The sequence below is a fragment of the Nelumbo nucifera genome, chromosome 2, assembly GCF_055504915.1.
Source record: "Nelumbo nucifera cultivar China Antique chromosome 2, China Antique-T2T, whole genome shotgun sequence".
NCBI lineage: Eukaryota > Viridiplantae > Streptophyta > Magnoliopsida > Proteales > Nelumbonaceae > Nelumbo > Nelumbo nucifera.
Window position 1 is genome coordinate 109,871,617 of NC_142650.1, and position 72,089 is coordinate 109,943,705.

The window sequence follows — 72,089 nt, forward strand, 5'->3', positions numbered from 1 at the left end:
ATGTTTTTATAAATTGTGGGTATAGATTGAGGCTTTGTTTGGTTTGATAGAAAACAAGAGGGAAACAAAAAGTTGAAGGGAATGTTATTAATGAATTTCACAAAACTCTCTAATTTTTTAACGAATTAAAGATAGCCTAAACTCTAGGGAAAATGAGCCACATGTGCAGTGCAATTGTCTTAGCCTAATTCCAAGTCAATGGCATGCATTTGGGGATTTCTAGGGTTTGGAGGAGGGACCGGAGTTATGTAACCAATTTGCCTACAAAAAAAAAAAAAGAAAGGTGTGCCACTTTCCCTCTAAATGAAATTAAAAAGCCTTTCAAGTCAAATGATAGAACTAGAGTTGTTTCCAATGCTGCATAAAGGAACTTTATTTAAATAGAGTTGTTCAAGTCAAAACAAGAGCTATTTTCAAGTTAAAAGAAGTTTATTTTATTGGTTTTTTGTTTTGAGACTAAACAGGACTTAAACATGACATTATTCAAACTTCAAAGTATTGATACATACCTGTAGTTTATTTTTATTGGTACATATCTGGATGGACTTAAATAAATATTGGTGACCTCTAATTGTTTATTTCTCTTTTTATCTGATGATATATAAGTTGCTAGATATAAGATGGTTTCTCATTCATCGACAAATAGACCTAATAGCGTGCCACCACTGAAATGCGAAATACATCAGAGAAATTGTGTTATATTAAAGTCTAATACACCAAGGAATCTAGGCATGCTTTTTTACAGATGTGTAAGTGTCACCTTAACCTATAAATATTCAAATTTATAGTTATATCTTATTATGTTTGTCTAACAATTATATTGTTATTTTTATTTGCAGGAAGACTGTGGTTGTTCCTTATTTAAATGGTGTGATCAACATCTCAAAAATTACCAAATGATGAGAATTCATGGATAGTGCAAGGCAATGGTTCAACGATAGATTTGTTTCGAAGAGATGCCTTGAGATAAGAATGGAGTGGGCATTTTTTAAGCACGATATACAATTAGAATTGGTCCAAATTAGAAACATGTTAACCGTGCATTTAGTAATATTAGTTGTTTTATTAGTTTTAATTATTATGTTGCTATTTCGTTGTAGAGTTTAGGATAGATCTATGTAACAAGTTTTATATTTACTTAGATAGGAGGACATACTTTATCTAAACCATTTTAGTTTTTAAAACATTGATCTAAATGACTGATGTGGGTGTTACTAAGATAGTTATTGAGTTGAGTTAAGATCTTTGTATTTTTTCTTTGTTTATTATTATTCTTTTCACTTATATAATTAGGTTAATTTATCCTTTTAGTCAATCCTACAATGGATTAGGGGTGAAGTACTAGAACATAGTAATGGACATGTACACAATGTCAATTTTAAGTATTTGCAAAGTATGAAGACATGTATACAAAAACAAACATTAATAAAAAAATACATGTAAATAAACTTAAAAATAAACCTAAAGTGGGTGCACAGAGGTGGTTGGAGTACAGTAGCATATCGGTAGGGAGAGAGAAACTTGAATCAGTGACCGGAGTACAGCAGTGGCGAAGAGGGTTCTTGTGTGGCCGAAGTACAGTAGCGTATCGGTGGGGAGAGAGAAGAATCATGAGAGAGAAATTTGAATCAGTGGCCGGAATACAACAATGTGTTGGTGGGGAGAGAGGAGAACCACAAGAGAGAAACTTGAATTGGCAAGGGATGGAACTAGCAATGACTGTAGCGGTGAAGGGGCGGTAGGTGGAGATGGGAGGGAGAAGAAGAGACGAACTCGCTATTCGACGGAAATGAAAAGAGAGATTGAGTGCGTAGGGTGAGTGAGTTATGCGTATTTAATAAAAAAATTAAATCCATGCGGGCGTTAGAAATAATTCTCCGTTAGTTTCAAATAAGTTAGGTGAAGAGGATGTATTAGAAATAATTCTCAGGACTAGAGTATTGCATGATCACACCTTATTGGGCATTTTTCTTATTAATCATATGTATCGTTTTAATTTAAAAATGAACATGTAACTTATTTCTTTTTTATATATGTACATGATAATGAATTAAATGTAATAAAGTACAATGTAACTTTTAATTGCACTTATATCTATTAGAATTGATATGGTTTCATATATTAATCATCTAAAGAATTGATTCAAGAAATAAAGTAATGATGCCAAATATGATTTTGTTTTCTAGAAAATAGAAATTACATTACTATACCAAATACATTTGATTATTTTCTAAGTGAAAATTTTTAAAATTCATTTTTCCTCTAAAAGATTTTGAGAATATGAATTTTTACAATTAATAATAAATAGAGCATAAGATTGTACTTATAAATATCTATTACATATAAACTATATCATGAGCGTTATTCACGATGTAGGCCAAATATATAAAAAATAAAAGAACTTTGCTATTGGAGAATCTTTAAAAAAACTCATAGTTGCATTCACATTTTTGTTCATAATAAAAAATAAAGGTAACAAAATTTTTATACAAAATACAATTTTTTTTTTAATCATAACATGATTTCTATAATCATTTAAAATGGAAATAAGTGGTTTACTGTCTATAAAATCAATTATTATAGTATAGATGAATCTAACAATTGCGAGAGTATAAACCTTTCAAAAATTGTAAGTGTAAATTTATAAAATTATGTATATTAAATATAATTTACTTAATACAAATCAACAATTTATTCTACCAAGAAACATACCACGTTATCTATAAAATTATGTTTATTAAAGTAATCACAAGAAATCAAATTAAAGGCATTGTTTGAGAAAGAATCATTTAAAGCACATTAAAAACCTTTACACAATATCAAATATCTATTTTAATATAATTGTTATTAATTAATTAATCATTTAAAGTACATAAAAAACCATAATCATTAGCATTTTTAATTTAAATGAACCATGGTGTAATGCTTGTAACAAATGCAAAAAAAAATTACGAATGACATCATATGTAGTATATGTAGTATATTGTGAAAAATGCAAAAATGAATATATTAAATATATCAAAAAATAAGTCAACAAAAAATTATTTACAATTACGTACAAAACTAATATAATATACAAATATTAATTCTATAATTACATCTAATAACAATTACATGATAAGGTTTTATGTACTTCACAATCCTATAAACGTTACAATCATATTATTTGAACTAACTAATGACATAATCAACTATCAAGTATAAAAATACATCAAATTCAGAAAGAAATACAAAACCATTAATAAAAAAAATATATAAAAACATAAAAAAACATTTAGACTTCTAAACAAATTTCTTTTCATACAAGGTATTTATAAAACAAATGCATAGCAAATCTAAAAACATAAAAGGAAAGATTTATTTCATCATTATTCGAGCTTAAAAACAAAGCAACATGTAATGCAATTATTTAAATCTCATATCAATAGATAAAATTAAAGTAGATGACTTATAAATAATTTAGACAAAAGACGTTGATACAAAAGACTAAAAGAAATTAAAGAAAATAAACATAGAGTAGAAAAAAATACTTGGACAATATGTAGGACACTCTTCCACTTTACATGGTTGTACAAAAATATATTACAACTACTCTTTTATTTTTAATATTTCATATAAAAATAAAAAAAAAACTTTCTTGCTAGGATATAAACATTTAAAACATATATGCTCATTATTTAACGATACAAAAACTAATAAAGTAAAGGTAAAAAAACTAATGTTCAAATAACCAAAATTGTGCATAAAATTGAAAAAGGAAGATGTTCATAGGTTAAAAGATCAATCTAGGTTGAACTAGAGGTTAAACCATGATGATGTGGTGTGTGTGTGTGTGTTTGTGTGTGTGTGTATGTGTATATAATGTATTTCATAACTTTTTATACTTAAATGTGGTGGATGGATGGCAAATTCCTTAATTTTTAAAGCAAATATCAGGGTCCAAGTATCTTAATTTATATATTCTTTAAAATACATGCATAATAAAGTAATATATACAATAAAGAGTCATTAATTAATGCAAATAAAGAAATGGACTAATGGTAATCTATATATGTATAATAAAAGAATATGTGCTATGTTTGAATCATTCTTTTTGCGCCAAACCCTTATTTTAAATTCTTTATTTTATTTTATTTATTTCACATAATTATTAAATAACTAATAAAATTATCATGAAATAAAAAGAGGGCAAAGACGTTTGGATATCAAAAGCATTTCCTATCTACAAGTTAAAAAAACTTTAAACTCTTATACATCTTTTTTTTTTTTGAAACATTTGGATTCTGGACTCCTTTGTAAGAATATTCTTATCATTCTCATCCATTTTTTATTACTCATTTTTACATTACTCGTTTTGCTTACAAAAAGCATTTCAACATCATTTTATATATTCTAGTTTTCTTGTTCAGTCCAAGTATGTATTAGATGTTTTTTGCATTTAAAATATGTTGAAAAATGACTATAAATGATTGGAAATATAAAATAAAAAAAAATTATACATTACTATGGAATAAAATGTTGAAAGAACTTTTGTTTGCAACTAGCTCTTATAATATATTTGTGTTTTGACATTTATTTTTTTATTTTTCATTGCAAAATGTTGAAAAGTTACAAAAAACTTTAATTAATTCACTACAATTAAGAAATATGAAAAATATTAAAAATGAAAAAAATAGGTGGGTGAATGTGGAACTCATTTTCGATAAGGTTTTTGGTCTACAAGTTACCTCACATCATTCATCACACGATTTTCGCATACCATGTGATACACGATATGAGGTAAATAATAATAATAATAATAATAATAATAATAATAATAATAATAACAACAATAATAATAATAATAATAATATAGAAAAATATGAAAAATTTAAAATAATTTTTTATATAAAAAGCATTATTGAAGTCTATTGTTTTATTACATATAATTTTGTTTCACTTTTTCTTGAAAAATCCCATGCATTGCATGGGTCATCGCTAGTTAAGTAATATATGAAAATAAGAGGTCATGGGTTTAAGACTTGTCATACACATATACATTGTCAAGAGAATGAAACATGGTTCAATTTTAACCCATTACCTCTTAAAGTTAGAATGTAGGAATGCCAACGGGACAGGGTGGTGATGAGGAGTCTCTCTATCATTGTCCCCGTGAAAATCCCCATCCCTATTCCCATCCCCATCCCTGCTAACGGGGACAAGGTTATCCCCCTGGGGATGCCCATTCCCCGTAATTTTTTATAATGTTAATAATTTTGTTTTTGTTTTTTATTTATTTAAAAAATAAAAATAAAATAATTAAAATTTACGATCTATTAAAAAAGATTCAAACATATTCAACCATGTTTTTAAAACATTAATATATAGATGTATGTGTAGTACATATATAATGTATACATACATATATACATATATATAAGTGGGGATCCCACGAACGAGAACCGAGGTCCCTGTAAGGCGGGAAGTGATCGCCCTATCCCCGCTAACAGGGATGAAAATTTCCCCATCCCCGTCCCCGCTATCATTATATATATACTTAAGTTGTGTTCTAAGTCTATAGTATTACCAAAACTATTCAATATCAACATTTATGTTTTAATTTTTGATACAATGCAAGTTAAAAAGACAATATAAACAAGACCAATATGATTAAAATAGTTCAAAAAATCCAAGAGTTAGTGAAGGAAAAGCTTCTTTATGAAAATAATGTCTAAGTGAGTGGAGGAAAGGTTCTCCAACAAGAGTGAGAGATGTGAGTATGATAAAAAAAAAGTTAATCCCTTGAATATACTGCAATAGCCGGTTGAAATAGAAAATGAAGAGATGAATAAGAAAATGCAGGAGTTGGGGGAGAAGATAGGGAGAGGGGGGGCAAAAAAGATGATGTCGATTGATGTAATAATGTCACTACTATTCTTACAAGTATATTACAATCTCTTCCTCTACTACTAAAACAAGCAAAAGAGAATCCACCACAACAAGTGGAAGAAAAAAAGAAAGTGATGCTAGTGGCATTATTGGATGCAATAAGGAGACACAGAGGTAGGTATATATATTGTTTGGGTGATAGAAAAGAAATTGTTCCAAATTGACATCGACCCCAGTTATAAACTATCTAATGTTGCCTAAGAAGCAAATAAAAGGAAGAAAAAATTTCTAACGATGGAGAAAATAACAAAACTAAAGAAGTAAAAGTCTTCAGGAATAGAAGTGAAGTTATTAGTTATGAAGGGTGAGGGAAACATTACTTGGTGGATGCTCAAATTTACTTATCGGAATTCAGTCAGTGGATACTTATATGTATTAAATGAAAGGTGGATAGATCTTGTTGTTGTGTAAGGATGGTAGGAATTGGTTCATACAATCTTGGTTTGGTCATTTCATTTGTTACAAAATTCAAGTAGAACTAGCAAACTCTGTTTTACTCTAAACGTGATTCCCATTAAATAGTGAAGATTGTGATGAAGTAATGTAGATAAATACAACATAACCCTTTATTAGTAAAGATAAATACAATAATTCTTGAACTACATAAAATTTGTGTTTCATTCTTTCTTTTTTCATTCATTTCTTGTTTTCATTCTTTTTTCCTTCTTTCTTTTATTTTTTGAATTAAGTGAAATTTTACCTGATTATATTTGAGAACTATTTACTTATTTACAAAGTTTGTGAGTTATTGATACATAATTGGAGATTGTAAATAATTGAACACCACCTAAATTGGCTTTTGAAAAGTGATAAATCTGCATGCATAGGTCAATGAATAAATATATATCCTTAGAGATGCACATTTTTGTTTTTTTATATTTTTATTTCTATTTATTTTAAATTTTTATTATATAATTATGACATCATGTGTTAACCCAATTGACTTGAAAAAGTGATCTTATTTTTGGAAAACTTTAAATTTTCTATTCCATTTCCATAATTAATTCTAAAAATAATTCTTCTTTATCAAACTTCTATTTATTTTATATGAAAAATTGATAATGTTTAAGATTTGTTAGAAGTTCTATAAATTTTATTTTTTAATCTTTTGTATTTTTATCTATTTTTTAATTTTTATAATTTGATTAAAATATCATTAGTTGACCCATTTTTCCCAAACGATTAGATCATTATGGTGCAAGCCAAGTACGTTGGGTTGAATTTAAACTTAATCCAAGCCCAACCCTATGCGTTGGGCATAAAGCTCAAGACCTAAGTCAAGCTTGATTTATGCAACCTAGCTAGGTCAAACCCATACTAAAATTTGATGCACTTGGGTTTGTTAATTAACCCCGTAACAAAATTTGGCATAAATGTTTGTGTATAATTTTATATGAATGCATGTATGTTAATATGTGTCTATATATGTACATATAATCAAGCCGAATTTGGGCTACCTAATGGTTAGGATTGGGTCCAACCTATAAAATAGAAAGCCCAAACTTTTGCGCCTAGGCCTAAGTCCATCTTGATAACAAAAAATCCAAGCATACAACTTGTTTAAAAGTCTAAGATGGATATGTTCGGGCTCGAGTTAAGTCCACCCAATTTGCATCCTTATGGACCATTGACTACTAATCAAATGAAAAGAAAAAGTTTTCTATTTAAGTTGCTTTACATTTTTATACTATTTTTGTCATTAATGGAAATAATTTTTATTTATCACACTTAATTTTGTTTAATATTATGAATACATAATACTAGAGATGCACCCAAATGTTTTTTTACAAAATTTCTATATTTTAATAAGTTTTTTTCTGTATTTTAAATTTATTATTTAATTATGACATCATGGGTTGACCTATTTGACTTGAAGGTTGAACAATTGACTCACTAGTTAAATAGAAAAATAATTTCATTTTTGGGTTAGTTTTAAATCTTGTATTCATTCCAATCATTAATAAAAATACATCTTACTTATCATATTTATTGTTTTTAATATGATAAATAAATAATATTATAATGTGTTTAAACTTTTAACAAAATTTTGTAATTTTATAGTACTTATATTTTTATTTTTTTTGTTTTTTTTTAATTTAACTTTGATACCATTCATTGATCCATTTGATGTGGATGGCTCATGGATGAACTACTTTCCCTTCACCTAGATAAAAGGGTGGTTTATTTTTAGTGTTGGTTTTGGACACAAGTTTTATATTATTAATATTATTGGATGCAAATTTTATTAGTAGAATTATTGGTGAAAAACAAAAATATTTCAATTAAAGTATCTCAAGAGAGAGGGAATGATAGTTAACACCTTAATGATAAGGAATTGAACAAAGTAGAAAGTAATAATAATTTAAATTACAATTTCTACCCATACAGCTAAAAATAGGGTTTTTAGCCAAAAATACTTGTTATTTATCATATTTATTTTTGTTTAATATGATAAACATATAATATGAGATGTACATGCTTTTTTGACAAAATTTTGAATTATCTATAATTTTTATTTTTATCTATTTTTGAGTTTTATTATGACATCATGTGTTGACCTAATTGACTTCAAAAAGAAAATAATTTTTTAGGAAAATTTAAATTTCCAACATAATTAATTACAAAAACAGTTCTTGTTTATCACACTTATATCTTTTTTTAATATGTCAAATTTATAGCATTTGAGAAATGGCAATTTTGTTTATAAAATTTCTATATGGTTTTTATAATTTTATTTATTTCATTTATTTGTATTATTTAATTATGACATCATTGTTTGGCCCATTTTATGTAAATGATTGGATCGATGGTTGTTAGAGTATAAGTTGTACAGGTCGGGTTGAGTTAGTGTTCAACCTAAGTCTAACCCTATGCATTTGGGCTAAGGCTTGAGCCCAACATCAAACTTGATCTATCCAACGTAGGTCCAACCCACATTGAATTTGATGCACTTGGGTTGGGCTTAGGTTTGGATGAATCGATCATCTATATGCTAATAAAATTTGACATAAATGTATGTGAATGTGTACACATGTATGCAAATATGTACCTTAGGCTAGGCTTGGACGCAACTCAAAAAATAGAAGAGCCCAAACTTTTGGGCTCAGGTCTAGGTCCAGTTTGAGGACCAAAAATCTAAGCCAGTTTGTGTAAAATTGCAAGTTGGGTTGGTTCAAACTCAAATTGAGGCCTAAACATTTTGAGTTGGGCTAAACTTTTATTCTATTTCCATCATTAATGAAAATAACATATATTTATCACACTATTTTTTGTTCAATATGATGAATACATAATACTAGAATATGCAAAAATATTTTCTATGATTTTTTGTATTTTTTAATAATTTGTCTTTATATTTTTTTAATTTATTATTTAATTATGATAATGTGGAGCGACCAATTTAAGCTAAAAGGTTGAAGCGTTGATCCACCGCTTGAATAGGAACATGTTTCTAGATCAGTTTTAAATTTAGTATTATTTTATTTCTATCATTAATAAAAACACTTCTTATTTATCATACTTATTTTTTGTTTAACATGATAGATATATAATTTTAGAGATGTGCCTTTTTGTAGCTTTTTATTTTTATATATTTTTAAACCTTTTTTATTTAACTACAAGGAGATTTATTAACCCATTTGACCTAGATAGTTGAGCTATGTACCCATTTCACGGATAAACAAATAGTTTTGTTTTCATGTTGGGATTGAACATATAGGTTTTGTATTGTTACAATTATTGAGCATAGATTTAATTAGTAGAAAAAAACTTCGAATGAAGGATTAAGGAGGGAGAATGGGCAGTAACAACTTAACGAGAGAGTATTGAATGAAGTGAAAAGTAATAACTTAAATTACATTTGCTACCCTTATAGTTAAAGAATGCCCAAATTCAAAAGTAGGGGTGTTTTAGGAAATAAAAAGTCCATAGCACATTTATTTAGCATATAGTAAATATAGGATTTAATGAGAGAGGGTGGGTTTAGGGTTTAGGGTTTTGAGTTAGGCTAAACTAATATCCAGTCCATTGAGAAAAAAAATAAGAGTAAGGGTGTCAGTAGACCAAGTTTAGGTTGGACTCAATCTGAATTAAAACCAATTTAAGGAGGTTGAACAGTCCAATAAGACATTGAATTGGACTAGTCTTGTCCAAAATATTTATTAGATTGGATTGGATTTGGTCCATTTGTAATGGACTCATGCTGGACTAGATAGAGTTGGACCAATATCTGGTGGTTGGACTCAATTTGAATTAAAACCAATTTAAGGAGGTTGAACAGTCCAATAAGACATTGAATTGGACTAGTCTTGTCCAAAATATTTATTAGATTGAATTGGATTTGGTCCATTTGTAATGGACTCATGCTGGACTAGATAGAGTTGGACCAATATCCGGTCCATTAACAACCCTAAACTTGAGCTAGTCCAATCTGATCAAACCTTTTTATGGATTAAGATTTGGAGGCTCTAAGTTGGGCCTCAACTTGGTTTGAGCTTGGGTTGACATATTGAACAGGTATGAACTTGACCCGAGCCCTGACCAACCTAAGCCTATTCTACTTTCTATGACATATTTATTCATTCACATATGCATGCATATTATGTATTTATGTATACTCTAGAATGCTTTTACAATATTAAGTTAATTGTTTTAACTTGATCACATACTCATACACAAGCATATATACTATTACAATGCATTTGTTCTACGATGTACTTATAATTAGGGATGTAAATAGCATTTGAAAGTTTGATTTCTTAATTATCAAATCAAACTATGGTGGTTCAAATATAAATACTAGTTTCAAATGTTATACTTGCACTATTTAGGGGGTGTTTGTCAAAACGATTTATTTGTTTTATCAAATCAAATTTGAATATATCTTGATTTTATTCAAAAAAATATCAAAACCTATTATAACATTATATATGAGATTACAAAATGTTACTTATTTATTTCTAATAAAATTATATTACAGGTTATTAATTTCTTAATTTGATAAAGGGCATCATGGCTATGAAATTTGGAATCAAGTCAAACATGGATTCATAGGTTCTAATTAATTGGTTAATTATTATTTGATTTGCTTCAAATTCACTTAGTTTAACACCACTGATTGTGTTACATGACCAGATCATTAGGTAAAGTTAGAACTTGGAACTTTACCTTCCAAATTAATAGAAACATGCATAAATACTCAATCTCGTATTAATGCAAGGACATATTACATATTGGAATTATATACACCGATATATCCCTTTATCATCATTTCCTCTCAACTTGTTACCTATACATAAAATTAAACAATACCAAGGTGTTGTCCTTACTTTAGCAATTCTTTTTTTTTTTTTTTTACTTTTTAATTTTTTTGAATCCTCTATCTACTCATTATTTAGGCTCTTTAAAGAGGTTGTAAATATGAAGGTGTTAATTAGGTTACAGTAAAGTCTTTGGATGGTTGTAGCAAAGAGGGGTCAAGTCCTACCTTCACCACTATTGGAAGGGTTTAGGGGTTTAAGGGAGAGCTACCACCTATTGTCCAACCCATTTCCCTACCAAAAGAAAGAGATTGCTAATCTGAAATGCCTCTTTACCTTTGCTACTCCTATCTTCTTTAGGTTAAACTAGAGGAGTCACATCTTTAGGTTAGAAGGGTTTGTACTTAGGTTACTTGAAATAGTCATATTACATTCATGTGTATTAAAGTGTAGAAAATTAATCTACAAATACCAAGGTTTGAAATTTCTTGTTATGCCTAGGTCTGGAGCCATAATCAGACTAGTTTTGAATGCTTTTGCCTATATTGTCCTAGTTATCCATTTTAAGAGAATTGTTACAAAAAAAAACTAAGAGATTTTTTTTTTTGTTGGGTAATTTGATAAGAGAATATAATTGTACTACTACTGATATATCACCATTATTTATTAAACTTAGTATACTTTAAATTTTGTAACCTTTTATATGATTTTTATGAGATTTATAATATTAGTTTATTAATATATGCATGTATATCTTAATTATTCTATCATTTTCCAATATTTCCTTAGGATATTCCTATAATTTACAGTTCACATTTTTATGGTGAAATTACACTTACATAAAGTCTTATACTATTAAAATATGTGTTTCTTATGTATCTATACCTTATTTAGAGTTATTATAGCTATAGATTAAAAATAATTTATATACTTTTGGTGTATAATTGAATCCCCATCACATATTCATTCATATCTTAATTTTCCCATTGCATCCATGTGTATCTAAAGCATATGCAGATATGTTTATTTAAATTGCCTCTTTGATATTTTGTGTTTTCAATACTTTGAACTTTATACCCAATTTAACATTATATACAAAAAATGTGATGCCCATTTTAAGTAATAATGGTGTGGTAGAAGATTCTTATAATGGGACATAAGGGCAAGGGTAAAGGTTTTTAAATTCTCTTCCAGTCCTTTTTACTCTGTATATTATTTTTTATGAAACATATGCAAGGTATATTTAACGATATATTCAATATTATAATTGAATATAGCCCTAAATCCTATAGGGTTTTGAGAAATGGATCCTATTAGGGTTAAGACAGGTTAGGTACCTAAAAATTCCCATAAAATTTCCATCCCTATATGTAAATATTCAAACATTGCAATTACATGTTTAGTTCAAATGAATGGAATTTGGCATTAGCCTCCAACAATCGGGGTATTCTAGTAAGCAAATCCATGCATATATGAATGTGGCTGAATAGAAATTTAGTTAGGTTTGGGTTGGTAAATTTGGCTTTTGACATCCGTTTGGTTCTAGGTTAAGGTTCATGTTTAGGGTTTGTCTAGGTTGGCCCTTAACCCTATTCAACCAATCTAAAATTTGCCCATGTTTTATTAGAGAGGGACAAAAGGGGTTCAAACATTGACTATTGAAGTATGAGAGATTAAGAATAATTTTATTAGAAAAGAGTAATGATAAATTTTAATAGAAAAAATAAAAGGGCTGTTATGAGGAAACATGTTTGTACCTTGAGATTCATAAGGCTTGTTACTTGTTCATATTTACCACACTTATTTTTTGTTTAATAGGATGAATATATGATATTAGAGATGTGCCCAAATGTTTTCTACATTGTTTTTTATATCCTTCATATTTTTGAGTGTTTTCATGTATCTTTTTTAATTATTATTATTATTATTATTATTATTATTATTATTATTATTATTATTATTATTATTTAATTATAATACCTAGGATTAATGAATTTGATCCAAAAGGTTGAATTGTTGATTTGCTACCAAATAGGAAAACAATTCCATTTTTTGAGTTGGCTTTAACTTTGTATTTTATTTCAATTATCAGTAAAACAATTATTCTTTAATTATCACATTTATTTTTCTTTAATATGGTTAATTAACATAGGATTAAATGAAAGAATGAGAGTTAATATCCTAAATGTAAGACTTAATGAAAGGGAATTGAATGAGGAGAAATGAAATAGTTCAAATTGCATTTTGTTCCCTTACAATTAAAGAGATACCAAATTGAAAAATAAGGGTATTCTACTCAAGATTAGGATTCAATGAATGTTAATACCTTAAACTTAGGACTAAATCAGAGGGATTTGAATTAGGAGAAAAGTATTTGTTCAAATTACATTTTTATCCTTACAATTAGAGTGGGACCAAATTTAAAAAGAAAATGGAATATTTTAGTCAAACAAAAGTTACACACTATTGTTCACACTTTTAATAGTAGTACATATATAGGCTAGTAAGTGTGCATGTGACACATTTTTATGATGATGATAATAGTATATAACATATTCCAAACTTTTCTACAATTTTTACATTTCTATGTCTATAAAAATTGTTCTTATTTGTCACAGTTATTATGGTTCATTAATATAAAATATTAGAGATATGCCCAATTTTTTCTGAATAATTTATATATCTTTTGTATATTTTGTGTTTTATCTTTTTAAATTTTTATTATTTAATTATAACTTCATGGGTTGACATGTTTGACCTAAAATGTTGAATTAATTTACCACCAAAAAGGAAAATAATTTTACTTTTGGGTTAGTTTTGAATTTTGTATTTTATTTACATCATCAATAAAATTTAAAAGCAATTTTTGTTTATTGTGTCTAATTTTTAATATGGTTAATATAAAATATTGAAGACATGTCCAAATATTTTCCGTAGAGTATCTATCTTTTTCCAAGGGTTGACACATATAACCTAAAAGGGTGAATTGTTGACTAGGAAACAATTTATTTTTTACGTTGGTTTTAAATTTTATATTTAGTTCCAATATCAATAAAACAACTATTGTTTATCACACTTATTTTTCTTTAATATGATTAATATAAATAATAGATAGGTGCCTAAATGTTATTTACAAAATTTTTGTATTATTATGTAATGTTTTGTGTTTTATTTTTTCATTTTTATTTAATTATGATATCAAGGGTTGACACATTTGACACATTTTTAGATAGATTTTAAATTTGTATTTTATTCCAACATCAATGAGAATAATTGTTATTTATCAAACTTATTTTTCTTTAATGATTACCATATATAAAACATTAGAGATGTGCCCAAATTTTCTATATTTGTTATTTTTTTTTATTTTAAAAGTTTTTTATTTAATTATGACATTATTGATTGGTCAACCTAGATGGTTGAATTGCTTACTCTCCACCATGATGAAAAAATAGTTCCATTCTAAGTAACTTTTAAAAAGCATGTATGTTATATCGTGAAAAGTATTGGATGTAGATCTAATTAATAAAATTTATTTATTTTTATTTAATGAAAATAGTAGTCCAATTAGACCTATGGAGCGAATTTGAATCGAATAAAACCATATTCGAATTTGATTTCAATTTCAAAAATAAGTAACCGAATTTGATTCAATATTCTATGAATATTTAAAACTATAAACCAAATTCAAATTTGATTATATAATTGAATATTCAATATGATTCGAATTCGGCTAATTCCTTGCATTTACACTAAAAATACTAATTTTGAAACTAGAGGAAGAAATAATCTCTATAATGCTATGCCATGTGAATGATGAAGATAGACAAACAATAAGAAATAAAGGATAACAATAAACTCAATAAAAATCTAGAACAAATGACCAAATGAAAAGTTTGTACAAAAACATCTTTTGGTTGTGGGGTAAAAGCAATGTAGAGAGAGAATAGAGGGAGAACGGGAAGGATAAACAAGTTTCTACTGAATCTATGACCTATGGTTTTTTAAACATCGTGGAAAGAATGAACTATATGATGACTTGCCCATGTCTGGATGTTGCTTATCTTAAAGGCTAAGTTGGGCCCCCAAGAGGCTCAAATGACTTATCTCTGCCACAGACCTCTACAAATCGTTGATTGAGTCTCCAATGGTTTCAACGAAGTGTTGCATTATCGCAGCCTCCTTAGCTTCATTCTGTGGATTTTTGATAGCTCTATCATCATGGTTGAAGTAGAGTGAGCAGTTTGTTGAGGGAAACGTTCAGGGCGGCGTTGGCAAACAAGAACACATGCATGGACGGGTTCACTAGAAAGGTTGTGGATAGGAGCATCAAGACCGTAGTAAGAGCCCCACATTTTGAACTTGCCTAACTCGCAACCAATACTCTATCGTCTCATCAACAGACTTGTCAAGATCTTGCCCTAACACTCAAGCTAATAGAAGTTGAATTTGTAACGTCCGATGTTTGAGCGATGTGAAGCCCTTTTGTGATTTTTTTATTCTCATGTTGCCTTCCTCAAATTTTCTTTTACAAAGCAGTTGCAGGTAGGAAAACAAAGAAATAGGAAAAATGCTTGAGAAGGGAGAGTTCGACTTCAGTTAGGGCACACTCTATGCGTGCACTGTTCGCACAAACGAAGGACACGCCACGCATCTTTTCTCCCGTGTAACCGCTGAAAGCGTGCGAAGCCAATAAATGGTGTTGATAGTAAGCTCCATTAGGATTCATTTGAAAAAATTTCTCATTGCTGCCTCACACCGAACCATGTTCCCTCCCGTTCTCTCCCTCTCCAAACGGCGGTGACCACAACTATCACCAACGATTGTTAACATCGACGACTCAAGGAAAAACTCAGGTGTTGTTTTTTTTTTCCAGTTTTTCTTCCCCAAAACATTGCAACATGTATTGCATTATTTTTAACTTTGAACAAATGGAAGGAAATGCAATACTTGATTATCGATGTTCACCGTTTGCCACACAAAGAAGATGAAGCTACAATTTAGGTTTTGGGAAACAAAAGTTAAGAATAATGCAATACATGATGCAATGTTTTGGGGAAGAAAAACTAAAAGAAAAAACAACACCTGAGTTATTCCTCCGGTCACCAGTGTTAACAATCGCCAGTGATAGTTGTAGTCACCACCGGTTGGAGAGGGAGAGAACGGGAGAGAACAGGGTTCGGTGTGAGGCGACAATGAGTGGTTTTTTGAATGAATTCTAACAAAACTTACTATCAACACCGTTTATTGGCTTTGCACGCTCTTAATGGTTACATAGGAGAAAATACACATGGTGCGTCCTCCATTTGCGCGAATGGTGCACGCATAAAGCGTGCCCTGACTGAAGCCAAACTTGAGAAGGGAAGGAGACGATAGATGGAATGCTTTGATAAATGAAAATGTAATCTTGTCAAGACCAGTAATCAATTGCATTTGAGGACACAACTTTACATGCAAAAGGAGTAGTTTTATGACCTAGGAAATTGGGCACAACTTTACACGCAAAAATTATATCTTAAAAAAATTGAATATTTATTGAGTCAAATCATCATATATTCAAATTCGATTTGATAAAATAATCCGTAAGGAAAAAGTATTCGAATGTGGCCATTAAATTACTCGAATTAAGCAAATTCAATTCAATCATCTGGGATCTCAAATTCGAAATTGGATAACCAGATATTGTTGACGCCCCTAGATTTAATGGAAGAATGAGAGTTAATAACGAAGCATAATGCTTAATAAAAGGGAATTGAATGAAGATAAATGTAGTAGTTTAAATTACATTTTGTATCCTCACAATTAGAGAATGACCAAATTTAACAATAGGGGTATTCTTGTCAAGAATAGGATTAAAAAATAGGGATGAAACTTCGACGGGTCAGTCTGATCCAATCCAAGATTAAGCCCAAGTTTATCAACCTAGGCCCAACTTGAGCTTAAACAACTTAGGTTGGGTGGGGTGGGTTAGTTGGGTTGGTTGGGTTTAAAAGAATTTATTTATATGTTTTTATGTATCCACCATTTAATGGGCTTTATGATCCAATTTAAGAGTAATTAATTGAAAATATGTATAAATTTCATTTACAAATGTACGTTTACATGCTTTATACATATACACGTATACATTATTAGAGAAAATATATTATTTTATAAATATAGTACATATGCATTTATTTTTCAAGTAGGCTTGGTTTGAACTCAAGATACCTAAGGTCTTGACCCAAGCCTGACCCAAGTTTAGGTCAGGCCCAAGTTTTTTGGCTCAAGCCAAACCCTTCACCCAAACACTCATACCTAACCCTTGCAAAAAGTCATGTTGAGTTAGGTCAGGCTCAATTTAAACGTACTCAAGTTGCTTAGTTTGGACCTACTCGTTGTACCCCTTATTGTGATAGTAAATAATATGTTCTCCAAAATTTTCTACAACTTTTTCATATTTTTGTCTATAAAAGTTAGTCTTTTTTATCACACTTATTTTTGTTTAATATGATGAATATATGATATTGAAGAAGTGTTCAATTTTATACAATTTTTTTTTTGTATTTTTTATACTTTTATGTATTTTCATTTTTAAAATTTGTATTATCATCTAACTATGACCTCAAGGGTTGAAACATTTTTTGACTCACCACCAAACAAGAAAATAACTCCATTTTTGGTTGTTTTAAATATGTATTTTATTTCTATTATCAGTAAAAACAATTATTGTTTGTTACACTTATTCTTTAATATGGCTAATTAATATAGGATTCAATGGAAGAATGTGAGTTAATAACCTAAATATAAGACTTAATAATGAGAGGAAATTAAATGAGGAGAAGTGTAATAGTTAAAATTATATTTTGTGACCACACAATTATAGAGGGACAAATTCAACTATAGGGCAATTCTAGTCAATAATAGGATTTAATAAATGTTAATGGAAGTTAATACTTTAAATATAAGATTTAGGTGGCATTTGATAATACTTTACAAATCTGAACTTGTATGAGTTGAGCCACTAACTTAATGTGGTCAGAAGTGTTTTAGACCACATTGAAAGACGAAAATACCCATGCTCTTATGCCCCTCATTTAATTCGAAAAAAAGGATTTAGGGCATGTTCGTTTGCTCTAAAGCCTGATATCTGAAAGTGTAATAATTACATTAAAAGATATATTGGTATTGGTGAACTTTTCTTTCCTCTGAACTCTGAATGTAGAAAATGTTGTTCTGAATTCTAAAAACTATTAAATATCTATTTTGACACCATATATGAGAGTTTTTGTTTATCTTTTCAAGAGTTTGATTAGAAAACAAAAAATTATATCATTGCACTTTAAGAGATAAGAGATAAGAGGAAACAAACAACCAATTTTCTCTTAAAGTTAAAAGATTCCTCTTAAGAGATAAGAGTTAAGAGGAAATGAACAAACCCTCAAACGTTCATTTTCTCCACTCTACACAGCGACGAACCAATGGTGACAAGCTTCTCTCACTCTCCCCCCTCTCTCTTCTTTTTTCTTCTTCCCCGGTATTCTCTGCATCCTCTGCTTCATAGATCCGTAGATGAATAGATCCATCCGGAGGGAACTCATAAGTTGCCCTGGCCAAATCCTCCGGTATAGGCGTCTCTGCTACTTACATCATTGGCCGCTTCATCATCTTCATTCGGAACACCGAGCTCTCTCACCAGATGAGTCTTCCCTCTTAACAATCCAAATTGATTTTGAAAATGATGAGATATAGGCTAGTAGGACAGAGAGGAGATTGATCTACAAAAACCATAATAACTTTGTTCTACAAGTAGGGAAAAGCTACGATTTTTGGGTATACTGAACAATGTTTTGACAAAAGGGTTAAAGTGGAAGGTCCTTTAATGGTGGTTTAATCAATGTTTTATCGGTGGGGGTATAGATATAACACAGGAGGTGTGCTCAAAATGAATCTGGTTTATTTTTTGATTGTCGGAGATAGGAATTTGAACTTGGAGGCAACAATTCCAAGATTTCAAAGAATCAAGGCCTCTCTTTTTTTTGGTTGTTGCCATGGTGTTTTCTGTCGTGTCACGATTATCGGACTTCTGTAATCTTCTTCTTATCTAATTTGAGAACGAGTAGAGAATGTACAAGAAATACTAGTGAAGTCCCCTGTTTCCTTACGTTCCAAGGATAGCTCATCGGTCTTTTGCTTGTTGGAAGCTTTGTTTTCCATTTTTTTCTCTTTTCTAAGGTGGAGAAAAGATTAGATTCGGTTCTTCTTTGATTTCTTCAGTATTATCAGTAGTTTATTGCATTGCTCTGCATCATCTTCATTCAATGTTGGCCTGATGAAGTTGCCTATCGACCTCCCCGAATTTGGCTTCCGGAAAGCAAGGTTCGCCTGATGAAGTTTCCCATCATTTTATTTTATTTTATTAATTAATAATTATTTATTTGTATTTTCAATATTATTTTGAATTTAATAAACTATTTTTATGAAATATTGTAAATTGAATTCAAAATTATCAATTAGTCTGTTCTAGGGGTAAAATTGTAAAAATAGGGGATTTTAGATGTTGAAAGATTGATCCAAAACAAACAAACTTAACTATTTAAGGGGTGTTCTGTAGTGTGAATGAGAAAGTCCACACCACACCATGTGGCAGGGACCAATCCACACCACACTACAGTCCACAGTTGTTATGGATTGGTCCACACCACACTTATTGATTCCATGTATCTTATATACATTTATGAATGATCTACACCAACATTTAAAAAAAAAAAAACCTAAAAACGGAACCGTTCTAGCCACCAGTTTCTGGGTTGACGATCCAACTGTCCGATTCGAACGGATGGCCTATTTTGACAAACAAATTAAAAAAATAAAAAAAATAATAAAAAATAAAAAATGGTAAAAAACCATTGAATAAGTCGACGGTTTGATTGCTTAGGTCAACGGGTTGTTGAGTTTTTCAACGGTTTATAACCAAAAACTGGGTTTGGAGTAAAACGGAACCGCTTGCCTGGATAGTTCCTAGGCTGAACAGTTCAACCATACGGGTCAATGGTGGTTTGAAAACCTTGATCTACATAGTTAATCATAAATATCTAGTTTTTGCATTTTATATGATAAATATATTGAAAAATGCATCAATGAATTAATATTAACCAATAAATATTAATTTTTTTATAAAAATAATAATAAAATAATTAAAATTTTAAAAAATATATATTTTAAATATAATTTTATTGATAAAACATTAAAATTTAAAAAAAAATTAAGTGAAATAATTAATATTTTATTGACAAAAATATTAAAATGTGAAACAAACAATAGGGTAGCCTTTCAGGGAAAGTGTGAAGTAGGGGATCAAAAATCAAGTGTGGACGGTCCCTAACCACAAGATTCTATCGTAGATGAGAAATTGGGGTGTGGGCGGGACCTGTCCACGCTATATTGGGGTGTGGACAAGACTGGTCCCACCCACACCTAGTCGAACGCAACCAAATCCCGTGAAACGGTCTTGTCCACGAGATTTACATGGTTCCGAACACCGCCTTAGAGTCTCCAAAAAGTAGAAAAAGCATCTATGTTGATTTTTAGATTTCAAATACAAATAATATTTTTTTCTTTAACTTTTTAGATTTTAGATTTCAAATTTATCAAACGCCACCTTAATGAGAGGGATTTGAATGAGAAAAAAGTTGTTATTCAAATTACAATTAGAGATGAGCCAATTTTAAAAAATTGGGGTATTCTAGTCAAACAAAAATTCCACACTCTCATTCACGCTTTTAATAATAGTACAGATATAGATATATATAGATCTTACTAATTAATGTATAATTCAACCAATTTGAACTCAAGTGGCTGAATTGAATAACTTATTGCTTTGTCTTTTTAGTGACTAAAGTTATTAAGGAGGTTGTGACTTGTGAACTCCTCTTTAGGTGACGTTTGGTTCATTGGTAGGTCTTCTATGTTACTTATCAAAAATTAATTTATCACGTAACCAAGTTTTCTATACTTAGCCTATTCTACTTAAACTTACTTATCAAAGCTGTTTTATAGATGGAAACCCAAACTTTATTGTTATTTTATTACTTTTCTACTAATGGTCAATTGACATCAGTAAAAGTTACTTATCTATAGTTCATTTTATTTTTGGTATTTGGTGACACACACCACAATAATAACCCCCTCCCAAAAGTGATGGTTGTGGGAAATGAATCCGCATCCATGCTGGAGTGAACCAGCTAAGATACCAACTGATCCACCTCTCATGGAGCCTAATATATTAGGCTTGCCTCAAATAGCTTAATCAAGCCTAGTATAATAAATAAATAAATAATTTTTATTATTACATATACACATACATACATACATACATACATACATACATACATACATACATACATACATACATACATACATACATACATACATACATACATACATACATACATACATACATACATACATACATACATACATACATACATACATGCATACATACATACAATTCTATAAATATAATATACAAGGTTTTGCACCATATATATTTGTATTTGTACTCTTCCCTTAGGCTGTATTTGGTTGCAATGTGAATAGTGCAAACGATTTGAATGTAAATTATGATTTATTTTTATTTCAAAATTTATCTTATTTTGTTTGATTGCAATAATAATGATATAAAATAGGACCTCAAATAGAAAAAAGTAAAACCCAAAACAAAATTAAACCAAAATTTACATTCTATTCATTTGCACTTCCATGCATTTGTACTAATGCAAATAAAACTGCACTGCAACCAAACACAGTCTTAGGCCCAGTTTGGTTGCAGTGCAATTTTATTTGCACTAGTACAAAAGGCATGGGATTGCTAATGGAAAAAAAAAATGCAAATTCTCATTTAATTTTATTTTGGGTTTTACTTTATTCTGATTCATGTAATTTACTTCACTTGTACTGCAATAAAACAAAATAAGTTAAAATTTAAAACAAAAATAGGTTAGAATTTACATTCAAATTATTTGCACTGCCATAGTTTTTTTACCAATGCAAATTTATTTGCATTGCAATCAAACACAGCCTTAGGCTCAGTTTGGAAGGAGTACAAATACAAATATATACAATGCAAATACATACAAAATAATACAAAATACAAGGTTTTGCACTCATCAAATTTGTATTTGTACTCTTTCCAAACTGAGCCTTAAAAACTAAACTTGGGAGTTCAAACACATGTAAAGTGAAAACCTTGTATAAAGTATTTCAAAACTTTGCATTTGCATTTGCACTGTACATATTTGTATTTTCACTATTCCCAAATGGAGCCTAAACTACATACTGGAAAAGGGGGCTGGTTTTGGTTTTTCTATTAAACCTATTGACCCTCATTTTGGCTAGTTTCGGTTCAACATGATTCAACTTGACTTGTCTGCCCTGATTTTCAAAACACTGTCAAGAACGAAAGAGGGAGCCTGGGGATAACTCTCTTCTATCTTGCTTGAATCCTCCAATATATATAACGCAAAAATGCAACCTAAATCGTATAGAAATGACTTCCACCACTAAAAAGTTGCATCACAACTTCACAAGAATATAATCCAAATTTGCAAAGATAAAATCCCTATCTTGATTTCCCACTCTAAGCTTATCTAACCAACACCTTGATGTAATGAAGTTATTGGAGGAATGCTTCCATTATGCTGTGTAAGTCTTTTGAAGCATAAAAGAAGAGATGGTTGAGTTAAATTGTTTCCTTTTCCTTTTACAAAACATCATTTTGATTCACTTTTGTTGTACTGTGCTTTATAGGCTAGTAGCTTCTGCAGACAGGTGGGTCATAATGCAAGTATTTTCATTCTGCAATTATAATCTCAACCTGATTTTTGATGTTTTTGCCTTTTCCAGAGTCTTTCATTTTTTATTTCTAATCATCTCTATATTTTGGAAAGCAGCTTGCTGTTAGAAATTCATTAAGTTGTTTCATAGAGATTTTCTTTTTTTGTTAAACCAAAAGGAGAAAAAACTTAAATTAAACCTTTAAATGATGATACATGAAGTCCATTGAGGGGTAGTTGATATAGCAAGTTTATTCCCCTCTCACTAGCCTTAGTAGCTAGTTGGTGAGCTAAGCCATTATAATTCATATTTACATAGTATATTTGACATAGAAAAGAAGAGGCTTGAAGTTACAGTATTGCATCTAGGGGTGTCAATTGGACTGGATTTGGTCTAATCTGATATGATCCAATGAATCCATTACAGATGGGCCTGGTACAATCCAGTCCTATGAATACTTTGGACCATTTTGGACCAGTCCAATTTAATGTCTTTCAAATTGATTTTAATTTAGACTAGTTCCAGCCCAAACCTGAACCATTGACACCTGTATTCTTATCTTCTATCAATGGGCCAGACGATATTGGTTCAATCCGACCCAATCCAATATAAATTCATTATGGGTGGACCAGGTCCAATCCAATATATCTTATTGGTCGGTCCAATTCATCCAAATTGATTTTGATTTGTATGAAATCCAATAAAAAATTGGTCCATTGACACCCCTAACTGTATCTTTACAAGTTTTTGTTTTCAGTCATATAAAGCAGAAGGTATAGTCAAAATATACACCCCTAACTGTCATATTCTTTCAAGAAACATAACTGATCTCTTGTAACAATGAATTTAAATTCAGTTCTTACAAAACCATCTTCACAGCCCCTTGCAACTGTGCATTGAGAATATTTCCCCGTGAACAAAAACATACGAGTATGAAGATATTCTCAATTAATGGACAGCTGCAAAAGATTGTGAGGACTGAACCCAAATTCTTTATGAATACACCATCCCAACAAAAGATTCCAAATGGATCTCCATGGCACCAACTGTATTGATGTAGATGGCAGTTCCCTTGTAAAACACAAAGATGCAGATTTGATAGAAAATATATGAGAGTTGGTCACGTTACCCCGATAAAACTTCTCGTCAAAAAGAATAGAGCCTAGGCTTTAACCAATACCTATATACGGTTTAAACAGAATGGATTCATATTCGAACTGGTTCAATATCTAATCCATTTGCAATCCAGTCCAAATCTGTGTGATTGATCCAGAAATTCCAAAATTATTGGGTTAGGTTTGATTCCATCAGTCTTAGCCTTTGGGCATACGTTGGTTACCCAACTAAGCTACCATAAATGGATGGATGACATAATTAAGTTTCTGAAGATGTATACTTTGTTGTCTTTCTCATATCATCAAAAGGGATAAAAAGTGAGGTCCATTAACACATACCTCACACCTTTTCTACTCCAACACTCTACCCCTATAACCAGTTGATTCAAATATTATTTTGCCATTCATGTCGTTTTCTGTTTCTGTTCGTCCATCGCTATTGCTCTCTTATCACTATCAAATAAAGGGACCACGCCTAGACCTGTTCATGGACATGCTTTTATTTTTCATTAATAGATTTTTTTAAGCCTCGAATCCGAGCCCGGCCCTCATAAAAGTCCGAAGCCTGGGCTTGGGCCCAAGCCCAAAGAGCTTAAAACTCAGCTTGCTGTCATTGTTATTGTTGAACAGAGAGAGAGGAAGGGGAACGCCGGGCTTGAATAGGGTTTTGAAACTTGGGAGTTCGAAGTTTAGAAATTATAAAGAAAAAAATAAAAATTGATAGAAGTTATAAAGAAAAAAATAAAAATTGATAGAAATTATAAAGAAAAAAATAAAAATTAATATATATATATATATATTATAATAAATATTATATAAATTAGTCAGGCCAGACCGGGCTTTTATGACAAATCCCAAGTCCAACACGAAACACAATCGGGCTTGGTGTTTTGGGCCCGAGGTCAGACCCGCAGGCTTAACTACATGTCCAAACCCGACTGGGGTGCTGGCCGGGCCATCGGGCTACCCATGAGCAGGTCTAACCACGCCCATTGATTACATATGTTGATCAGTAAATCTCCCGTTAGGGCTGTTAACGGGTTGGGTGGACCTAATAGAATTGAACTAGACTGACCCTTGTTATTACACAGGGCCTAGTTTTGTATTATGCGTCCTGATTATAATTGGGTTTGATCAGTTTTGGTTGTTTTGGACCGAACCAAATTGAATCCAATACATTAATCTGCTCATAAACAGGTTTATTGTCAAATTAATTACTAGAGATGTCAATTATAATCCGATCTTATTGGGTCAGACCCAGTAATCTTGATTAGTGGACGGGTTGGCTCTGGGTCTGTTTATAGGTCAGATCTAGTATCAGTTTAGGATTGGAACTGTGTCCACACTGACCCGGACCAGACCAGACCAAACCATTGACAGCACTACCTCCATGGAACTGCTCTCATATGAGCCCAGAGCCCAGTCGCGATGGAACAATTTTCAGTTCTGACAGAAAGAAGAGACGTCAAAGCATCAGAATTTAATGTATGTAGTTGTAGGTAGCTCCATTATTTTAGACGGTTATAAATGGAAATCTGGTGAATGGTGACGATTCAAAGAATCAAAGTACAATCAATGAACCTCACTGTAATTCGGCCCACACCAATAAAGAGCCCAACTAGTCTGCGTACGGGCCCGGCCCCATTTGTTCTATAACCAATAGTAGCTTAGGTTTGTTCTTTCATTTTGGAAGAATATCTGGCTTTGGGCCCACGGAAGCTTCATTGCGGACAGAAGCGATCAGAGAGATTCAGGATCTCCACCTTTGAATGAGTCGCACATGGTCAGGCCAATATTCATCTGATCATGCATGGTACATGTCTTAGGTGGACTTTTGGACGTATTCAAATAGTGGGCCGGGTTCTTCTTTAAAAGAAAGGGATGGGCCACCACTCTCAAGTCACATTCTCCAAGAAAAAACCAAAATTATCCCTCTTTTGCCACGTGGCTGAGTATGGTTGGAGAGTATATGAATCTTCATAAAAAGTGGACTCTAATTGACAACTACTTTAGGGTTAGGACTTGGGGGAGCACTCACGTGAGGCATTTTGGATACTTCTTTATTTTTCTTTATTGTTAGTTTTTTACTTGTTTTTACTGGTAGGGTGTAGCCGTGTAGGAACGTATTTTATTAGTAAGAGTCTAAGAGACCATGGTCCCCCCTTATGGCCCGGAATTTCTTGTTAGGGGTGTTAATAGATTGGTTTTGGGTTGGATTCATCCAAACCGGAATAAATTTGAACGGATTGGATGGACCAACAACACCCATTGAATTGGATTGGATGTAGTCCATCCATAATGAATTTATATTGGATTAGGTTGGATTGAGCCAATATCTGATTCATTGATAGAAAATGAGAATTTAGGTGGCAATGGATCAGGTTTTGGTTGGAATTATTAAAATGAATTTGAACAAATTGGATGGTCCAGATATTGAATTGAACCAGTCGAAAATGGTCCAAAATATTCATTGGATTGGATTGGACCTGATCCATTTGTAATGGACTCACATTGAACTGGATCAAATTGGACCAAATACAAATCCCATTAACACCCTTATTCCCAGTTATGATGTGGATTTTGTCACCCTTTCCTCGAGGTTGGTCCCACCTCTGTTTGTTCCCTCTCCACCCCTTAAAAAAATCTTAGCTCTGCCCTGATAGAAAATGTCTTGTAGTATGACAAATGAGATCATAAGATGGAAGCATTTTGGGTTGGGAAACCAAATGTTCAGTAAAATCCATCTTAACAGATTTTCTCCTTATCTTATTCATATTTATTCACATGGGACAGAGGTTTGGGAGAGGACAAAGAATACAAGATTCCTTTGTGTGCAGAAAGGAAAGAGAGTTTCTCAAATTTTGGGGAAATTTGCAATAAATAACCATTACTGTCATTCCCACAATTGTTTTCTTAATATTGTCAGTTGGAAATTCAGTTTTAGTGATACTTGACAAGATTTTTGTGTCCAATGAAAAGGCATTTAGGATTTGGCCACTATTTAACTCTCCTAAGGCAAATTATATCACTTTGTGGAAAGTGAATCAAAACCACAGTTTAATGTGATTGATAGAGATTTGGATTTATTGTGTAGCCAATGTTAGTGAATACATTAATAAACTCAAGTAATCTTGTTCTACCAAATTTAAAGTCAAATATTTCATAATTTCACAGACCTTGTTTTTCTGATTTATCAATTGATTTCATCAAACAATTTTATTTCTTGTTCAGTTCTATATTTCGTTGTGAGTTTTATATGATGGGATTTTCACTTTCAAATAGTTTTGAGAATATATATGTTTTACATGAGATTTCAGTGGTATTTAGGGCAATGCTTTAATTGTCTAATTAAGAAATATGGCAATAATATACTGTTGGTATGTCCACTCCACATTTGATGAGGGGTTGCAATTTGCAAGGAAGTGTCATAGCTATGGCAGCAAATGTGAACATGGAAACAGATAAACAAAATTGCTCCTACTTGGTTGGAGATTTGGAGGACATGCATTCAATCAACTACATCTTACACCTTAGTTTTATGGTTGATGGAGTTAGCATTTAAGGGTTAAGGGTTTAGGGTTTAAGGGTTAAATACGTGACAGATGGACAAAACTTAACCACAAATTATGGGACTGGATTACTCTATTTTTTTTTGTAATTTAGATTCAATCATCCTAACATTATCATCATCAATTTATCATTTAAGCCATATCCCAACTCCCAACATGAATCTTTTTTCACCATTCTGTTCTGTTTAGTGTCATATCCAAGCACCCTCACATTCTGAAGCTGAACCAAATATCTCTTGTCAACCTCACTAGATTTACAAACAAATCAGATCAAGTCAGATATTCATGGATCCCAAATATGTTGATATAGTTTTTTTTTTTCAGATTTGGATCAGTTTGGATTCAGATTAATAAATATCATTGATAAAGTACAAAAACAATAAAATCATCATATTATCAACTATATGAAGTAAAAATGACTTTGATATTGTATATCATGACAAACGATCTAAGAATGACTTCTATCAAGACTCAACCTAAAAAAGTGTAACTTTCAAACAAACTTGCTGCCAAAGTCTAAGATAATCGAGATGGTTGCTTGGCATTAACCTCATTAAGTTCAGATTCTCCGTGGCATGTGATGGCAACCAACCATGATCATCATCATCATCATCTAAGTCTTGTCTCAACTATGTAAAGACAACTATAGGAATTGTGTTTTTCCATTCCATTCTAGGGGTGAGTAGATGGGTAGGTTCTATTCGAAACCAAATGGATCTGACCTTGAATCAGCCTTAACTAGCCTTATTCAATCTGTTACAGAGTAGGGTTTGGCTCCAAATCCTTGAAATTGACCCCACCTAGGCCAATTTTAGGGTCTAGGGGTTTACCCTGCATGAACTGATCCGATGAACTGGCCTTGGTTGTCATTGGTGGAACTTGCCTTGAAGCCAAACTTGCATTGAAATAAACCATATAATACATTTGGGGAATGGAAGATTTGAACCCAAACATTCATGGTTACAAAGGCCATGGTCTGACTTGACCATTGAGTTACTAAGTGATTTGATCATTCATTTTCATTTTAATATTTGAATGTGTGCAATAAATAGTATAAAATGTAATCTTTACAGAATTTAAATTCAATTTATAAGTTTTTAACCATATAATATAATCTATATATTAAGTATCTAATTTAAACAATAAAAATAATATAAGTTTTAATCTATATATTATATTTATTAAAAATCAAGTTTTTAAAGAACATGCTTTTTTTATGAAGGGAGAGAGTAAAAAAAGTACAAATTCCATGGATAAACCCTGGAACCAACCTCAAAATCATCAAGGCCAGAACCAACCTTCACAGAATAGATTCTAATTTCAAAAACCTAGGACCAACCCCTACAATGTAGGTTCCAAGTTCTACCATAGATCAAACCGAACCAAGCCGGCCCATACTGACCCCCTATTCCATTCTATTCATTCTATTTGTTGAGTGTTCATAAACCCTCTAATGATTTCTTACTATCTCGATTCTTATCATTTTTAATGCAATTATAAATATAAAGGAATCAAATTAGGACGGATTTTGAATTATAGCCCTAATTTACAACTCTAAAAATTGGTTACAAATGAGAACTCGGGGCTGTAAGTTGGGGGAAGGGTTGGTCTTCCGGAAGGTGCAAGTGAAGTCCCACAAAAATTCTAACTTTCCTCCATAAATTTTTGGTTGAATGACCAATCAGCACAGATCAGAATTTTATAAACCTCTCAAAGTACAGAGGAAATGCATCTGACCTTGAATTGAATTGATGTGATTTATAGGGGGAGAGGGCTAGTAATAGGGGGGCTGGAATTCAGAATTCGGCATCGTGTGTATCACGTACTTGTCCGTAAATCTTTTTGGCAATTTTTGCACACCTTATACAAACAACAAAACCCGATAAAAGTTAAAACCCAGTTGAGACATGATACCAACAACACACTCCAATGTGTCCCAACAGACTATCGCAGTCACACATTGGGAATATCTGCTCGTGAAGTTTTTTGTTGGGACAATATTTTGAGTTTTTGTTGGTAACAGATCCATGCCCACCATGCCCCACCCAGATTCCTTTTTCCCTTCCAATACAAAATTACAAACCAAAACGGAAAGCTGACAAGCAGAGCGCCATGGGTGATTTGGGGAGGAATGGAGGATTAGTGTGGTTGTTTGGCTGCCTTGAAGACATGCAGTCATGGTGAAAGCTTGGTTCTAGCATTCGGAGGAGAGCTACGGAGCTCGAGAAACCGACCCAGCTGCCTGTTGCCCTGCAATTACAGCCAATCCAGTAAAAAGCTCTGGTCAAACCTAAGAAAACGACATGGAATCCGTGAATTCTTTCTGTCGTTCTCACTCCATACTTACCTTTACCTCTTCAAAAAAATCTCTTTCTGGCTCCACGAACATGTCCACCTCTCGGGTTTATGTGCTTTTTATCTTTCCTGATACATTTTTCGTTGTTTTGTATCCGACGTCATCCATCTTTCTTACTTCTCACGAGATTGTTAAATTTAACTTCAATCATCGGATTCTTAGTTCTCACTTGACTGAATGCTATAAGTTGGACGGGGAAGCTTCTCTTGCTATTGTTCAATTCATTCTTTTGCTTGATTTTTTGATGGGTCATTGATTTGAACATTGTTAGTGTTGAATTTAGTGAGGATTTGCGATTGTTCTGTTGTATTTCTGGTAAGGAATGGAAAAGTGGTTGTTCTCCGTGTTCTTCTTGCTCCTGGTTTCTGGGTGCTTTTTTTCTGGTAGTGTTGTTGGGAAGTATTGCACCAACACCCTGAATGAGCTTTCATCCCACACATTCCGGTATGCACTCTTGTCGTCGAAGAATGAGACATGGAAAAAGGAGGTATTTTCTCATTACCATTTGACCCCAACTGATGACTCCGTGTGGATGAATCTGCTTCCTCGGAAGGTTTTGAAGGAGGAGGAGAAATTCAGTTGGGCAATGATGTACCGGAGAATGAAGAATACAGGGACGACTAATATTAATCAAGGGGGAGGGGATTTTCTTAAGGAAGTATCGTTGCACGACGTGACATTGGACCCAGATTCAATGCACGGGCATGCTCAGCAAACAAACTTAGAGTACTTGTTGATGCTGGATGTTGATAGACTGGTCTGGAGCTTTAGAAAGACAGCAGGTTTGCCGACACCAGGGACACCCTATGGAGGATGGGAGGGTGCAGATGTTGAGCTTCGGGGTCATTTTGTAGGTTGGTTTTGTCTCTCAATCTTAACCTTTCCTAGCTTTGGTACAGTTTCCACAACTGGGTGCTTTTTAATTTATTTATTTATTAGCCTTTGTTCTATTTTGTTTCTCTCAGATTGTGAAAATGGTAGACTGTGAAGTAAGTTTCCATGATTATTGATGCATCAATCCATCAACATGATAATTTATTGCAAATGCAATGAAATTTGAAAGGAAAAGAGGTAAATTGTCTGCAAAACAAAATTAAATCATCTGAAAAATAAGACCAAGACTGTACAAAAAAACTCCAGAGGCTCATATAGCACTCTATGTTTGCGCTCTTTACTTAAAATAATGTGTACTGTACTTCTCAGTCATGTCTATACAGCTTAAGCATAACAGTTTGTATTCAGCTGCAGGGTGCACATAGTTGAAAATATAGAGCTTATCCAGTGTTTAGATTGCAAAAGAATAAGGAGTAAGGAATACAATTTTTTATCTATCAAAACAGCATATCTGCAAAATAGCAAATTTCAGCATATTTGCTAATTTTCTAGGAACCATGCTCTTTTTCAATAGAAAAAAGAAACCATTCCCCCTTTCTCAATAGAGGAGTAAATTAGAATCCACAAAAAATCCTTGAATTTACAGAAACGCACATGAATCCAATTCTAACATCTGAATTTCTTTTTATGTTTTGAATAAAATTGGTGCTTCAGTTTGTGTGTATTATGGATTCACATTGTTTAATACATCATTAACAAGTGGAATTTCTTTGGTACTGTACTAATTTCCTTTTATGGTCAATTGGAAAAGTTTTTCAAGTTAATGTGGAAGTATTCTCATTGCACGCCCCAAAATATCTAACTATCGGCAGCTATGAGTCACTCAGGCAGAGTAAACTGAAAGAAAAAAGGGCCCAACTCAAACCTGATCTGGTTATCAATTGGGCTGAGAACATCAACCATAAATTGAGAGAAACACCAAGCAGACCTGAAAAGAATGGAAGGGGAGGGGGAGTGGGTGTGGAGGTCAAGAATTTCTGTCTCTATTATCTAACCTTTAAGTGGTGAACTATTCACTAGGTATACTTTCAGTTCTTTATGGTCATTAAATTTCTAATTTCTTGATTCATCAAGTATATTTCCTTGGATAACTGAAAAGTGGAATGAGATAGAGAACTGCATCAACTTAAACTGCCCTTATTTGATTTCACTCATTGAGCTTGGCATGAACTTTGAAATGGTTATCAACATGGAAAATTGTATATGCTTTCTTCTTTCTGGTTTTTGAGGTTTCGATTCACATGTTTGTAATAAGCTACTTGCTGAATCTTGAAGGGCATTACATGAGCGCTTCAGCAAAAATGTGGGCCAGTACTCACAATGATACTCTCAACAAGAAGATGGCTGCAGTGGTTTCTGCACTTGATGCCTGTCAGAAGAAAATAGGCACTGGATACCTCTCAGCGTTTCCAACTGAGCTATTTGACCGACTTGAATCTTTGGAACCAGTGTGGGCACCATATTACACTATTCACAAGGTAAAGTCTGCTTCTAAATATTTTATTAATTGGTTCAAAACTCAACGGTTGTAGGCTTCTAGAAATATTTCATTGTTTAACTAGTCCTGTTTGTTTTGATAGATCATGGCGGGCCTTTTAGATCAGTATTCAATTGGAGGAAACAGTCAAGCTTTACAAATGGTGGTCTGGATGGCTGAGTACTTTTATAACCGTGTACAAAATGTTATATCAAAATATACTATTGAACGACACTGGATGTCAATTAATGATGAAACAGGCGGAATGAATGACGTCCTTTATAAACTGTACAGCATTACGGTAAAGCCTATCCATCTAACTCCTGCAGTCTTGACTTTGTACTGCATTTACACAGTTTCCCAACAGTACTAGTTGACTTGGGTATTTTGATCTAAGCAAGATTTCTCTCTCTCTCTCTCTCTCTATATATATATATATATAGAGAGAGAGAGAGAGAGAATGATTGGTGCATGGCCCTATGTAATCTGATGGTTCTTGATATAGTGGTGATGCTAGAGTTTCATGTTCTTATCTTGTTTTCTGGACCCTAACTAACTTCTGTCTCTTTTGCTGCACCTTTTAGGGCTCAGACCGGATAAATTCCATCGCCTTATATTTCATTTACCCTTCATGCTATACCATGACACTAGTTTTTTCATTATCTCAAGATGCATAGTGGTTCTATTGCCATAGTGGTTTTTTCCTAGGATAGGTTTGTATAAGGGAAAGAAAATTTTATTTTTTCTATAAAAGGGGGAAATATCTAAAATATTTCAGGTTGAAAAGTTTTCTGATGACATTGTTTTAACTGATGAAACTGATGAATGATTAGATACAAAATTAAGCTTATGGACAAATACCGTAGAGAAAAGAGGTTTTAAAATAAGTAGGACTTAAACAGAAATATCATATGTGACCAAGGTATACTTAGGATTGGAGACAAGAGATAACTCAATGTGACCTTTTCCAGTAGGGCTTTGATAATTCATAACAAGGGAGAGATTGAGGATATTGCCTATAGAATTAGAGTAGGATTGTGGTAGGCAGCTACCATTTAGATTAGAAGGAAAGTTCTATGAAACGGTGTGAGGCCAGCCATGCTTTATGAAGCACAGTGTTGGGAAGTCAAAAAACAACTTACTATTTGTACCTTTAATGGTTTATGGACGTCATAAGTTTGCTTATTTTTGTGATTATTTTCCTTTTATCAATTCTTGTAGGATTCAGAGGCTGAATGTAATATTTTATTGGAAATATCTGCAGGGAGATAAGAAACATTTAGTATTAGCCCACCTATTTGACAAACCATGCTTTCTAGGTTTGCTGGCAGTACAGGTGAATATTGTTTTCATTTAATCAGTTGTCAATTCCTTTTTTTGTCATCATAGAGATAATTTTCTTTATAATCTGTTTGTGGATATATGAAAGAAGATTATTGTTGTCTTTGTTATTTCCTTTTTTATATTATCCTTTTGAGTAAACAAGTGAAGCTGTCAGTTACCCTTTGATATCTTTTGCACTATGATATAAATAATGGCTATCCTTGGTTGAAACCTGAAATTGTGGAAATCAGTTTTAGTAGCTTGCTATTTTATATAAGAAATTGCTAATACCATAACTAGTTTCTTGCCCACAAGTATTTGTTCTCTAATTCAGTTGAGGAAAGCACAGCTATGACATATCCCCTTAAAATTCATTGTTTCAAAAAAATAAATAAATAGATAAAATGCAGAATTACTAAATTTGATCCTAATGACAGGAAAGTGCAAACAACAATTCTTGAAGAGACATATCCATTCATTTTAATTTTATGCAAGGATTTGTATAGATAATTATGTCTGTAATGATTCTTCTTCAATATAACAACTCCAGAAGCTCTATGCTTATATGTATTTAACATGTTATATCCATATTTTTCTACCTCATTTCTCATGTCACCAATTTCTTTTGTTCAGGTTGATAGTATTTCTGGTTTTCATGCCAATACACATATCCCAGTTGTTATTGGATCTCAGATGCGCTATGAAGTTACTGGTGATCCACTTTATATGGTACATGATTTAGAGTATTTTATGGATCATCTTCTTTGTTCTGCCAAAATGTCTTCCCAATACTTTTGCTTTGTTATATGGAGTTTGATTTGTGTTCGATAGTTTTCTTTGAATCCACAATGGAATACTACTCAGGATTCATATTTGATTGCAAAACCCATGCTTTAAAACAAAGAATGTAATTCGTTGCTTGAATGAACTTCCTTATCAATGAATTGATGCTTTTAAAAAATCCAGAGAAGAGACGTGGTGTGACAAATATTCCAATTTTATATGAGGCTTGTTATATTTCTAATCATCTTTATTGCTCTGTGTCTTTAGAGGCTGTTCTATGAACCTGTTTTCCTCCCATGAGTCAACCATTGAAATGATTAATTCAAGATGGTCTGTTCATGAGCTATATATGATTTTTTTTTTCTATTACAGATGACTAAACTGTGACCATCAATAGTTTTCTAGATTTGTTCATTGTAAGGAGAAATACTGATACTAACTATTACAAAGGTATGAGTAAAAATTATTAAAATTACCTATTATTAAAGGATAATAAGGGAATCAATGTTTAAATATCTCTCAGGGAAACCTCTAAATAAGAATGTTTTGGCATTCCTCGTTTACCTCTCTGTATTTCTCTCTCTCCCTATGAATCAGCCACAGCTTACACCATTTACAGGTAACTTCCTGGCATTTTTTTCTCATGGAATTCTGATCGATGTGCAATATTATATTGATTTTTGCCACATTTGTGCTAACATCCCAAAGTTTGGGGGAATGCTATTGCATGGTCCATAGCTAATTAGAGGCCTCTAACCAAAAAGGAGAAAAGTTAAACAGGTCCTATCTCTTTTTGCTAGCATCCCTCTGAATTGGTTATCATGAGTGCTTAGGCTATAAATATTTGAGATGTCATTTCAGACAATACTCACTTATGTCCACTGTGATATTATTACTATGGTATGGCATTTCAATTAACTACCTTGTGTTTAATTTTTTCCATCATTAAGTAATGCAGATTTGCTGACTGGTTTTAGCTCCCATAGCTCATCTTTTCGTAACAGAGGCATATGAACTTCCATAAGGCTTTTCTCATTCTCACAAAGACATAATGACTGCATTTTCCTTAAGGATGTGTGTGGTTTGAAAGAAAAGGAAAAGAAACCTCTTTGGTAATAGAAAAGGTTTTCCTTCCTTTTCTTTCAAACCAAACACATCCTAAAGGAAATTTTTTCTCCTGGTGTGCAGCCCACAAGTAGTTGAATGGATTGAGCTATAGTCAGTTTTGTGATAGGGATATCTTGTTCTTATGTTAATATCTTGTATTGTATACCTGATTTATATATTGTATGTACATGTCATGCACTTCGTTCTCTTTTTTGATTGTCAGTGCAGTACATTACCTTTACAAAAAAATCTCCACCTTACAGACATTTTTTCTATATTAGGGGGATATGTAGGAAAATTCTCTACTGCCAAAAGTTCAAATCTAATGGAAATTTCTTTTTCTTTTTCGTTTTCTTTTTCTTTAACTTTTTAGCTACATTTCTATTTTCATTATAACTTTTGAATTTTATTTTGGTCTATAATTTGGTGTCAGGCAATAAGTACATTCTTTATGGAAATTGTGAATTCTTCTCATGCTTATGCAACAGGGGGGACATCAGCCAGTGAGTTCTGGTAGGCAGCTTTTGTTTCGAGCAATTCTAAGCATACTTTTTTTTTATATGTCATTTCAAGTTGGTACCCCTAGTAGGTGGACCCCACACAGTATTCCATGTGTGGTGTATGATGGATTTGTAAGGCATACAAGGAAAAAAAAAAGATTGTATGGTTGGCATTTTTCTTTGTTTTATGAGTCTTTGTGGTGTATTGTCCCTTTTATTTTCTGAACCTATCTTTTATATTCTCTGTATTGATTTATGGGCAGGTCTGACCCAAAACGGCTAGTAAGCACTTTAAGCACAGAGAATGAAGAATCCTGTACTACTTACAACATGCTAAAGGTATGTCATTTATTTTCTTTTAGTTTGTTGATTGAGAGCATGGAATACATACATATCATGTGATTTTGTGGAAGAGTCTTTATGTGATATATCACATACTTATTGAGCTCAGTGCATGAAAGTGGGGATTATTCAAATCTTGTTTTCTTGGTATCAGCCAGCATGATATCTGAGAAAGGATACAGATCTGAAAAATTATGTTGAACTATTGATAACCCTTGTTTAGTGTATTAATCATTTGATCTTAATCAGCTGATAGGAAATCATGTGTTATTTGTGAAATGAAACACCAAATGGACCCTAGTTTAGGTTGAACAACAAAGATCCATTTTTAGTGTCTTAATCATTTCATCTTAATCAGCTTATAGAAAACCATGTATTAACTGTAAAGTGGAACACCAAATGGACCTTATCTTTCTAGTTTAGGCTGAACAATGTAATACCCTTTTCCGGTTTCTTAATCATTTGATCTTCATCAACCTATATGAAAATGAAATCATATATTAACTTTGAAATGGAACACAAAATCAATCTTATCTCTCTAGTTTATATTCAACAATGAAATATCCTTTTTTAGTGTCTAATTCATTTGATCTTCATCAGCCTACAGGAAATCATTTATTAATTTTGAAATGGAACATCAAATTCACCTTATCTTTATAGTTTGTTAACTGCTTAAATTTATTTCAATAATCATGAAAGCAATAGGGAGGAAACTTGTGTGGCTCAGGTTGAGCATTTGCTATAATGACATAATGACATCTTTGACATTATTAAAGTCTTTAAAGATAAGCACACCTTGTGAAATGTGAACCAATGAAAAGTAAGTAGCAAACTATGTGACATCTTTAATGTGATTGGTTGAAACTTTAATGCAACATGCTGTAAAAATTTTGAAATGCACCATAGTTGGGCTCGTGTATTTTGTCTTGTATCTCAACTTATATTGTAACATTTTCACATTGCCCCCACCATTGTCTCTTTTACTTAATTATGCAAGTAATCTGTGGGACCCCCTTTTGTATTTTAAGTTGTATAAAATTCTTCCATTGTTATTGCATTTTCTCAACAACATCTGCACTTCTTTTTGTAGGTTTCACGTCACCTATTTAGATGGACCAAAGAAATGGCTTATGTAGATTATTATGAGCGTGCCCTGACAAATGGTGTGCTTAGTATTCAGAGAGGAAGGGAACCTGGAGTAATGATCTATATGCTTCCTCAGGCCCCTGGAGATTCCAAAGCAAGAAGTTACCATGGATGGGGAACAAAGTTTGACTCCTTTTGGTGTTGTTATGGGACAGGTTTGTAGTCCAGGCTCTATATTTAGCTTTTGTATTCATTGAAAACTTCTGCTGGTTTAAATCTCCCCCTAGAGTATGCTCAAATTTTAGAGCTTATGTTCCACATACTCTGCACACGGGTGCAGTTTTTTAATAGATACTTCACCCTTGATGGGGACTAAAAGATTTTTGATCCATTTGACTGAATATGTAGGAAATTCAATATTATGAAGGGAAACAATTGGTTTATATTTCTAATTGCCTTTGTGACTTAAATGGAGCAATTTTGAGTAGATTTCTAGTAATATAACTTTACTGATGATGTTTAAACTGACTCTGAGGGCTACTGATGTTAATTTTTTTTTATCATTTTATCTGATTCATAGATTCATTATTCTTGCTCTTTCTTTTTCAGGAATTGAATCATTCTCAAAGCTAGGAGACTCCATTTACTTTGAGGAGGAAGGGAAATCTCCAGGACTCTATGTTATCCAATTTATATCAAGTTCTCTTGACTGGAAATCTGGACAGTTTGTGTTAAATCAAAAAGTAGAACCTGTTGTTTCCTGGGATCCTTACCTCCGAGTGACATTTGCAGTTTCTACAGAACAGGTAAATTAGAGGAAAGATTCAATCATACAAGGAATTAATTCAATTTTTCTTTTCTTTTCCCCTTGAATGCAATTGCAATATTATTGAGTTAAAATAATTATTCCATCTTATGAACTTCATAGGAATTCAATAATGCTTTTATCATTTCAGATTTTGTAATTGAGATGTTATTTTTGATGTAAAAATTCTTCAATATGCAAGTCCTTGAATGTTATTTCATTTAATAGAAGGCAAATGGTTTGGCTAATTTTGATTCTGTATTTGCTTTGTGCAGAAGCTAGGCCAATCATCAACCTTAAATCTGCGGGTCCCAATTTGGACATACCTAAGTGATGCCAAGGCATCATTAAATGCACAGAATTTGCCTCTACCAGTTCCAGGTGTGGACTAACTTTTATTCTCTTTTTATGACATAGTACCTTCTTTTCATTTTCCTATTTACTCATTTGATATGTTAATTTTCTCATATATTTATGTAAACCATTTATTACATTAGGAAAGTAGTTCATTAATCATTTATTGTTCCATGAGCAGGCAGCTTTCTGTCAATTACAAGAAAATGGAGTCATGGTGATAGATTGATCCTTCAGCTTCCAATCAGCTTAAGAACAGAAGCCATAAAAGGTAGCACCTCTGGAGCCTCTCTATATCCAATTTATCTTCTATGCTTGATGCATCCGGCATAGTACTCTGCCATGCATTATATCAATTAGGTGCAAGCCTAATACAAAATGTAAGATGTTTGCTGTTATAGTGTTATGTTCTGAATATAACTGACATTGCTTTCTGATGAAATGTAGATGATCGACCTCCGTATGCTTCTATTCAAGCTATCCTTTTTGGACCCTACCTTCTTGCTGGTCTGACCAGTAAGGACTGGGACATCAAAACAGGAGGAGCAAGTTCTCTCTCAGATTGGATAACTGCAGTCCCAGCTGCATATAATTCTCAGATAATTTCTCTTGCCCAGGAAGTCAGTGATGTGGCCTTTGTATTCACAAATTCTAATAACTCAATTAAAATGGAGAAGTTGCCAGAGTCTGGCACAGATTCTGCTGTTCATGCCACCTTCAGACTTGTACCCAAAGACGTGAACTCGTCTGGTTTCTTATCTCCGATGGATGCTATTGGCAAGTCAGTCATGCTAGAACCATTTGATCTTCCAGGAATGGTTGTGGTACAACAAGGACCAAAAGAGAAGCTTACAGTGTCAAATGATGACAGTGACAATGATTCATCTGTGTTCCGCGTTGTTGCAGGACTGAATGGAAGGACTGATACAGTTTCATTGGAATCAGAAAGCCATAAAGGGTGCTTCGTCTATAGTGGAGTGAATTATAATGCTGGCACGAGCGTTCAGCTCATCTGCCAGTCAGGTTCAACTGATTCTGAATTCCTGCAGGCAGCAAGTTTTGTATTGAAAGGGGGCATGGCTGAGTATCATCCCATCAGCTTTGTAGCAAAGGGAGCAAGGAGAAATTTCTTGCTGACACCACTGCTGAGTTTAAGAGATGAATCATATACTGTTTATTTCAACATTCAATCTTGATTTTGAGAAAGGTGGTTGTGTTCCCAAGGATGAGTTTTCCAACTCATATAATAAGTTCATTTCCTCTCTTATGTGGTGAAGAATTGAAAACCAAGTACTAAATCAAACTTAACTAACAGATATTTCCTAGTTGTATATACATGTGCTATATATACAAAAATATTATTTGCTTTTTTTCTGGGTGGACCTGGATTTTATATCATACAACTGAAATCTCCATTGTAGAGTAAGCAGCAATGGTTGGATCTGCCATGAAAAGAAATTCCAATCTTAGAACATGATTATACTTGATTAAATAATAATTAAATTCACCATTGTAAGATTTTTATCTTTACATATTTTCATTTTTCCCTGCTAGATTTCTTCAACCATTGTTGCTTACTTCAGAAAGCAGGAAAAATGAAACAGAGAAAGAATTGGATGATTTTGTTTGTGAAGCATTCTAGATGATCCTACGGTTCCTACCTATTTCACTCATGTTGAGCTATCATGTGGCCAATCTGAGCTGTCCATTGGATAGGGGGATTCCCTGTACTGACCATGTGTCCTTTGCATCAGTTTTCATTAGCTCTATGATCCACCTTGTGTTTTCCAGAGTTTCAATGTTCTCATATTGAAAAGTTCTCCTGAGCAAGGGTTAATTTTGGATCACTGAAAGGGATTTGTTTATGCTGAAATGTACCCCACAAGAGATGTTAGTGAACATATAACACTGGTACTTCTACATTGAGAACTCATAATTTAGTCAGTAATCACTCAAAAGTCAAAACGTTAGAAACTTATAATTGTCCACATTGAGGAATTGATCTTGAAGCTCTACAATTAGTTAACTCAGCTTCTTAGGTGGTGTTTGGAACCAATGCTGTTTCCTCAGGCATGTTTTTTTTGAGAAAACGGTGCTGCATTGGCATACCGTTTTCTTAGAAAATGTTTTTCGTTTTTTTTTTTTTCCATTTGGGACCATGCATTTTTGAATGCCATGTCAGAACACTATTGCTAGCAACAGTAGAATAAACGAGAACATAAAAAATGGCGTTTTCTCATACCACACCTTTCCCTATTTTCGAGGCATGGTCCGAGATAGGGGTGTCAATTGACCTGTTTTGGTTTAGATCTAATCCGATCCAAACCTTATCAAATCGGATTTAAACGGTCAATTATAATTATTGGATTGGGCCAATCTAAAATAAATTGGTGCATATTCTTATTGGTTTGAATTAGACCTAAACCAAATTTCCAATAATCCGATCATGAGGCCAAACCCTTGTCCAATTTGAAATCAATTAAAATTGAAAACAGCATAAAATCACTTTTATGAAAGTACTTTTACGAAAACATTTTTATAAAAGTACTCTTATGAAAAGTATTTTTATAAAAGCGTTTCTATAAAAATACTTTTACACGAAAACACTTTTACAAAAAAAAGTTTTACGGAAGTACTTTTATAAAAGCACTTTTATAGAAATACTTTATAAAAGCACTTTTATGGAGGCACTTTAGAAAATCACTTTTACATAAGTACTTTTATGAAACACTTCTATGAAAGTACTTTTATAAAAGTATTTTTACGAAATCACTTTTATAAAAGTACTTTACAAAAGCAATTCTACAAAAGTACTTTTACAAGTCTGGAAGTACTTTTTGAAAAGTGCTTTTATAAAAGTACTTTTACAAAAGCACTTTTCGAAGTACTTTTATAAAAAGACTTCTACAAAAGTACTTCTATAAAAACACTTCTTTGAAAGCACTTTTATGAAAGTACGTTTTTAAAAGTACTTTTTTCAAAACCACCTACAAAAGTACTTTTACAAGTCTGCTTTTTTGAAAAGTGTTGTTACAAAAGTGATTTTATAAAAATACTTTTACAAAAACATTTTTCCGAAGTACTTTCAATAAAGTGCTTTTGTAAAAGCACTTTTATGAAAATATTTTTATCAAAGTACTTTTACAAATGTGCTTTTTCAATGCTAAAAGTGTTTTTATATAATTTTTGATATTTCATTCGGTTTGGATTGGATCCTTTCTAATCCATTTACATTTTGATGGATTGGATTGGATTTGGTTTGTATTGAATTTGGACAGAATTGGATCCAGTCCACTCATAAGTGGACTCACATTGGACTGAATCGGGTTGGACCAAATCTGTCCAATTGACACCAGAGGTAATGCTTTTTTTTTCAGAGCATCGCTCCCCAAACACCTACTTAATAGTTTGGAATATCATACTCAGACATGTAATTCAACATTATACCGTAATCTGAGGCCATTCTATATTGGGCCCTAATCCACTTTACTGTCTACATGTTGCTCTTGAGGACCCAAAATTCTTTATTTGGATCATTATTTCTTGTATATTGAATCTTGAATCTAGGCTTAGAGTTGGGCCCAAACCATAAGATGTTGCAATGAGTCTACCTACTAACATAGGATTTCCTTTAGACGCAAAGATTCAACCACATCAAATGAAACAGATGCCCACCAGACACTCTGTGGAGGAAAATCATCCTTTTCCATTAACAATGGAGTTGGGTATCCAAAGCATCTCACTTTCTCACTTTTATTGGACATTTGGAGCTCTGGACTTAAAAAATGAGAATTAGGTCAGCCTGTGGGCTAGTAGATGTTGTTGGTACCAGCCCAAAGATGGTTAGGCTAGACATGGATGCCCATTTTCATGGAAAACCATGGTCAGATACTATTCGGTCTCTATTTTACCTCAAATCATGACCGAGGCTGAACATATATGTTGGACCCGAGATCTCAGGTTAGCCCAACGATTATAGGCAATTGATTTAGGGCCTGTTTGGCGCATCTTTTTGAGAAGATCTTATGGTAGCTTTGACATGTAAAAGATGCATTGAGCTTTTGCATAAAGATCTGAGTAACCCGAAGCACGTTTGGCAGATGTATGTCATTCCGTACATCTTTCCGTGTCTTTCCACATGAGAATAAAATGTGAAAGACATGAAAAATTTCATTTGAAGCTTTCCAAAATCAGCCTAAAGTGAGCTTTTCGCGTTTTTTCAACTTGTAAATAATTGAAAGACTGCACGGAAAAACGCACCAAACGGTCCCTTACTAATTAAAAATAACATGGATCTGTTGGACCCGATATCTCAGGCTAGCCCAATAACTGATTCTAGCGCAGGCCCAGCGATCTCTTTTCTGCCCCAGCCGGGCTGTACGTGTGAACGTGTGATGTACATTCCGGTCCGGACCATCAACCCTTTTACCATCCTAATCCTGGATGTGTATAATGACATAAAAGGTCTTGTGCGTCGTATTTCACACGTCCGGACATGCATTTGAGAGAAAAGGGCACTTACGTACTTTCAATTAAAAAGCGAGGTCACTGATTCAACTCAGATTTCGCTAATACATATATTCCTCTGTTGAGTTTTAGGGTTTCTTCTGCAGCTGAAGCTTTGGAACTTTAGGGTTTAGGTTTCTAAAGTGCTGCTGCAACAATGGTGGTGAAGGGAGACAAAGGAAGAAAGGAGGAGGTCGTCACTAGGGAGTACACCATCAACCTCCACAAACGCATACATGGATGGTAATGGGGATTTTCTTTCTTTCTTTCTTTCTTTCTTTCTTTCTTTCTTTCTTTCTTTCGTAAATGGCTTAGATCTACCTCTTTGATTCAGAAACTTCTGCAAATTTATTCTGTTCATATTTGTATAATCCCATTCTGTTTCCCAGTTGTTACGAATCTGTTATTCGTTGATGTTGATTAATGTCTTTTAGAACTTCGGAAGTTTGGTTGCATTGATGATCCAAGTACCTAACTGTGTTTTTCTGTTAGGATGTTAATATTTGCTAATCTTAATCTGCTCAACAACACATGTACCAACTGTATCGTCCCGTTCAACCTGCAACTCTTCTAGATAATGTCTACATTTTTGAGGAAGCTGTGAAACTATAGGATAATTCTTCTTGTTTGGTTATTATAAATGAGGATTGGTTGTAATTGTTACTTGTATATTTGTTTCCATTCAGCCGGCCTAATTTGTTGAAGAATAGAAGTTGCCGTTTATTGAATGAAATTGGGATGAACAAGAATATTGTGTGATAGCTTCTACATTTTTCCATTGGTTTTACCCGTATCCTGGTGCCAATGGGCTTCCTTAGTGTTTGGTTTGCTTCGGCTGATCTGTATTTCGAGGCCATTCTGTCGATATTTAGTTTGTAAGTTCAAAAAAGATAGTTTTTAGTTATCTTGTTACCTCCTTTTTTTAGCTTTTTTTTATGAACGTCAAACTGTTCCATTTGATTTTGATTGAATTGGCTAAGTGTTATATATGTACTGCAAATCACACTATATTATTGTTTATCCCAACCCGGGCCAATTATGAAATCTTTTGTTCTTTTTGTTGAACTAGATCCTTTTTCATCGGAATCCCGTGTCTCTATCCATGCAACACTGGTACTAAAATTGCACGTATTTTTTTTTTTTGCTGCAAAGTGGGAATTAATTCATTAAAAGATGCAAAATTATTGACAATTGATAATTTGTTAAAATTGCACATGTTTAGTGTTATGCAAAGAATTAGTGATTCATTTGATTGACAATTATCTATCCCAATATTGTCAATTGCTGAGATATGCAGGCTGACAAAGGTGGTCAGAATCCTGCGTCCTGCCATGGGGCTGTTTCAGAAGGCCCCAAGTTTCTAAATTTCTATCCACCAATCCAATCAGCCTATCCTTTCCATGATGTTTTGATTATCGTCCAAATATAAAAGTTTCCTTAACATGACAGAATGTTGACCTTCTCATTGCATATGCTTATGACAGATTGCAACTGCTCTGTTTCTTTCAGAATAAATCAGTTCTATCAGAACTCTTGTGGTATAAAAACACAGTTTTCCAAGCATCGGACCTAAATTTCATTTGCATCTCCCAGGCTGGAAATTTTAGTCTGCATTATTTGTTATTTATGGGCTGTGTTTGTAAGCTGGTTTGTATGTTAGGTATTTTTTTTGCATCCCTGCCTCTGCATCTGCATGGATTTAGAGGGGGTGTAGTTGGTTGTGCTTGGGCAGGGTCCTTGGTCTTAATCAAGTTCAATAAATTTTGAGCTGACTGTTGATTGTTGATTCAGAATACCTATCTGTCTCATTCTAAGGTTCTTCAAAAAAAAACGTGATACCTGATACCTGTACTAGGGTGCCACATTGTGTCAGATATTTTAATTTTTAATGTAATTTTCAGAATATCAACCAGCCCTTTTCACCTTGCCATAACTGGGTAAAATAGCAGAACATTATAGATTCCCGTATGTAATTTTATGTTCTAAGGTGATGTGTCTCTTGATGGCAAGGGCAACATGTCTGGATGAGCAGAAACTAAAAACTAGTGAAACACCTATAGGATTCCCTGTCTGGTTTGGTCGGTGACTTGGTGTTTGATTCATGGTTCTGATAAAGCAAGATATTGTTCCAGACAATGTTCAAACTATTGATACTCTCAATATACATTTCTTTTGAATATTGAGAGTTTATTTTGATTGATACTCTTTTTTTTTTTCTAATTTTTTGGGTATTTTACTGGGCATGTCACATAAATTATTAAAATTTGAAATAGTTAAAATTATTTTAATTCCTCTTATTTGGTGTATTGGTGCTTCTGAAAACTGATATGTATTGGTCAATATGCATTAATATGCACCAATGCTTTTTAATCTCTTGGTTCCAGAACCATACCTTTTTTAATTTGAAATGACGATGCTTTTTTTAAGCAGACAATTCTAAAGAGGCTGCTATTTTCTGTAGTTCAATTTTTTGAACCATGAGATGATGTGATTATTGAATCATTGAATGTGTGTATGTGTATTTTAATTATTTATTTTTGAGGGTAAACTCAAACTCGTTATTGAGCAGAAAGATAATGGTTGGAGCTATTGTGGTGTTTTAGACGCACCATATAACTTTTATGGCATGCTTACATTAGCCAGCCATGTTTCGTTCAGTAAGCTGTAAAAGTTGTGTTCTATTCTACTGGTTATGATTGATCAGAAAGACTATGGAACAAGCACAACAGCATATACAATATAATGCTCATTTCAGTTGCTGCATGGTGATTAACCAGATGAAACCCAAAAACAACTATAAACTGAAATACACCCTTAGATTAGATGATAATTGTTGATTTGTGTGTGAATCATGATTGCTGATGGTGTATTAATTTCTGTTTGCAGCACTTTCAAGAAGATGGCTCCTAGAGCCATAAAGGAAATCAGGAAGTTTGCACAGAAGGCAATGGGGACAACAGATGTTAGAGTGGATGTGAAGCTCAACAAGCATATCTGGAGCCGTGGGATCCGAAGTGTGCCAAGGAGAGTCCGGGTGCGCATTGCTCGAAAGAGGAATGATGAGGAAGATGCCAAGGAGGAGCTCTACTCATTGGTGACAGTTGCAGAGGTCCCACCTGAGGGTTTGAAAGGATTGAGTACCAAGGTCATTGAAGAAGCAGATTGAACTTGCCAACGATCTAGGCTTTAGTTAAAGTTTAATTTTTTGTCCTGCTTTTGTTCAGTTTACAGACTTCAAGTTTTGGTCCTGAGTTTGGTAGGGAATTTTCTGCCTCCACAGTGGATGATGTATTTCGGAGTACTATTTAATCTATTTCGTTAGTATTTTTTAATCTTGATTATTGTTTCATCTGTATCAGTGGTACATTTGAGGTTTCAATAGAGTGCAAGAAAAAGCTTCTAACCAGGAGTTGGTTGTCATCATCCATGTAATACAAAGCCTAAATGTACCCAACAAAAAATAGAATTTTCCTTGCAAGTGAGAGTTGAGACATTGTGGTCTTTTGAAGCATTATCTGATATCTATGAATGAAGTACGACGAACTAGTGCCTGAGTGCCTCCGAAGTATGAAATATCTTGGTCCTGCAAATGCTTAAGAGACATGTAGCACTCATCCATTGGGATTTTCTTATTTTCAACTCTGTTCAGTGGCGTTAGTTGCCACAAGAGCATTACAAAGGTTCCGTTTAACAAATTATTATTGTGTGATTGCCATATCCAACCTATTTGGACTTTAGAGTTCAAAGTTCCTTCACCTACAATATCCGGATCCTGTGTGATGATGATAAGAGACTAGATCAGTGCTTGTTTTCAAAATTGCCACATCAGCCAAAACAAAAACACGCTTTCTTACCTTGTTTCTGTTGTGAGAATTGAAAGTAGGATGGTTTTGTTTCCATAAACAAACCATGCATTTGAACCATCATAATTATGTCTTCTAAAACAAAAACAAATACTCTTCAAACATTTGAAAACAAAATCTCATACATAGCCCACAACACTTTTCTATATTTTTGTTTTGAGAAACATTCTGTTTTCAAATTAGATGCTTTTGTTTTTGGATTTGGTACCAAGAAAAACAATGTATATGTTTGGCATCGAAACTATAGATACAACACTGTTTTCTCAGAAACAGTGCTGCTGATGTGTGGGTTGGAATCACTGTTTTCTGAGAAAATGGTGTCTTTTTTGTTTGAAAACGTTGCTGCTAGGTAGGACATTTCCTGGAGCAACAATAATGTTTTCTGTTTGGTACCAATGCTCCAGGACACGTTTTCAGCACCGGTACCTATTATGCAGTTCCATGTCATGTCTCTGTCACTGCCACCTCATGCCCCTCTTGGCAGCAGTGAGCTGCAGCTCCAGGAAACAGAAAATTTGGTGTGGCTTGGAACACTGTTTTTTATGGAAAAATGGTTTCAAACAACAGGTTTTTCTTGGAGTACCGTTTTTTTCGACGTAACACTAATGTATTGCCATTTTCTAAAACAATGGCATCGATGTCAAATAGGTGCAATATAATCTGTTTTCAAATCAGATGACTTCCATTTGTTTTGGAACTGGTAACAAAAAAAACCATTCACCTTGAGAAGGCCGTCTAAATATAAGGGGTTAGGATTCTATGGTTAGAGGGTTAGAGAATTAGCAAGTCTCACTGTTTAATGAAATCTTCAGGTCAACGGAATACAAATACAAATGTAAAAGTTATGCACAAAATATATTTGTATTTGCACTCTTTAGAAACTGAGCTATGTATTCATTTTCATTTGATTGGATTGAATGAAAATTTAGGGGTGCAAGTCGGGCTAGGCCGGGTTTTAGCTCAACCCAAGCCCAAGCTTGAGGTCAAGTCTGAACCATCCAACCTGACCCAGTTTGCACTAAAATTTGATACACTCCGTTTGGCTCGGCCTGGGCTGGGCTTGGGTCGTTTAATCAGATCACACTATATTTTTTTTATAAGTACGTGTATACATACATTCATATAATCAGTCTGGGCTTGGGTTAGGATACCGGTCTCTGACAAGGTTCAGGCTACCTAAGGGCTAGACTTGACCTCAGCCTGAAAATATTAATAAACCCAAACTTTTGGTCTCAGGCTTAGCTCAAGCACCCAAAGTTCAAGTCTAATCCATGTAAAATTGTGAATTGGGCCCGCCCAAATTGCACTTCTAGAAGATTTCAACCCCTAAAGTTGAGCACTGTAAATTCAAAATCAAGGGTGATTTTCAAATTATATCAATTAAGTAGAAACTAGAAAAATAGATCATTCGTCATGAGTTCAACACTCTAGGAAAAGCCTCAAGCAATGGTATAAAGGTTTTACAGAAGGGAGTGAAATTCCCCTTTTTTTTCCAGGTTTTAGTAGCAGAATTTAACTTTTTGCTCGGTGCTGATAGAAGTTACTTAAGAAAGACCATTTTTGTTATTCTTGATGTAAGAAAATTTCAGGTCCATTTCGTTTGCAGTTAGAATTGGAATCAGAATCCTTTAGAATCAGAATTGAAATTCTATTCTCATAATTTGTTTGGTTCAGACAGGAATTGAAATGGAAATTGGAATCTGTTGGAATGGAATTTCATTCTCAAGAGAGGGGAGGGAATGACCATTCCCTCAAATGGGAGAATGCCATTCCACCAGGAATAGGAATGGGATTCCAATTCTGCCCAACCAAAACAGTTGGAATCGGCATTCTAATTCCGATTCCAGACCCCCCTATTCCCTCAAACCAAACGAGACCTTCTATACTTCATTTTCTTGAATGCAAATTAGATTCCAATTTGCAAGAGTATTAGGGCTTGGGCTAAGCATTTGATAAAATTGAAATGGATCCAATCCAATGCTGTGTAAATACTTCAATTTAGGCAACTGACTTACCCCCTTAGGGCATGCTTTTATTTTTTTCAAAGGAAAATGATGAACAAGCAGTTATTTCTGTAAAGTGGGTAAAAGGAAGTGGAAGATCGTCTTCATCTTAATCTTTTTTTTTTTCAGAACGATACTATATTGTTTTCTCCAATATCTTGTGGATCCTTTTTATGACTCTAGAATTGCACTTTCCTAAGGAATTTTAATCCTTTCTGAATTGGTTAAAAGTAGATCCTAACTCTCCATAAAAATTTGATTAAAGGTTGATATTTCATACAAAACCAAAAGTCCAAATGAAGCACTAGAGATGGCAAAGCTCATATCTACAAAATTTTCCCAACAAGCAAATGATAAGCCAGCATTACGCTTAAAGATGCACTACTAATCTTTGAGGTTCTTTTAACAGGGGCAGAATTTGAAACTTTGGCTGATTCCCATTACAGGTTCTATTTGAACCAAACAACAGGAATCCGATACCGATTCCTGACTGAATCAAACAAATGCCACGAATAGGTGTTTCCGATTCTGATTCCGATTCTGGTTCTGTCCGTGAACAAAACGCACCCTCAATTTTCTCTAGGTAATTTTTTTGACAACTTACCTAAAATAGTGTTCTCCCAGGTGGGTAACTAAAGTAAAGCTGTCAAAATTAATGATACAAAAATGGGAAAAGTACTCTGCAGCTCACTGCAGAATTCTGAATTACAGATCCTCATGGTCTACTAGTAGCCATCCCTTATAAACCACATCCTGCCCGTGGATTTGGCACCAAAATCCACAGTCAAGATTCATCCCTCTGTGCGGTGGAGTTAAAATTTCTGAATTAGGCTGATCAGTCATTCTCCCTACAAAAATTCCCATTAAACAAGCTTTTAAAAACTAAAAAAAATCTTTCCCTCTTGACACTGACCCAAACTGTACGGTCACATTAGGCTCAGGAATTCTGAGGGGAACAGAACTGATTTTGTATGTAAAACGTTGCATTTATAATCCTTCCAAAGTGAGCCTTAGGAATTCTGAGGGGAACAGAACTCAAATTACCCCAAAGATCTAAGACAGATTATATAAATACACTTCCCCTCAATATAACAAAAAAAAAAAAAGAATTTACCTAAAAAAATTTAACAGAATAAAAAAAACATGGATAAATACACTTCCCTCAATATCACTTGAGAAACATTTAGCAAGTGAATTTATCGAAATAAATAATTTACCACAAAATAAATAACCCTATTAGAGTGATTACATTAGTTTATATGTAGTCCTAACAGATCATAAAATCGAGTTTCCACTTGTCTTGCCCATCCATGTTTTGTTTGTCTCCATGTTCCATATTTGTTAGGAAATCTGTGCATTGGTTTCGTTCCCTGTAAATAGTTGAAACCCCATACTTTGATTTGAATGGTCGTTGTTATTCTCCATGTATAACCACTTACTAGTGTCCATCCATATCTTCTGTAAGATCTTGATCTTTCCTTTTACATTTTTCTGTCCCCTTTGATCCATACATTGTTGAGGTGATCGTCCTTAGTGGGTCAATATTCCTTCTTTACTCAAATTACTCTTCAGTTGTCGTCATTTCTGTGATGTCGGCGCTGGTTCTTTCTTAGTAGTCTTCCTTTTCCTTTCCCCCCGGCTCCTGCTATGCTCCCTAGTCCCTACTCCCTAACAGCCTATTGTCGCTCTATCTCTGCTTTTTGCTTGATGTATCCAAGTTGATTTTTGACTTCATTTCTTCATGGATTTTGTCATTGTTTTCCTTTTGCTCCTTCTTCTCTGTTATAATTATATTGTTTGGTTTGATTGGTGTCTTTTTTGCTACCCTTATTGCTTTTGCTTTTTAAGGTCTGCATTGTAATTAATTTCTTTCTTTTATTTTATAAGATAGGTCTCAATCGTGCATTGGGAACATCTCCTGTAATTGTGAATTATTATTTATGGTAAGATGATCTCAATACACAGAATTGGGATGTGGTGTGAGCTTAGTGTGAGGAGTAAATCCCAATTTTTTTCATAAGAGCATGTCTCCTTCGTTGCCTTTTCTTTTTAGATTTAACACCATATTTGATTGTTGACAAATAGAGATGGCATTCATTATTCTCTTTTCTACATGGATCTATGTTCATCCTCTTGTTAATATTTTTTCCTTTGCCAGCATTTCTCTTATGGTAAGTTTGGCTGCTAAGAAACGCATGGGAAGAGAAGCATCTTTGAAGAATATTTTCTTTTTCTTACATTTGTTTCAAAGGAAGCCTCAGGAAAGGAAGAGAAAATAATGAGTTGTGAGTTCTCAAAAATCAATGGGTGGGGTCGATGAGAAAGGAAAAATGCGATAAAATATTGTTGAGAGGGACCTACCAGACTTCGTCTCCTTCCTTCCAGCCGGCCAACGATAACATCTCCGGCACCGTCTCCGGCATTTTCGTCATAAGGTAAGTTTTGATCTGGCATTCTCTCGTCATTTCAGTTCATTTCTATACCATTTTTGACTTGTTCCATTGGATGGGTTCCCCTCCAAATCTCATCACCAGTTCGTTCACCAGAGCTCAGATCTGGCATTTGTTTGTTCCAGATCTGCACATCAATATGAATATGAACTCAAATCTGGCATTTGTTCATTCACCGGACATTAACACGAACCCAAATCTGATGTTCAAACCATTTTTTTGTTCTATTGATCTCAGATCTATTGTTGTTTTTTGATATTTTTTATTTTTTTTCTTTAGGTCGTTTTTTTTGTTCTATTGATCTCAGATCTACTATTTTTTTGTTGATATTTTTTATTTTTTTTGCTTGGTTGTCTCAAACCATTTTTTTGTTCTATTGATTTCAGATCTATTGTTTTTTTGTTATATATATTTCAGATCTACTATGTATTTTGGATCTGTGAAGTCACATTCTTTTCCATGTTCAGTGCTTCACCGCCCCTACTGAAATTATAGACTCAGTACCCTTCTTCTCCACTGCCTCATTTGAACCCTTGAATTTCAACCCCTTTTTCTTATAAACTCTTATATATTTGTTTGTTGGACCAGCCCCGATCAGGCCTTCTTTCAGTCTAAATTTACAAATTTCCTTCTCCTACCCAAGTTGCAAAGGGTTTCTTTCTATTTATTTTTTCTTTGTTCTATCTATTTTTGTAATTTTCTTTGTTTCATGCTCCGTGTTTCACATATATTCCACAAATTGTTTTCTGCATTGCATGCAACAAGCAAGGTAGAAAAAAGAGTCTACAAACTGTGTAAGTATGTTGAACCTGCAAGAACAAGTAAAATGAAATTTGAACTTTTTGTCTCATCTGCACATATTGATGTTGTTCTGTTTAATGTTAAAATTGATCAACCAAAGTAGATTTATCATTCCTTTCCATAGTGTGATAATTTAAATGGAACTATTGCTTATAGATCACATTCACTATCAAAAACAAATATACAAACAAACTAAATATAAAAGAAAGCAAGTTAATTTATAAGAAGTAAAGAATGTTTACAAAAATTGTCAACCTAGATTTATGGAAAACTAATATAAGACCATAGGCTTTCATCCTTTCACAATAGTCAAACTAGGTTCTAGTTCAAGCCAAACCAAATCCACCCACCTGAAGTTCTGAGCAACTTGGTCCTGGTCAATCCATGACTAGAAAAATGTTTTTCTTTTAAGCCATTTTAGCCATCAACAAGTAGCACCTAAATATTTGAGTACCACATAAAGTGGTGAGAGAGAGAGAGAGAGAGAGAGAGTAGGCCAGATGAGCCATAGTACCCATTGAATCTTCAAATTATATTTTTTACTGCTATTATCTCAAATACATTGTGTGACAGTTGAATATTGTTAATTTCCCCCCGTTGTTTGATTAAACTGCTATCTCATTCAAAACATAAATACAAAGCAAGGCTAGATAATTTATTCTATATAAACATAGATGGACAATGAGATGTTGATTGCGTTTGCTGGAGTTGCAATTAGTGGAATTGCAGTTGCATTGACCCTTGTACAAGAATGGTTGGACTATGTTGATAGTGAACATTCTGTCAATCGAGACTTACAAAGACAAGATCTATTGGATCGGTTGTATAAGGGACGACAAGTTGATTGTTACAACCAGCTAAGAATGGGGAAGGAATCCTTCTACAGGTTGTGTAAAATTCTACGGGAGACCAGACGACTCCATGATACACTGAGAACTAGTGTAGAAGAACAAGTTACTAGATTCCTGCACATTTTAACACATAATGTTAGGAATAGGACTATGGGATTTCATTTCAGTAGATCTGGAGAGACTGTTAGCCGCCACTTCAACTCCGTGTTAGATGCAGTTTTGAGTTTAGAAGATAGATACCTAATCCAACCAAGTAGTCTTGACACACCACCAGAGATTAGAAACTGACATGACTTTTAGCCATACTTTCAGGTAAGGAAAGTGTCAATATTACATATGTCAATTATCTATGTTGATTTAGGTAGTGAATCACATAGTACAATCAATATGCTTTGCTTGGTAGGATTGTGTTGGGGCAATTGACGGGACACACATACCTGTGAAGGTTCCACTAGCAGATGTAGCTAGATTTCGCAGTCGTGAGTCCTATCCAACACAAAATATCCTTGCTGCATGTTCTTTCAACTTGCTTTTCACCTATGCATTACCTGGATGGGAGGGTGCTGCATCAGACTCCCGCATGTTAAGTAGTGCAATGGCAAGGGAACACCAACTACATGTTCCACAAGGTGCTAATACATATCCATATAGGTCATATCAGGTGTAAATGTGGAATTTGGTACCTAACCATTTTCTCGTATGTTAAAATAGGTAAATATTACTTGGTGAATGCTGGGTTTGCTCTAAAGTCTGGCTTCTTAACACCATATCGGAGCACAAGATATCATTTGAAGGAATGGGGTGCATATCAACCTGAGAACCCTAAAGAGTTATTCAACCTCCGTCATGCTTCACTACGAAATGCAGTTGAGCGAATTTTTGGGGTTCTCAAGAAGTGGTTTCCACTATTGGTTTCTGAGCAGCATTACCCATTCAAAACACAAGTCAAGTTTGTCTCTGCATGTTGCATATTACATAATCATGTCATGGGTGTGGATCCGTATGACCGAATCATGTCTAAATACGATCACGATGCTGCTGAAGGTGCAGAGATTGATGCAGATGACAGAGAAGTGGTAGATGATGTGGTTGATGATATTCAAGTATTTCAACCATCTCAACACATTAGTAGAAATGAGTCTGTCAGAGAAGGACACCGTCTTAGAGAGGAGATAGCAAATCAAATGTGGGCAGACTATTGGTTGGCTCAGTCTAGGCATCGACATTAAACTTCTTTGATTAATCTTCACATGTATTTCTATGTTTGACTTCACAATGTACATGTACTCCTTATTTAACTATTTGCATTTTTAATTAGCTTTTCTTTGACTGGTTTATGTTAAGAACACAACTATCTTGTGTTGGACATTATTGTTTTTAGTTGTACCATGTGTGTGTGTGTTTTATTATGGATGATTGGAATGATGGAACTTGGTGTAAATTTGGTTAATACTGGTTGAAATACTGATATGAACTAGTTGGGGTGGCATGCTAGATGTATGAATTTTATTATGTTCACTGTGTAACTTGACTTATTGTTGCTTGGTTAGAGTTAGACATGGATACTCAGTCCAACGAAACCGATAGTAGATCTAATAAGGTGAACATGAGCTGGACAAGTGAGATGGATAACACACTGATTGAAACTATGGTGGAGCAAGTCACCCTTGGACACAAGGTTGACAAGAGCTTTAAGGCTCCGGCATATACTACAGCTGCAAGAGCCATAAGTCTGAAATATGAAGTGGAGTGCACACAGAACCACATTAGGAATTGAATGAAGACAATAAAGAAGAATTTCTCCACGATAACGAACATCACCAATTCTAGTGGTTTTTCCTGGAATGACATGACTAAAACCATCGATGCAGAGCCCCGAGTGTGAAATGAATACATCCAGGTAAACTTCAATATGATATTCATCCTAAATATTACAATACACAAGTAAGATATGAACTTGTAGCAATTGATCCATTACAGTTGGACAGGGACACCCAAAAGCAAAGCAATTTAGGAGAAAATCCATCAACAACTATGACCAAATCGTTATAGTATGTGGAAATAATCAAGTAACTAGTGTTGGTGCATTCACTACTAGGGAACTAAGCAGGTGTGAGGCAGCATCAGTGAATGAAACCACTAGCATGCTGACAATGCAGGATCCTGTATTTGATGAGGTTGAAGGAGACAATGTTGGTGACTCAACTCTTCAGGCTTGGCCACCTGAGGAGGGTAGCTCAGCTGAGTGGAGAGGTCTTGGGAAGAGAAAGTCGTATGCAGCTGCATTTGCTAAAGAAGTACATGAGATTGCATCTAGCATTAAGTCATTGGCTTCTGCAGTTGAGAAGGGAATCGGGTTGCTGAAGAAGGAAAAGCTTTATGATGATGTGCTAAGCTTATCAATTATCTGATTGAGTCTGAAAATCAAGCAATAGCATTTTATGCCTTGGCTCCGGAATTGAGGAAGGCATGGTTAGATTTGAAGTTGGGCCCACTTAACTGAAGTTTCTTTGGTAACACCCTTTTTTGGAGACACTAATGAATATGGTTCACTAACACCCCACTTTTTTGTTATGCTTTATGGGTTGTTTCTTGGCTACGTATTTATGTTTTGTAAAACTTGAACATTACTTAGATTGACATATGACTCAAACATGTCTTGACTGGCTTTGTCTTGACCAGTCGATAGAAACAATCCTTTTTTGTGGAAGACTTGAACATTACCCAAGTGGATGATTAAATGAAGATACTGATGGTTCATGAATGATGGTTGAATATTTAGTTTGAACATGTGTTAATCTATTTGTTAAATACAGGTCTTCACTCAATATATGGGATTCACAAGTTCCCATGGGAATGTTGATTTGGCATAATTGGGTTGATGAATTTATACAGGGTTTTCCAACTTAAGATGAATGTATATTCTAACTCTTTGATTGACAGTTTTTAACTCAATATATGGGATTTAGAGGTTCCCATGTAGATAATTGGTTTTGTTGAATTGATGACATTAAACAGGTTTATTACTTGAGTTTATAAACTTAAATAGGTTGCTCAACTATTTGATTGAATGATTACTCAAATAGGTTTTCGTCATTGAAATTAGTATGGATGGATCTCTTGAAATCAGTACAAATGGAACTTAAATATGTTTTATTTCATATTGGATTTGGTGGTTGATTTATTTGCAAGTTCAATTATAAGTTAATAATATAGGGTTTGATGGAATATGTGCTTACGTGGTTATAGGTCTAAAATGGCAAAATATTATGTTGTGTTCAAAGGGCGCCAACTAGGAATTTACTTCACATGGGTAGAGTGCAATGCCCAAGTACACAAATTTAGCGGAGCAACTTTTTGTTCATATATCACATATGAAGAGGCCATATATCATTTGCACTGATACCAACGTAATATGCACCCACCACCCAAACAACCTACAATTGGTAACACCTCTAGGACCTACGTAGAGGATATTGGCATGGAGGTGGAGGCGTTGAAAGAACCCCATTCCCAATCTAGTCATTTTTGTTTTGATAGTCAGTTTGGTGGTTATGACAGTTTTATATTTGCTTAAATGATGCCATAGGTATTTGCTTGCTTTGAAATGATCTTAGGAGTTAATTTTGATAGTATGGGTATGCTGTATTAAAAATACACATGTTTTTAATATATCCATGTCAACTTGCCACGTGGCAAGACACAAACAATATTAGGCCATGTCATCCTGTAAATAGGATAGGGCTGTGTTGTGGAATTGGATTTCATTTTTGCTTAAATCAAACATCCTGCAAAATTTTCACATCAACCAAACACTGGAAAGAAAATTCTATGGGATAATAGGTCTCAGCAAACAAACACAGCCACCCTAATTGAGAAAATAAAATTTTCCTTTCTCACCCCATCTCTTCTTGGCAACCAAACGGGCCATTAAGCTATGCTTGATCTTTAGGCTCAGTTTTTGTTGCAGTGTGAATTTTCTTTTGCACTGGCATAAATGCAAAAGAGTGCAAATCCTGCTTTTGGTTCAGATTGACCTTGTTTTTTTCTTTGTTGTTTAAGTTCTGTTTGGGAAGAATATAAATACAAATATGTACAGTATAAATACAAGGTTTTGAAATACTAAAAATATTTGTTTAGCTTCGGCTTGCACTCAATATATTTGTATTTACGTCTTCCCAAACTGAGAATAGGAGGTAAAATCACACTCTTCCCAATTTATATGAAAGAGAAATAAGGTGAAAAGAAGGAGTTCTGTCCACCTGCCAACAAAACATGTTCCAACCCTCTACTAACATAATCTCACATCACACATCTCATATATGGTGGGTATCAGTCTCATGGTGAGATGTGCAGTGTTATATCAAGTTGATAGAGGGTTGGAACATATTTTATTGGCATAAGATCTCAACTCAAAAAAAAAGTAAGGGTGATCATGGGCCAGACCTTGATATAATTGTTCAGCTTGTCATTGAAAATTGTACAGAAAAAAGTATTGTTTCATTCTTTCTACTTCTTGAGATTCCCAGTCCTTTTGAGAATACTGTGAATTGCCCCATGATTTTTTAAATATTAGAATCAAGAAAGTGGCAAAAGTCCTTTTTCACTTTCATTCTCTACCATTCTTTCATCATCTCCCTACTCATATCCCTTATATAATTTTCAATCCATAATTTTAGGCAATATTAACATAATTTATCTTTAATTATTTATTAATACAATTTGATAATTTCATTGTTTTTGGACAATTCAAAGCAACTTCTTTCTTGAATTCTTGCCTTGTCTATGGTCCCCATTTCGATCTGAAACATTAATGTTTTGGAGGTGGAAATGAGGCATGTTCCTTTTCCAAAAAACCTAGGGTGAGTATTTATTATTATTGAAAACCCCAAATATAAGTTATTACAGTTATGAGTTATAACTAATAGAATTTCATTTTCGGTACATGACATGCGTGGGTAAATGTTTACAGTACCTAATTTCTATTTCTTTATTTAACCACTCAGGGAGCGTTCTCCAAAGTGTGAATTATTCTTCTTTTGTCAGTTTCAAAAATAAATTAAAACCATCTGGTTTGAAGATGAATTGTTTATCAAAATAAAAAACACGGAAACATGTTATTGGTTGTATGCAATTTTTTTTTTGTTTTCAAATGTTTAAAGAATGAAAATTTTGTTTTTTGTTTTACAAAACATAATTTTGATGGTATCAAAGGAATCAAAACCAATTGTTGTCATTTTTCAAAGGGTTCAACTATGATGTTGGAAAGATTTGATACCATAAGAATTTACAATCAATCAACATGCATTATAAAAGTAGTGTAACTGAATTTTCATCAAATTCATCGAGGATTGTGATCGGTCGTAAACTTTCAGGTATCATGTCTTTCCCACATCATAGACTAGTGGGAAGTCTCACTTGAAGCCAAAAAGAAAGTCTCTCAAAACATAATTGTACACAATTGATACCAGAAATTTATACGAATAGTTGTGGACCGGTTTTCAGCGTTTTGGCCTTTTGCTAAGACTTGCGACTTTAGAGATGCTTTGGTTGGTCAAGGTTAAATTGCAGTGGTCATGAGTTACTTTGTTCCAATCACCCGTGATTATATCTGTTAATGGGTTGGGTAACCAGATATGATGTTTTGGCCCGGCCCGTTATAAGTCGGAATTGGAGTTGCATTTAACCCCATTAACTCGTACGATGACCCAATGTACCAGAGCCGACTATATTTGTTGGCTCGGGCTTGGGTTTTTTTATAAATGCCTAGCCCGACCCCAATCCCACTTAACTAAGCTTAGTTTGGTGACAATATAACATCTTTATAGATATAAATTCAGTTGATTAGGATTTTGTTAAGAATATCAACAATGGCTATTAGGGTCCTTGGGAAAGAACTGAAGTATCTATTGTTTAATCTATAATATTTCGAATGCTTAGTTTTATTCTAGGTGGGAAATGATTTTAAAACATACTAGAGAATTTATGAGTACAATGAACATAAAAAACCAATTTTGCCACAACATTTACTTAAGGATTCTATTGTGTATGTTGTGACTTCTTCTGGAGATGGTATTGTTGGTGGGGGTTAAATTTCGTTGGTCATGGATTACCTGGTTCCGTTTCCCAAGAATTAACACAGTTTTTGGGTCAAATAGGTTGATCAACTGAGATGGCTAGACCTATTCCTATTTAAGATTGTTCATGAGATTAGATCAGCAAGTTTGCCAGGACACCAATATGCCAGGACTGAACAATTTTTTTCGTCTTGCACTCGGGCTTTTTTTGTAAATGTCTAGCCCAAGCCCACTAAATCGAGCTTGCGTTGGTGATGGTGGAACAACTACGTATATATAGATTCTGTTGAGTAGGATTTTGTCAAGAATACCAACAATGATTATCATGATCCAAGTGGAAAAAATATATCATTAATAGTTCATTCTAAAATTTTTTGAATGCTGAGTTTGATTCGTGGGTAAAAAGAATTTTAAAACGCAGTAGAGGATTTCGTAGTACAACAAACAAAGAAAACCAATTTTATTCTAGAATTTACTTCAGAATTTTTTTGGGTATGTTGCAACTTTATGTTAAGTAGGATTTTGTCAAGAATATCAACAATGTCTATCATGGTCCTTGGGAAATAACTGAAGTATCTATTGTTTAAACTATAATATTTTGGATGTTGAGTTTCATTCTAGGTGGGAAATGATTTTAAAACATACTAGAAAATTTTTTAGTACAATGAACATAAAAAACCAATTTTGTCACATCATTTACTTAAAGATTTTATTGTGTATGTTGCAAATTCTTCTAGACATGCTATTGTTAGTGGGGGTTAAATTTCGTTGGTCGTGGCTTACCCAGTTCCGCTTCCCAGGAATTTATGCAGTTTTTTTGGTCAGGTAGGTCGATGAACTAAGATGGACATGCCTGTTCCAAGTTGGCATTGTTCATGAGTTTAGATCCGGAAGTTCGCCCCAGCTCCAATATACCGAGCCTGAACAATTTTTTTCTAGTTGTGCTTGGGCCTTTTTTGTAAATGCCCAGCCCGAGCCCGCTTAATCGAGCTTGCATTGGTGACGGTGGAACAATTGCGTGTATATAGATTCTGTTGAGTAGGATTTTGTCAAGAATATCAATAATGGTTATCATGGTCCAAGTGGAAGAACTATATTATTAATAGTTCATTCTAAATTTTTTTGAATGCTGAGTTTGATCCATGGGTAGAAAGAATTTTGTACTAGCATTTACTTTAGGATTTTATTGGTTATGTTGCAACTTAAGAGAAACTTGTGCTGGTCAAGGTTAAATTGTGGTGGTCATGAGTTACCCCGTTCTGATTACCCAGGATTATACCAATTAATGGGTTGGGTAAACCGAAATGAACGTCTTGGCCCGACCTGTTCTAAATCAGAATTGGACTTGCATTTAGCCCCATTAGCTCGTACGAGGATCTAATGTACTGGAACTAACTATGTTTGTCGGATTGGGCTTGCGCTTTATTATAAATACCCAGCCCGATCCCGAGCCCACTTATCCCAGTTTAGGTTGGTGACAGTATAACACCTTTGTAAATATAAATTCTATAGAGTAGGATTTTGTCAAGAATATCAACAATGGTTGTCATGGACATTGGGAAAGAATTGAAATATCTATAGTTTAATCAATAATGTTTCTAATGTTGAGTTTCATTCTAATTTGGAAATGATTTTAAAACGTACTAAAATTTTTCTAAGATTAATGAACATAGAAAACCAAATTTGTCCCAGCAACTACTTAAGGATTTTATTGGGTATGTTGCGACTTCTAGAGATGCTACTGTTGGTGGGGGTTAAATTTCATTGGTTGTGGCTTACCTGTATCCGTTTCCATGGAATTAAACTAGTTTTTGTGTCAGGTAGGTCGATAAGTTGATCCAAATAGATATCATGATGGAATTAAACTAGTTTCCGTTGGTTGTGGCTTACCTGTATCAATAATGGATATCATGATCCAAATAGAAGAACTATATTATTAATAGTTCATTTTCAAGTTTTTTGAACGCTGAGTGTCATCCATGGGTAGAAATAATTTTAAAATATAATAAATGATTTCCCAATTCAATAAAGCAAGGAAACTAATTTTATTATAGAATTTCATTCAGGATTTTTTTGGGTATGTTGCAATATTAGAGATGCTTGTGCTGGCCAAGGTTAAATTGCGGTGGTCGTGAGTTAGCCCATTCCAATTACCTGGGATTATACCTGTTAATAGGTTGGGTAACCTAACAGGACGTCTTGGCTCAACCTGTTCTAAGTCGAGATTGGAGTTACATTTGACCCCATTAGCTCGTACGAGGACCCAATGTACCCAATCCCACTTAACTGAGCTTAGGTTGGTGACAATATAACATCTTTATAGATATAAATTCTGTTGATTAGGATTTTGTTAAGAATATCAACAATGACTATCACGGTCCTTGGGAATACTCTATAATATTTTGGATGTTGAGTTTCATTCTAGGGGAAAATGACTTTAAAACATATTGGAGAATTTCTAAGTACAATGAACATAGAAAACCAATTTTGTCCAAGCATTTACTTGAGGATTTTATTGTGTATGTTGCGACGTCTTCTGGAGATGTTATTATTGGCTGGGGTTAAATTTCGTTGGTCATGCCTTACCTAGTTTCATTTCTCGAGAATTAACCTAGTTTTTGGGTCAGGTAGGTAGATGAACTGAAATGGCCAGGCCTATTCCTATTTAAGATTGTTCATGAGATTAGATTAGCAAGTTCGTCACGACACCAATATACCGGGCTCGGACAATTTTTTTCGTGTTGCACTCGGGCTTTTTTGTAAATGCCTAGCCCGAGCCCACTTAATCGAGCTTGTGTTGGTGACGGTGGAACAACTACATATATATAGATTCAGTTGATTAGGATTTTGTCAAGAATACCAACAATGGCTATCATGATCCAAGTGGAAGAAATATATCATTAATAGTTCATTCTAAAATTTTTTGAATGCTGAGTTTGATTCATGGGAAGAAAGAATTTTAAAATATAGTAGGGGATTTTCGAGTACAAAAAATTGAGAAAACGAATTTTGTACCAGCATTTACTTTTCGATTATTCTGTATGTTGCAAATTTAGAGATGCTTGTGCTGGTCGAGGTTAATTGCGTTGGTCATGAGTTTCTGATTTTCTGGGATTATACCTATTAATGGGTTTGGTAACCCAATGCGTATGTCTTGGCCCACCCTGTTCTTTGTCTGGATTAGACTTGCATTTAGCCCCATTAGATTGTATGAGGACCAAAAGTATCAGAACCAATTATATTTGTCGGCTCGGGCTTTGACTTTTTCATAAATGCCCAACCCAATTCCGAGCTTAGGTTGGTAACAATATAACATATTTGTAAATATAAATTTTGTTGAGTAGGATTTTGTCAAGAATATCAACAATGACTATAATGGTCCTAGGGAAAGAATTGAAGTATCTATAGTTTAATCTATAATATTTTGGATGTCGAGTTTCATTCTGGTTTGGAAATGATTTTATAACGTACTGCAAAATTTCTGAGTACAATGAACATAGAAATCCAATTTTGTCCTAGCAATTACTTAAGGATTTTATGGAGTATGTTACGACATCTAGAGATGCTACTATTGGTGGGGGTTAAATTTCGTTGGTCGTGGATTATCTAGATCCGTTTCCATGGAATTAAACCAGTTTTGGGGTCAGGTAGGTCGATGAACTGAGTTGTCCCGGCCTATTCCAATTTAGGATTGTTCTTTAGTTTAGATCCGCAAGTTTGTCCACGGCTCTAATATACCGGGCCCGAACAAAATTTTCGGGTTAAGCATGGGCTATTTTTGTAAATACCTAGCCCGAACCCAAGCTCGAGCCCACATTATTGAACTTGGTTTGGTGACGGAGGAACAATTGCATATATATAGATTCTGTTGAGCAGGATTTTGTCAAGAATATTAACAATGGATATCATGGTCTAAGTAGAAGAACTATATCATTAATAGTTCATTTAAAAATTTTTTGAACACTGAGTTTTATTCATGGTTAGAAAGAATTTTAAAACATTGTAGGGGATTTCCTAGTACAACAAACAAAGATAGATCAATTTTATTCCAGAATTTCATTCAGGATTTTCTTTGGTATGTTGCAACATTAAAGATGCTTGTGCAGGCCGAGGTTAAATTGCAGTGGTCGTGAGTTACCCCGTTCCAATTACTTGCGATTACCCTAGAATTAAACCAGTTTTTGGGTCAAGTAGGTCAATGAACTGAGTTAGCCAAGCCTATTCCAAGTTGAGATTGTCCATGAGTTTAGATCCGCAAGTTCGCCCACAACTCCAATGTACCAGGCCTGAACAATTTTTTTCGGGTTCCACTCTGGCTTTTTTTGTAACTTCCCATCCTGAGTCCGACCCTAGCCCACTTAATCAAGCTTGGGTAGGTGACGGTGGAACAATTTCGTATATAAAGAATATGTTGAGTAGGATTTTATCAAGAATATCAACGATGGATATCATGGTCCAAGCGGAAGAACTATATTATTAATAGTTCATTTTAAAATATTTTGAATGCTAAGTTTCATCCATGGGTAGAAAGAATTTTAAAACATAGTAGAAGATTTTCGAGTACAATAAACTGAGGAAACGAATTTTGTACCAGCATTTACTTTAGGATTTTATTGTGATGTTAAGACTTTAGAGATGCTTGTGCTGCCCAATTCCGTTTCCTGGGAATTAATGCAGTTTTTAGGTCAGGTAGGTCAATAAACTGAGATGGCTAGGCCTGTTTCAAGTTGGGATTGTTCATGAGTTTAGATTTGCAAGTTAACCATGGCTCCAATATATCGGGCCCAAGCAATTTTTTTTGGGTTGTGCTCGGGCTTTTTTTGTAAATGCCTAGCCTGAGATCAAGCCCGAGCCCACTTAATCAAGATTGTGTTTGTGACGGTGGAATAACTGCACATATATAGATTCTGTTGAGCAGGATTTTGTCAAGAATATCAACAATGGCTATAAGGGTCCAAGTTGAAGAACTATATCATTGATAGTTCATTCTAAATTTTTTTGAATGTTGAGTTTGATCCATGGGTAGAAAGAATTTTAAAACATTGTAGAGGATTTCCAAGTGCAACAAATAGAGAAAACGAATTTTGTACCAGCATTTACTTTATGATTTTATTGGGTATCTTACGACTTTAGAGATGCTTGTGTTGGTCGAGGTTAAATTGCGTTGGTCGTAAGTTACCCCATTCCAATTACTTGGGATTATACCTATTAATGGGTTGGGTAACCCGATAGGACGTCTTGGCCCTGCCCATTCTAAGTCGAGATTGGAGTTGAATTTAACCCCATTAGATTGTACGAGGACCCAATGTATCAGAGCCAACTATATTTGTCAGCTCTGGCTTGGGCTTTTTTATAATTGCCCAGCCCGATCCCAATCCCACTTAATTTAACTTATGTTGGTAACAGTATAACATTTTTATAGATATAAATTCTGTTGATTAGGATTTTGTTAAAAATATCAACAATGGATATCAGAGTCCTTGGGAGAGAACTGAAGTATCTATTGTTTAATCTATAATATTTCGGATGCTGAGTTTCATTCTAGGGGGAAGTGATTTTAAAACATATTGGAGAATTTCTAAGTACAATAAACATAGAAAACCAATTTTGTCTTAGCATTTACTTAAAAGTTTTATTGTGTATGTTGCAACTTCTTCTGGAGATGCTATTGTTGGTGGGGGCTAAATTTCATTGGTCGTGGCTTACCTAGTTCCGTTTCCCGGGAATTAACACTGTTTTTGGGTCAGGTAGGTAGATGAACTGAGATGCTAGGCCTATTCCAAGTTGAGATTGTTAATGAGTTTAGATCCGCAAGTTCGCCACGGCTCCAATATACCGGGCCCGAACAATTTTTTTCGGGTTGCACTTGGGCTTTTTTTGTAAATGCCCAGCCCAAGACCAAGCACGAGCCCACTTAATCGAGCTTGCGTTGGTGATAGTGGAACAACTGCATATATATATAGATTATGTTCAGGATTTTGTCAAGAGTATCAACAATGGCTATAAGGGTCCAAGTTGAAGAACTATATCATTAATAGTTCATTCTAAATTTTTTCGAATGCCGAGTTTGATCCATGGGTAGAAAGAAATTTAAAACATTATAGAGGATTTTCAAGTGCAACAAATAGAGAAAACGAATTTTGTACCAGCATTTACTTTAGGATTTTATTGGGTATGTTGCGACTTTAGAGATGCTTATGCTAGTCGAGGTTAAATTGCGGTGGTTGTGAGTTACCCCGTTTCGATTACCCGGGATTATACCTGTTAATGGGTTGGATAACCCGAAACAGATATCTTGGCCTGGCCCATTCTAAGTCAAGATTGGAATTGCATTTAACCCCATTAGCTCGTACGAGGACCCAATGTACTGAAACTTATTATATTTGTCGGCTCGGTCTTGGGCTTTTTCATAGATGCCCAGCCCAATCCCGAACCCACTTATTCGAGCTTAGGTTGGTGACAATATAACATCTTTGTAGATATAAATTCTGTTTAGTAGGATTTTGTCAAGAATATCAACAATGGCTATCATGGTCCTTCGGTAAAAACCGAAGTATCTATAGATTAATATGTAATATTTCGGATGCTGAGTTTCATTATAGGGTGGAAAAGATTTTAAAACATATTGGAGAATTTCTGAGTATAATTAGCATAGAAAAACAATTTTGTCCAAGCAATTACTTAACGATTTTATTGGGTATGTTGCGACTTCTAGAGATGCTACTGTTGGTGGTGGTTAAATTTCATTGGTCATTGTTTACCCGAATTTGTTTCAATGGAATTAAATCAATTTTTGGGTCAGGTAGGTCGACGAATTGAGTTGGCCCGACCTGTTCCAAGTTAGGATTATTCATGAGTTTAGATCTGCAAGTTCGTCCATGGCTCCAATATACCGGGCCCGAACAATTTTTTTTTTTGGTTAGGCTCAAGCTTTTTTTGTAAATGCCTAGCCCGAGTCCAAGCCCTGGCCCACTTAATCGAGTTTGGATTGGCAATGGTGGAATGTGTATATATAAATTCTATTGAGCAGGATTTTGTCTAGAATATCAACAATGACTATCATGGTCCAAGTGGAAAAATTATATCATTAATAGTTCATTTTAAAATTTTTCGAACGCTGATTTCACCCATGGGTTTAAAGAATTTTAAAACATAGTAGAGGATTTTCGAGTACACCGAACAAAGAAAACCAATTTTGTTGTAGTATTTACTTTATGATTTTATTGGGTATTTTACGACTAGACCTGCCAAAAAATTGATGCAACCCGCGAACCTGATGCAGCCCAACCCAAAAAAATAGTGTTAGGGTCTCATATTTATCTACCTAAATGTGAAAATGACCCGACCCAACCTGAAAAAAATGGGTTAGGTTGGGTTGGGTCATGGGTCAACCCGTTGACTTGATTGTCAAGTCTAATTGGGACTATTATGCATTGTTAGAAGTTTCCACTCTTTAATTTTTTCTATTTTGTCTTTACTCTTTATCGTTTAGTCTTTAAATTGTTAAATGTTCAAATTTTTTTATTTTATATTTGGAAATTTAAGGTTAATTCCTTTAATTTTGACATTTTTCATGTGATTTTTATTTATTTTTTAAATTTCAATTATTTATTAGGATGACCCGAATTGACCCATGGGTCAACCCTAACCCGAACATTTAGGGTTAAGGTCTAACATTTGATAACCCAACCCAAAATCAACCCTAAGTGCCTTGACCCAACCCGAAGTCGACCCACCCAACCCAATTGCCAAGTCTAGCTGAAAGTCTAAAAAAGACTTTTTTTCGACAAATAGGATTGATGGGACTTTATATTTTTTATTTGGCAAATAAGTATGGGATAGTCTCATTTCAGGACCTTAATTTTCAAATGAGATTATCCCTTGATTGAAATTTATTGTTCATCTTCTACCTCTGGATTTTGGATGCAAACTACAATTGATAAAGGCTCAATTCAAATGCCGTTTGACCGTAAATCATGAAAATGCTGTCACTGAACCGTTTCCTAAGTCTGAAGTTAGAAGAAGATGACTAGTACAAAAAAGAATCAAAACATGGAAATTTTCATAATTTTATTATCTTCACAGTGAGGATAGTTTACAGAGTTAGACTTAAATGTATATTTCTGAAAGTTTAGTAAGCAGTCGTACACTCATACATTTGAAAATTCAGGCACGAAAATAAGGGTACCCCCAAAGTACAAGATATCTGTATGCAATTTATCCTTTTTATTTTTATTCCCGAGATCCAATAATTGAGAAAGACAAGTTTAATGCGATTGAATTCAACTGTAAAATCAATCCCTGTCCCTTTCTCTTAAGTTATTTGCAAATATGTGCCTTCTATTTTTGCCTTTAACTTTCTTTTTCTTTCTTTTTTGTTTTCTTTTGTTTGTAAAGAAGTAATGGGACATACATTTATGTAGACCAAACTTCGCGGAGGAGTTCATACCTCACATTACCTCCACCATAACCTGTGGTTTCCTTGTGTTTTCCATTTCCATTCCCCATCTTACCATTTGCTAAGGTGGGAGATGGTGGCATTTTGTCGATGATGCATGTCAGTGGAGAATCCAGTTCATCCAATTCCTCATCGCTCGTATACCCTTTCCTCTGAACGACTGATACATTTCTCCCTAGTTGAGGTTTTCCTCCGGCATCGGCAACTTTTTCAGCCACATCAGCCTGGGTAGGAGGGGTGTAAACCACTGGAGAAGCAATATATGGGAAGCTGCTATTGGAGTCTCCGTTTGATAACCTCCATTCCACAATACTCTGAATTGAACACAAACATCGGATAAATTACCATCAGAAATGGACAAAAGATGATTCCGTTCCTGTGCTGTACAAATTTCAGATATTTTAATAATATTTATTTAACCAAAAAAAAGAGAACACATTACATGCGACTAGTGTCGCAGAATTACTCAACTATACCCCAGTGAATTTAGAACACGCCGCTGTATGGTGAAAAAGGCAAAATATCATGTCAAAACCGGTGACTGATTAAAACACTGGCCTAGTTTTCTAAGAGAGGAAACCTAAAAGTACCACAGTAAAATGTCCTACCAGACAAATACAGTAAATATTGTGAGGTGGGACCTTGCTATGCTGAAAATCAATCTATGAGATGATTGTGGCAATGACCAAAAAAAAGCACCATCAGGGGTTCTAATATTAACATTTGGAACCCAGGTAAATTTGGATGAGGTTCATCAAATGGTGATAAGACTACTTTTTTTTTTTTTTTTTGCTGCGAGCAATACCACCCAATTGAAGGGACAAAATAAGCTGGCAGCAGAATCTGTGGTTTACTTGGTGCTTCAATGCACAGCATAGAAACATATTAGATTCAGAAATTTAAATGCAGTCAAAACAATACCTCAGCATTCAAGGCCTCTAGGACAGCCCCTGGGACAGGATCAGGGCAGAACTCATCGGGAGTAAAATTGCAGAGTATGCGCTTGACCAAGGGAAGACCAATGGAAGGGCATACCTATAGAACATGAAATTAGAAATTTTAGCAATCTTATTGTGTGGTTAGATGACGCAAGAAAATATGTCTGGGTTAATAATATAATGGAATTGCAAGCTTGACCTCTTTTCTGATGGATCTGTCCATAAGCATGTCCTTTGGGAGCATTAAAAGATCGCTCAAGGCATTAAGTAGATAGAAGGACTTGGGTTCGGCATCCCCAACTCGTCTGAAATCATCCTCATCACTGGCCTGATCTTTTACGGAATCATCAGCATCCATGCCAAACAGATCAGAAAGCCATCTAGACCAATTACCTACCTGCATTTAGAGCAAAGACTTTCCTAATTAGTATTCATCATATCTTCAAACTAGCAGCCTCATAGTTGTACTGACGTGTAAGAGGTCAGATAAACAAATTCTGTGCTGAATGCCTAACAAAACAGCAGTGTTTCAGCTGGCCTACAAGAAGCATATATGGTTCTTAAGAGAGAAAAGTATGAATAAAATACTAATAATGCAAGAAGTGCATGCAATCTCCACTCATGAGTACAACAATCAGGCTAATGTGCTTAATAAAACAAATGGATAATAATTAGAAAAAGAACATGCAGATAGATACAAAACATACAGAGTTTTTCAGTTGTGCACCAGATCCAAAGCTCAAGTCACCAGCTGGAATGGGCAGAACCTTTGAATCAACAATTGGGTCAGATACAGGATCGGTCGGGATCTCATGGGCCGACTCACGTAAAATAGCATTGAACATTGCAACATCAAGTCTTGCCACACACTGTTCCATTACCTGACAAGAAGAAAGATACAGAATTGCTTTATTTCTAAAGTGAACAAAGCACAATTAAGTATTTTCCTTCAATCCACACATTTAAGCTACAGGAAAGAGAACTAAATGAAGAGAATGCCATTTAATTATACAACCACAAATCAAGACCTCACAAGGATCTCTGCTACCTATGAAGTTGAAAAGAAGATAAATGCCAGAAAAAGGCAGCCCAGTGCACGAGGCTCCTGCCAATGCAGGGTCTGGGGAGGAACAGATGTACACAGCCTTACCCCTGAAGATACACATAGAAGCTGCTTCCAAGATTTGAACCCCAGTCACCCAGGTCACAATGGAGCAACCCAACCATTGTGCCAAGGCCCACCCTCTAAAGGCAGGAAAAATTAAAAACGAAAATCAATGGGTATTATCAGTACATACCATTCTTGCTAGTACTGGCAAGCAACCACATTCATGCCCCTCTGCTCGAACAGGACAAACTCTTTGGAAGGCGTCCTGGAAAGCACTTTTCCAAAGGTTAATTGAAAAACTTCCCTGCTGCTGATCACCCAAGGCTGGCCCCAACAGCTTTCCAAAGCTTTTGTTGGTGTGCATCTCTTCAACTGGAGGCTGCATGTGTGGAGTTAAGGTCTGAAACAAGATCACTTCAATCAGCTCAAAGAGAAATACATCAGATCCTATATACAGAAATATGTATTAAACATGATAGCGATTACTACATATGGCAGAATATGAATTATATAAAAATGTAATGAGAGTTCATTTTGAAATAAGATTAGTAGCTTCAGTTATGCAAGGGACTCTGATATATTATGCATCCATACTCTTCTAAAAAGATTCATAAAGTGCATCTCTCTCATACCTGCCACCACACAGACTCGACAATCCGAGAGAAAATCCAGGATTCAACTTTCTCTAGTGCCATTATGAACGTACTTGTCTCCTGCCAGTCATCAACAATTTGCATGAAACCAGGTTTCTTCACTTGCTTGGGACCAGGACTGGCCTTCCACTTCAGTGATGAAGGCTTCCCTTCACTTATCTTTGCTCCATTTGCTTCAACAAACCTTGTAATTGGATTTGAGTGGTGTGAATTGCCAAAAGCTTGAGATATAATCTCTCTTAGGACAATGGTATTTGATAACCAGAAGGTTAACCTGAAGAGAAGGAATGTTAGTCCACAAGAAAAGGAATAACAAGAAAACATTCTGAATTATTCAAATCATGTATGCAACATTTATGTCACCTTGAGACATCATTACCACAGGACTTGGCTATCAGTACAAGCCCTGAGGCAGTGTTCCTTGCAATAGTGGCTCTCTTGTCTTGAGTCCAATGCTTGCAAGCATGAATGTATAGCCTAGAAAGGCGTCGAGCAGGTGTGTGCACCTTATGTGCGGAGCTCCCATGCTCTGGTACAACAGAATAGAGTGAAATCTCAAGAGCAGCAATTTCTCTCAGTTCTTCTTCAAGTTTCTCAATTCTTTGCTCCATCTCTTCAATCTTATGATTCACAATTTCTCTCTGTTCTTCCAAACCATTCTTTTCTGTGCCAGCTGTTTCATCATCACTTCCAATACTATGAGCACCACTGGGTGCCTCATCCAAGGTGTTTATGTCCTTTACCTCATCAATAGCCTTATCATCAACTCCTTCAGATGATTCCGATGAAGGTTTTGGAGGAACTTTCATATTATTACTTTTATTATCTGAGAGGCCCTTAGAGTTCACCTTAGGAGACCCTTGGCTGGATTTTGTAGATCTCTTTGAAGTATTGTTTGAAACATTTTGTGATTTACTTGTTTCCTGGTGATTTTTTCTAATTGTTGATGAATGAGGACGGCTTTCAGAAGATTCCTTTTTTGCAAGCTTCTTGGGAACTCTTGAAACTCTTTCTACCTTGTCATCCTCTGTTGTCTGTATATCCCCTTGAGATGATACAGAATCTTTTGCCATCTCAGAATCAGATTCATCCTCCTTTCCATGCTTAGGATCCTTTTCCAAATCACTAGAATGATCTTCCATTTCATATTTGTTCCCTTTTGCAACCATTTGATCAGCTTTTAAATCTGCAACTGTCTCTTCAGACCTGTCCACATCATCCACATAATGTATAACCATGTTGTCATAAACTTCACTAGTCTCTGTGCCTGCTGCATTTGAATAACTTACTGAGATATTGGAGTCAAGCTTAGTATCCGGTTTTCTAGATTCAACCTCTTTTGCATTCAACTTCTTGGAGCCATTCTCATGCACTTTGTGTTCTCTCCTGTAGCTTTGGATGGATCTTTTACTGTGGCTATTATTTGGTATGTCTTTCTTCCTCACCGTATCTCTCATGCTTTTTCTACTTCTTGCTAACTGTGGAATGAAAATAAAAAGCTATTGATGAAGGATAAAAATAACAAATAGTTGCACTCACAAAGCTCAATTTCCAGGACTTGTTTAATGCGAAATGCCTACTTGAGAACATCACCCCATGACCCACCCTAATATAAACTTGAGGATCAATTTCAACTAGAATAGAAGATAAATTCAACAAACAAGGAAGCT

At 34.1% G+C, this 72,089-nt stretch overlaps 4 protein-coding genes across 20 annotated transcripts in view; 3 read left to right on the plus strand and 1 right to left on the minus strand.

Annotated features, from left to right (window-relative positions):
• Window positions 1-29,788: 29,788 nt before the first annotated feature.
• Window positions 29,789-40,085, plus strand: LOC104613017 (uncharacterized). Of its 2 annotated transcripts, XM_010280701.3 has the most exons (12): window positions 29,789-30,894; window positions 32,210-32,412; window positions 32,515-32,712; window positions 33,676-33,747; window positions 34,368-34,463; window positions 36,058-36,137; window positions 36,388-36,463; window positions 37,557-37,767; window positions 38,162-38,358; window positions 38,633-38,738; window positions 38,893-38,982; window positions 39,159-40,085. In XM_010280701.3, exons 1-12 carry the CDS (start codon window positions 30,363-30,365, stop codon window positions 39,905-39,907), a joined length of 2,610 nt encoding a protein of 869 aa, XP_010279003.1. In that variant the 5' UTR covers window positions 29,789-30,362; the 3' UTR covers window positions 39,908-40,085. The 2 variants fall into 2 exon arrangements, with proteins under 2 accessions (XP_010279003.1, XP_010279004.1); XM_010280702.3 differs by lacking the exon at window positions 33,676-33,747.
• Window positions 40,086-43,283: 3,198 nt separating this feature from the next.
• Window positions 43,284-46,623, plus strand: LOC104613016 (large ribosomal subunit protein eL31). Its single transcript, XM_010280700.3, has 2 exons — window positions 43,284-43,460; window positions 46,104-46,623. Exons 1-2 carry the CDS (start codon window positions 43,375-43,377, stop codon window positions 46,381-46,383), a joined length of 366 nt encoding a protein of 121 aa, XP_010279002.1. The 5' UTR covers window positions 43,284-43,374; the 3' UTR covers window positions 46,384-46,623.
• A 3,622-nt stretch (window positions 46,624-50,245) lies between these two features.
• On the plus strand, window positions 50,246-57,058 carry LOC104613038 (uncharacterized). 9 transcript variants are annotated; one of them, XM_088896966.1, is made up of 4 exons: window positions 50,364-51,026; window positions 51,242-51,518; window positions 53,589-53,814; window positions 53,897-54,553. In XM_088896966.1, the coding sequence occupies exons 3-4, from the start codon at window positions 53,766-53,768 to the stop codon at window positions 54,412-54,414; spliced, it is 567 nt and encodes a 188-aa protein (XP_088753092.1). In that variant the 5' UTR covers window positions 50,364-51,026; window positions 51,242-51,518; window positions 53,589-53,765; the 3' UTR covers window positions 54,415-54,553. The 9 variants fall into 9 exon arrangements, 4 of the variants coding, with proteins under 4 accessions (XP_088753092.1, XP_088753093.1, XP_088753091.1 ...); XM_088896967.1 differs by having other exon boundaries at window positions 50,364-50,543; XM_088896965.1 differs by having other exon boundaries at window positions 50,364-51,518; window positions 53,631-53,814.
• A 10,409-nt stretch (window positions 57,059-67,467) lies between these two features.
• LOC104613015 (uncharacterized) overlaps window positions 67,468-72,089 on the minus strand; it is a 6,238-nt gene continuing 1,616 nt past the window's right edge. For 4 of the 8 annotated variants that reach the window (XM_019200412.2, XM_019200410.2, XM_088898660.1 and 1 more), the window contains 8 exons: window positions 71,709-71,897; window positions 70,783-71,625; window positions 70,399-70,693; window positions 69,957-70,166; window positions 69,366-69,539; window positions 68,858-69,055; window positions 68,642-68,755; window positions 67,468-68,034 (listed from right to left, as the gene is read on the minus strand). In XM_019200412.2, the coding sequence (XP_019055957.1) occupies window positions 67,678-68,034; window positions 68,642-68,755; window positions 68,858-69,055; window positions 69,366-69,539; window positions 69,957-70,166; window positions 70,399-70,693; window positions 70,783-71,625; window positions 71,709-71,764 (2,247 nt within the window). In that variant the 5' untranslated portion in view covers window positions 71,765-71,897 and the 3' untranslated portion in view covers window positions 67,468-67,677. Of the gene's footprint in view, window positions 68,035-68,641; window positions 68,756-68,857; window positions 69,056-69,365; window positions 69,540-69,956; window positions 70,167-70,398; window positions 70,694-70,782; window positions 71,898-72,089 lie in introns of all 8 variants that reach the window. The other 4 variants (XM_088898656.1, XM_088898659.1, XM_088898658.1 and 1 more) reach the window with 1 other exon arrangement.

Excerpts from the sequence above, each read along its gene's own strand:
- LOC104613017 (XM_010280701.3), top strand. The coding sequence starts at position 30,363 with ATGGAAAAGTGGTTGTTCTCCGTGTTCTTCTTGCTCCTGGTTTCTGGG. Across the intron at positions 32,713-33,675 it reads ATAAACTGTACAGCATTACG|GGAGATAAGAAACATTTAGT; the intron begins GTAAAGCCTATC and ends AAATATCTGCAG. Across the intron at positions 38,983-39,158 it reads AAGAACAGAAGCCATAAAAG|ATGATCGACCTCCGTATGCT; the intron begins GTAGCACCTCTG and ends GATGAAATGTAG.
- LOC104613016 (XM_010280700.3), top strand. The coding sequence starts at position 43,375 with ATGGTGGTGAAGGGAGACAAAGGAAGAAAGGAGGAGGTCGTCACTAGG. Across the intron at positions 43,461-46,103 it reads CACAAACGCATACATGGATG|CACTTTCAAGAAGATGGCTC; the intron begins GTAATGGGGATT and ends TTCTGTTTGCAG.
- LOC104613038 (XM_088896965.1), top strand. The coding sequence starts at position 53,766 with ATGTTAAGTAGTGCAATGGCAAGGGAACACCAACTACATGTTCCACAA. Across the intron at positions 53,815-53,896 it reads CCAACTACATGTTCCACAAG|GTAAATATTACTTGGTGAAT; the intron begins GTGCTAATACAT and ends ATGTTAAAATAG.